This window comes from Micromys minutus, assembly GCF_963924665.1.
Source record: "Micromys minutus genome assembly, chromosome: 29".
NCBI classification, from domain to species: Eukaryota; Metazoa; Chordata; class Mammalia; order Rodentia; family Muridae; genus Micromys; species Micromys minutus.
This window is the reverse complement of record NC_137964.1, coordinates 20262992-20320301: the sequence shown is the minus strand read 5'-3', so window position 1 is coordinate 20320301 and position 57310 is coordinate 20262992. Positions and strand designations below refer to the sequence as shown.

The following is a 57310-nucleotide window of genomic DNA, read 5'->3' as shown; positions in this document are numbered from 1 at the left end:
CTTAACAGAATGCTTTCCTCCTCTTGTGGACCTGAAAGGTTTCTGACTCTTCATGGAACTCCTGGACCTGTCTGTGAGGGTGTCAGAAGAGGTGTAACTGAGGAAGAAAGGCAGGGGAGGAGTAGCACTGTATTGTGTCTCCACTGCCCAACCGGGTGCAATGTAGTGTGGCCAGCTTCGTCCCACTAGATGCCACCCCCTGCCCCCCAGTCTGTGGCCTGGACTGGAACGGACCCTCCCTCTAGAGCATCGAGAAAAGTCACCAACACAGAGAAACGTTTACCCCAGTGATCTTGGCTGGTTCTCTCCCCCTTGTGAGAGTTCTGTTTACAGTGCGGTAGGTAAACGTGTAAGTTCACAATGAACATTGTGGCTGTGGCTCTGTGTTGGTGTACATCGGCCCACGAAGTGATGCATTTGAACCGTTATTTTTATCTTGCCATAAGCGGGTCTGCTCTTAGCTCTTAGAACAGTTTCTACTGTTAAGGGTGGAACCTGAGACTGTCTCCCAAAGGCTGGTTGTGCTCAAGGCTTGGCTGCCATCTGAGGAGCTCTTGGGAAGTGACCTGATGTGGGGACAGGGGCAGTGGCTTTATCTACTTAATCTAATGAGTGAGTTCGTTAGCTGCACAGGTTCTTGGGAGTTGGGGCCTGGCTGGAGAAAGCAGCTCAATGGGAGGGGGAGGGGGGAAGTGGGAGAAGTGGGGTGGGGGTGTCTGTCCCCTGGTCCCTCATACTTTCTGGACACATCGAAGAGAGCCTTTCTCTACCATGCCCTTGCATTTAACACATTCCAGGAAAAATGTGGCCAGTGGAACTGAGCCTGCAGAAGGAAACCTGTCTGGTAAGCGAGGCTGAATTTTATTTAGCTGTTGTGAGTCTGCGTAGTTCTTACTATCCATGAACGGGGTGCTGCTAAGAGCTTTGGTGTGGATCCACACCTTGAACAGAGGCTTGTGTTCTCTACTGTGTGTGTGTGTGTCTCAGGTGACACATAGATCCTGTGCTGATTGCTGCTGTCTGTTTTTTCCACGACCAGGAGTGTCACATAAGTGACCCCTAGAACGTGGTTCAAGATTGGAGTTTACTTGGTCCCAGGAACCCCAAGCCCATAGAGTTCTTTATGGACATGCGACATAAAGGAATTCCATGTGCCGCCAAGATAACAGTATTTAAAATAAAGATACAGAAAAGGCGTGGCATTGTACAAAATAACAAAGTTTATTTCTAGAAAATATGTCACCCTAACTGTACACATGCACACATCCGCACAGCACGTCACACACCGAGGAACGGCCTTTTAATCAATCTACCACATACAATTATATTACAATTTACAATATAGCTTTTGAAGACACAATGGGGGGGGGAAGCTTTTGTTACTCATTTACAAACCTTCCAGAAATTACAAAAGAAAGGCAGTCTGAAAAGTATGTATAAAGAGTAAAAACAGTTTACAGTGGGTAGGAATTACAAAGTTGTGACCCTCACATCAGCCAGCATTTTGGGGAGATCTGCTGTTCAGGACTAATGATGAAGATGGGTGTAGGACGTCTGAGAGATTTCAATTTAGGCTCCTTCAGGTCTTGCTAATGAAGCGTGTGTGGCTTTGCTATGTGTACTGTTGATGGTGTCTCGGGGCAAGGCATTTCAACAAATAATGAAAGTAACAGAAAGCTAAAAGCCACAGGATAGGACACTAAACGCAAAGATTGGTCAGCTCCCTGGCTGGCTAGAGGACATGCATGCTGCCCAGTTCTCTCCCTCCTTTTCCTCTCTCGGGTGGTGGGCTACGTAAACATGTCCTGTGTATTGCTGGCTTGCTTTGAAAGACCCGAGACAGGCATCTGAAAGTGTAGGGCCTGGGCCACTGTGAGGTGAAGCCACTGTGTCAGTGAGAATGGAGACCAGGAATGCACAACACATGCGAAGTATACACGGCGTTTTTATTCGACAGTACAAACCACTGTGCAGTTTATAAGGCCAGAACATCAAGGCGAGTTAAACTAGGAGTCTCAAGAGCTGAGTGGAAATGACAGTAATGTGAAATGAGGCAAGCATCTTGAGAAGTGGGGGAGGTCAGAAATCCTGCCAGGGCTGCCCTCTAGTGTGTGCAGGCTGGAACTGCAGGTGGAGGGGAGGTGGCTGAAGAGAGCCCTCCCCCTGCCCCTGCTGCTCAGCAGGCTGCCCCTCCCACCTCCCCCGCCCCAGACCTTGGACAGAACCTTGGGGGCGGAGAGGGAGGGAGGGGACTGCAGTGCTGCCCCTTCCCTGATCTCTCCCAGTGGTGTCACATGAATGGTAGTGTAAGAGTTTATCTCTCTACTGCTGGGGTGGGGGTGGGGGAGGTCAAGGTTGGGTTTTGGGAGTCCTCGTTTGTAATTAAAGCCAGTGACATGGATTTGGAAGTGTCCGGAGGCTCAGGGGTCACTTCACTGCAGCCAGTCTTTGCAGCAGTTTCTTGCCTCTGGAGAGCAGCCCTTTTTTCTTTTTCGAGGACATTTCCCTGCCTCTCCCAGGACTACCAGAACCCATAGATGACGTAGGTGACCCCGAATGGAGATGGGCTGTGGGGGATGGAGCTCTCCTTGCTGCCCCTGAACCCTCAGGAGGAACCTAGTAGGTACATTGCGACAAGTTTTATTGAGTGCGTCAGCGCCAGCAACAATTCACTTGGTACCACTGCCCCACCTCCCGCCAGCCAGGGGAAAGGGTGAGTGGTGGTTCGTTTCTTCTTTCAATTTTTAAAGTATGCCATGAGAAACACACGCCCGCTCCCAAGGCCCCTCTGCGAGAGAGGGGCTGGCCTCCATGGGCTTTCGCTGTCTTTGTCTTGGGAGACAGGGGTGGCCATCGCTTTGGCAAAGAAAGCCAGGTCATAATTTACTCTGAAAATTCAGACTAAAAGCGGGAGGTTATTGTCAATCAGATGGATAGGCAAGGTGGCCGAGATACCCATCAGTCAACGGAAAGCAAAAAAGGCTCTCAATGGGAATTTGGATGGATCGTGAACTAGGTCGGGGAGATAAGGCCCTGCCATGGTGGAGTGAGCCCTTGGGTCAGTTAGAGTCCTACAGGAACTTTGGGAATGGCACACTGTTTGAAAGAAAAAAAAACTGAAATGAACCTTAATTGTAATCTAAGGAAGCTCAAAGGCCCTTCTTGAAGACTCTCGCCATTTCCCAATAGAGTGCATACTTTCCCCAGCGCAGAGAGATGGTGGGCTTTTTTAGGTGGCCGACCAATGGTGCTTCAAAGGGGTGGAATTTGATTCAGGAACACTGAGGGCCAATTTCATTCTGCAGCTAGGCACACGCCTGCCTGAGCGTGGCCAATAATCGCCAGGCCTCTGGTTCACTAATTTCCCCAGAGCAAGTGAGACCCGGGCACTCAGTGGGCAGACCAAGGCAAGGGGCCCCCAAGCTTGCTTGGATTCTAAATCAAGGTCTAACTCTAATGGAGAACACCTAGGGCGCCCCCAAAGCACACCTGGAGATACCATGGGGCCAGCTAGTGCAATCGTGGGAGCTGCCGCGTCCGGAGACTGTATTGCATTCATCTGCTAGCACCTCACCGAACCTCCATGAGCTCTGAACAATTGTGCTTTGAGGAGAGGGAACACATGCTCCGAAGACCAAGGGGCCGCAGTTGGGTGTCCCGGCCAGCTTTGGCATGCCCAGAGCCAAGGCCACCCCTCAGGGCATGATCTGGGATGAAAGTTTTTTTTGTCTTGGCTCTCAAGAGGAAAACCTGCTACAGTAAACACATGGGTCCGGTTGTGCTTTTTACTGAGGGTAGCTAACAATGCAATAGGCAGCTTTCCTTATGAGTACACTCTGGTGCACTCTTGTGTAAACAGCTTTAAGAAATATGTTCCCAAGGTTGGCCTTTCCCGTATTCTCAACGAACATGTTTAAAAAAAAAAGATTGTTCGAGATGATTTGTTTCACTATGAATCCAGTTGCCAGGCAACTGAGACCAGGTGAGATGGACTAACACTTTAGGTCCAATGGTTTTTGTTTTTGTTTTGAGACATATTTCTTTTCTCTCTTTCTTTAAGCCCACATTGAAGTCTTAAGACTACCGCGCTGTCCGCTTAGGGTAGCTTAAGTCGGTATCTCTCTAAGGTGTCTTCGGTTGCTCACTTACGTGAAGGCTACATGCCTGATTGGGGTGTGAAATGAACACTCTTCTTCTATGTCCAAGCAGATGAGCGAAGAGATAAAAACATATATGTAAAATACAACAGATAAGAACTCGCAGTGATGGCGAAACTTAAAGATGAGACACTCGAGAGAGAATGCAGTCTCAGGTGTGCTATGCTGCATAAGCCCTGCTATCTAGAACCCTATGGGACAGGCCAGTGGCATCCAGGTCCCCGAACCTCACTCTCTGTCAACTCAACTGTGCACCTACTGTGGAGGCCATGGGAAGACCCCGAGGCCAGGCAGACTGACTGAAACCAAAGGGTCCTTCTGTGGAACACCAACTTGTAAGTTGGAGCTAAGCATTTGCAGGCACAATGTCCAAAGAAGGACAGAGGGGGGGAAAAATGAGGGCAGATGCTGGTGGGGCCCAAGTCATGAAAGCAGCAATGCAAAGATTGCGCCAGACCACAGAGAGGGAGGCGGGAGGAAGGTGGGCTAAGGGGGCAGGCTTACCCTTTTGGCCTTGGAGCGCATGGGCGGGTCATGGGAGTAGTGGGGTGGAGCATCGGAAAGGTGGACCTCCACATCATCAGGCACTTCTTCCAGGAAATTGGAAGGCACGAGGCCTTTCTGCCCATTGAGCTCTCCCTGTAATCACAAGGGGTGGGGTAAGGGTCCAGGGACTCACTTTTTCTTCAGAGCCTTTTCCTCCCATGTGGATGCCCAGCTTAAGAGGACAGAAGTGAGCAGTTGATTCTGGCTGGATAACATCCTGGATTAGAAGAGCAAGCCCAGCCGTGCACAAGGTATGAATCCAGGGCCTTGCGCATGCCAGGCAAGTATTCAACTGCTGAGTCCCATGCCCAGACACCCCCCCTTTTTTTTTATTTTGAAGCAGGGAAGTTGCCCAGGGTAGCCATGAACTCACAACCCTCCTGAAAAGTGGCACTTGAGTCATGTATTGGTCTTGATCTGTTCTCTCGAATGTGGCTCTTATTTTAGAAGTGGGAAAGTAAATGCTAAAGACCCAACTCCTTGGTTCTCTAGGACTGGAGTGTGGTGAAGCACTTGCCTAGAAGCTGTGTTTTATTGTCCCTGTTTGGGCTACCAAGGGAGTACCTTGGCAACTTGGTGAGACCCTGCATTGAAGTAAAAAGGGCTGAAGTGTAAGATGGTGAATGCTAGCCTAGCTTGTGACAGCAGTGACATGGGGTTGTGTTTCTTCATTGATGAGGTAGATACCGTCAGTGAAAACACTCACAGTACACAACCAAAGGCATAGCAATGGACTCAAAGGAGGGAACGTAGTTATCCATGGTCTGTATTCTAGGCATTATTAACCAGAATATGTAAAGAACGACAGCCAAGCGACAAAAGATATTTTAAAAGGTCATTTCTTCAAATAAATAGACAAGTGCTCCCCACCCCCAAATTGGGGGGAAGATCACAGGGCAGACCATGAGGTAAGGTGCTGCCATCAGCTTGACACCAGAGCTTAACCCCTGAAACCTACTTGGTGGAAAGAGAGAACAGTTCCATCAAGTTCCACATGTACCTACCCCACCACAGCACTCTCAAACTAGAAAATACATATTAATGAAGACTTGGAGAGAGACTGGATCCCCATCTACATCGATATGATGGGAATGCAGTGGAAATGCTGCTGGGGAGCCCAGTGTGGCAGATCCCCCAGAAACTCCAGACAGAGCTACCATGTGATCCACACAGCTCCACCTCAGGGTTCGTACCCCAAAACTGGAGAGCTAGATCTTAGGGAGTCACACAAAGTTTATGCCTGCATCATCTGCTACAGTCAAAAGGCAAAAATGTCTATGGCTAGATCACCAAAGGACGACATGCGTGTCATGGAATAGTCAAACTTAAGAGGAAAGCCCATTTTGACATATCCACAGCATGGCAAACTGAACCCAGTACTGTAAAATGATTACCCCCTCCAAGGATTTCTGGGTAAGCTGGAAGTCTCACCAACAAAACTCAACAGGAGAAGAAAAGCTAGGCATGTTCTCTTTTGCAAGATCTGTTGAGTTTTCTAAGCCAGCAAAGATCAGCTGGAAGCCCTCTCGAGTTTTAATCAAAACTCTGAACATACAGAACAGAGAAAGGGGTAGCAAAAGTGGCAAGAGAGAAAGACCAGGTCCCAAGGGCAGACTCCTTGGCATAACAGACTTGGCATGTGACACTTTAAAATCAGGGTGCCCTAGAAGATGCATTTCAGGTTCTAAAAGACAGCTCTGGCAGCCCACACTCCTATAACTAAAAAGTAAAAGATTGAAGGAATCTGTGGCCACCAAGCCAACCCTATGGATAACATCTGAAGAAATCCTTCAGTCTGAAGGGAAGCCCAAACCCACCCCAAGACTTCGAGGAAAAACAAACCATGCTGCATTAATACTAAGGAGAGAAAACCCAGGTGCTATGACAAGCAACAGGATGGTGGGAATAAAAAGAACAGTCAACAATTACTCTGAATTCTAATTGTATCAATTCTCCCAATCAGAAGATACAAGTTAGTAGGCTGGGTTAAAAAAACAAAAACAACAAAACCCAACAATGCATGAAGCATCTATTTGTTGCCTTAAAGAAAAAAAGTACCTCACCAAAAAGGACCAACACTGCCTTAGGGTGGAGGGTAGAAAGGATGGTTCCAGAAAGCAGACCCAGAATACAAGCATCTGATGCTGCTCTAACATCTGATAAAAAGATGTCAAACCAAAGGACTGAGAAAAGATAGTGAAGGTGACTTGGTACTGATCAAAGGAACAATCCCTCAAGAGGACACCCCCATGCCGAACACTCATGTCTGAACGCAGGAACATCCAGTTCCACAAACAAGTGCCACCAAGATGTCCTAGAATAACCCAGCACAACAACAGTGTGGACAGGTCATTCTGACACCAAAGCAGACTGAATTTAAATGGCATCACAGACCAAACTGGGTTTGCCCCAGAGATGCAGGGATTATTCAATATACATTAATCAACACTCAACACAGGTTACAGTGAGTAGATACTGTCAGGGACAGAAATCACATGGTCATTTCAATAGATGGAAAAAAAAAGTTCTTAGCAAAGTATAACATGTTAAAAGTTCCGAAGACAATTGAAATAAAAGGAACATGTCTCGGCATAATAAAAGCTATGCAAGGCAAACCTACAGTCAGCAGCACATGAAACAGCAAAGATTTCCATTAAAACCAGGATCAAGGCAAGGGGAATCCCTTACTCCAGTCCATATGGTGTTGAAGGTCTTAGCTAGAGCAACAAGAGAAGAGAAATAAAGGTGTCTGAACGGGAGAGGAAGAGCTCAGAGTGTGAGAGACCCCAGGGCTCCGACAACAGGAAACTCACCGGTGGAAGAGCGGCCTAATGCAATTTAAAATACAAAGGTTAAAGTAGCTTTCCCATGTAGTCATGAGAAGTGTACTAAAAAATCAGGAAAATAAACCCATCCAGTATGCAGGCACATATAATATACACACATACATATATTCATGTATGTGCATAGATATTCCATGTCAATGGGTTAATGATTAAAAATAATTTAATAAACTGAATCAGGATCTATATGTCAGGAAGATGGAAGTCTACCCTGCATGGGTAGGTCTGCTACTGAAGTGTGTCACTATCATCTGTAGCAAATCCTAGGCCGGCTACCCCATGCGAGTTATTTAACATTGTTATGACAGTAAGACCGCAAGCGAATGTGACAACAGGTGTTAGCAGACAAACCAGTCGACATTTGGACCAGCTACAAACCTACTCAGTCCACAGAGAACACACACATTCCCAAGATGCATTCTGTGCAGCCAGTGACTGTCAGCTGCAGTCAAACCCAGAAACACAGGCCTGTAACCCAGTCACTCAGGAGGCTGAGGCAAATTCAAGGCCAGCCTGGGCAGCTAGGAGACCATAACTGAACATGAAAAAACACTGAAAACGGGTAGAGAATAACAGTGAGATCCATAAATTCTTAAGGGTGATTTAAGGACGTATAAAAGAGTAAGAAATGTATGCACCTTCTGCTAGGTGACAGTATGGTCTCTGTCCAACAGACATAGTTTTCCTTGAGCCTAACCTAAACATGACAGAGGCTTTCTCTGTTAGTCAGAGTGCTAAGGGTTTGCAGTAGGGGCAAGGCTCCCTATGAAATGATCCCCCTGGAGTTATATAAAGAGCAGAGTCAGGAACCGCAGTCCGTGCACTCCTCCATACAAGTTAGTGTCTATGCTATGAGGCATGTTTCCGTTTGTGTGTGCACGTGTGTATGTTTGTGTCTGTATATGCCACATGTGTGCAGTGCCAACTGAGGAAGCTCAAAGAGGGAGCTGGAGTTATGGGCAGTTGTGAGCCAGAGAAACAAGGCTGTTAAGCTCTGAGCCAGCCCTCCAGCCCCAGGGCAGGTTCTTTTTAGAAATGATCTTTATAATGGTCTAACTCAGGAAAAAAAGTAAACAAAGACACACTCTGGCAGATGACAAACTCCGAACTGAAGAAATAAGAGTAACTGTTTCCATCACTGGGACCTCATACAAACTCATAGACCAAAACTGCTCTCAAAACGGCAAAGACATTGTCACTCTGTGCAAGGAGGTGCGACTGACTATCCCACTAAAACACAGAGGGGGTGTGGCTCTCCCACCCAAACCTGCCGTGATCAGGGGCAGCACAAAAGAGGGTCAGAACTCTGAAACCCTGCATGCCCGAGCCTGTAGGAGGAAGCCTCTGGGGCCATCCGCCACTTCACAGACAGTGAAGACTCCCAATTATGCTCAGGGGGCCATAGAGGGATGGCCATGGGGAGCAGCCACAGAGAACTGGCTACGGGGGTAAGGGGGTGTGTCCTAATTGTCTGGTTACAGAGGCCGGAAGTTAGTCCCACCTAGTGTATGGCCTCGCTTATGCCCCAGCTGCAGAACAGGAGAGGGGAGTTATGATTCTACAGGCAGTGACTGAGTAGCCATGAGACACTCTAGTGTCTGGGGGGAGGGGAGCTGTGAAACCAGGGCTGGTCCACCTATTTGTTTTGCTTATACTTCCTCTCCTCCTGGAAAGAAAACTCACCTCCCAGGCCATAAATAGCCTAGCAAAATCAAATTGGTTTGTAAATGTTTGGACCATGGCAATTTTCTGTTTGCTTTGTCTACAGCTTGTTAGACACAGAAAATACTATAATTAGTAGAAAGCAATAAGATACCGGTGGCAGTTTCCCTCCCTCTCCCCCTCCCTCCATCCTTCCCCCTCTTCCCTCTCTGTGCCCCCTTTCCCTGTGCCTCCTTTTGGTTTTTGAAACAGGAACTAGCTAGCCATATAGTCCAGCCTTTCCTTGAACTTACAATCCATGTGCCACTTTGGCCCCTGCATTTCTATGGGAGAGACAGTTAGCAGGCAAATGCTTCAGAATGAAGCACATGTTAATTTACGAGAGAGCTCAAACCAGGGATTGGAACCCCCAAAATGAACAGCACTGTTTTTTTTCTGGATGTTTTAAAAACTTACATAATAAAATCCATCTTCATCAATTTCGCCGAAAACAGTAATAATATCTCCTGTGCAAAATGGAAGTTCAGCCTGCAAAGACAGAAGCCAGGGCTGAGGCATATTGCAACACGGTAGGGATGGTACAAGGCCCTGGATTCTTACTATACTTTGGGAATTCACCTGTCTTTTGACTAGGTCGAGATACAGGGTTGCACAATGCAGACCCAAGGGAATGAAGAGTGGGGTGGGGTGTTTTGTTTAAAGCAGAGGGACTGGGTTCTGAGTAAGCCTGAGAGAAGCAATGTAGATCAAAGGTCATTGCCACCTCCTGGTAAGGCGCAGAAAAAAAAACGAGTAACTCCCCACCTGGAACGTGGTGGTGGGGCATTGCTAAGTACCCTCTCTGCACAAGAAAACTCCCCAACTCAGTCCTCGATTCAATCAATACCCATCTGTTAAATGTCTGCTGAGCAGCAGGTCCCAGAGTGGGGACAGCAGAGGCTGATGAACGCAAACAAGCCCCAGCAGGAGTCAAACTCTCCTTAGTCCCTTTGGTCCAGAGCCCAGCAGAAGGGAGGAAGCCAGCCGAGAACCAGGAGTGTGGCTGTGGCTGGAGAAGGTAAGCAGGAACTGATGCAGTTCAGCAGGCGGCGCTAATAAGCTGTAAAGTTGCATGCGGGAATCCAGATCTGGCTTGAGGACAGTGACTCTAGAGGCAAAGGCCTCAGCCATATTTCTGAGGTTTGTTCTTACTTCTGACCATGTTCTGCCTTTGTGCCACAGGGTGCCTTAGAATACCACCAGCCTTCCCTCTCATCTTTCATAGGCATGCGAGGGATCACCAGCCATGGTAACTTAACTTCTCTGCTAAAAGGGACTCTATACTGTCACAGGTCACTCTTCTAATAGTTCTGCCTGGAGAGTTGTGGGATTGGCTATTATAACTGTCCTTGGGACATTAATCACTTTAGTCACACCCAGTGATCACCAAGCTTCACATAGGCCAGATATGTTCTATGCATACATCTCCATGACATGGTTTGGAAACTAGACACCCTAATAGATAAACTTAGAATACAATGGAGCAAGGGGACCATACTCTGGAACAGGCTGAGCCTGTCTGTCCTCTTTGTGGCAAACCTGCGCAGTATGCCGTGTCAGGATGGCCCCCAGTTGTGTGGAAGGGGGTGGAACAGTTTGTGAGTGTGGCTACCAAGGGCCATTTGCTCACTTATCAGTGATTTCTGGAGTCTCTGCCTGCATCCTTGGACCTCGACTGACCATGGGTAATGTGGACCTGGCTCTCCATCTCTACCATGCTCAGAGGGGAGTGGGACTCAAAGGCTCACAGCCTAAGTGTGGTGCCTATGAGAAGCTTAATCAGGAAGCCATTGGTGGTAGTTCCTGGTCAGCATGAAAGGCTGGTACCTCAACGTCCACGTTAGGGGAGCTTTCCCTAGGGTCATAGTCGTAGAGAGCCACCATTCTTCGTGTGTGTACAGAATGACCCCGGCCGCTTCTTCTGCTTCTCTCTGCAAAACCATAAGATCTATTTGTGAAGATCCCCAAATCATGGTGACCCTCCTCATTGCCCAAAAGGGTGAGCACCATTTGCTATGGTCCCCAACTTGGGCCAACTATCGCAGCCTGCAATGTTTATGTTTTTTTTTTTTTTTTTTCTAGACAATTCACTTTCACAGTGCCATTCTCCCTGTGTCCACCATGCCGTGAATAGAAACTTAAAACACAATGGAGCAAGTAGACCATACTCTGGAACAAGGCTGAGCCTGTTTGTCCTCTCCCTGGCAAACCTGTGCAGTATGCCATGTCAGGATGAATCCAGCTGTGTGGGAGGGGGTGGGACAGTTTGTGAGTGTAGCGATAGGGGACCTCCTCCCAAACTGAGTCCAGGTGGTCAGAGGCATCAGGTGGCTATGGTTTAGGAAAGCCTACCGGGAGCCATGAGGTTCTGGAAGAGAGCCACATCTATCCTTTGAATTGAAACCTTACTTCCTGGAAAGAAGATAGAGGCTCTTAAGACTCAGGAAGCTAAGGAAACTTACAAGGATCAGGGCACTCAGAAGTTTACAGGACTCACGAGACCCTCCCCTAGCTTCTAAAGCTGTGAATAATTGCTAGAGAACAAGACTCTGGTGGAGCCACCTGCTAAGGGCTCAGGAACTGCAGAAGTTTTGGTGAGTTGTCACACATGCTGGGGTGGCACCTCTTTGAGACCAGAGTAGCCTGGCCAGGCCACAACATCTTATCATCCAAGGCACAGTTACCATTATGGACAACACAGGCAAACCATTGCCTCCAATGACCTGACTTTGGGGACTGGCTAATTAATTATGGTGTTTCTTGGGACAAAATAGATAAGGCTGCTCAGTTTCTGTTTGATCTTTACAAGCACAAGAACTCTAGAAAAATGAAAGCAAGACTATATTGGATCACAGCCCCTCAACCAGTTTCCCAACTTAAGCCAATTATAAATCCCAAGTCCTTGAATGAAGAGAAGGCAGGTCCCATGAGGAAAGGCCATGTTTTAGCACTGACCCTTTTCATTGTTGGCCTCTTCCCATCCTCTCAGAATAGACCTCTGACCTTTTATCAATGTAACTGTATACTGGGAAGAGGGAACATCAATCTGGAGGATTTGCCTCCATTAGATTGGCCTGTGAGCAAGCCTGTGGGGCATTTTTTTTGATGTAGGGTTGGGAACAGTGGTGCCACCCCTGAGCAAGTGGCTCTTGGTTGTAAAGACAACAGGCTGAGCAAGCCAATGAACAGTGCTCCTCCATGGTCTGTGCCTTAGTTCCTGCCATAGCTTCCCGCAGTAATGGAGCAGAAGGTGAAAGAAACCCTTTCCTCGCCAAGTCGTTTTCAGTTGGAATGTTTTCTCACCACAGAAAGTAAACTAGAACAAGTCAGTCCACAAACACCAGGGTGTGCGAATGTCTCTAAAGTCCACAGCTGCAGTGCAATACTAGATTGCAGAGTTGAGTTTTTACCCAACAATAATGGAGAGCAAATCCTCCCAACAACTGGGCACTCAGAGGTGCTGGGTAGCCTGGGCTCCTGGGAGGTGGGGTGGCAGCTGCTCCCTGCTATGGCCTGCTGTGCAAAGTCCAAGTGTGGCAGAGTCTGCGGGACCATGCTCACCTATTTTCTCTACAGGTGTGTTCAGAGGGAGGAAGCCTTGTCTCAGCAGCTGGTCCATCATTTCCTCATCATCCGCATGGATCTCGGAGACCATGTTACAGGGAATGAGGCCGAGCCGGGCACAGGTCTCCCCACGGTAGAAGCCATCTGCATCTTTGTCTCCATATACCTGGAGTCACAGGGGAAATCGGAGCATCTGATAGGACGGCTCAGCCACACGTCGGTCCCACTGACAGCAGAGTCACCTAAAGTCAAAACTGCTGAGAACACACTTTTCAAGCCCCACCCCTCACCTGCATCAGTCACGGTTTAGCTGAACCCATGGCCATGGTTCTTCTTCACCTTCTCTCTCTCTCCTACCTCCCCTTTGTTGGTGTGCCAGCTTTAAGTTTAAGTGTCAGACACTGAAATCTCTGCTTTTCAACCTTTGGCTCAGGACTGGGAAAGCCCTGAACACAGGACAGGCAGTACACTTACTTTACCTGGGAAAAGGGGCCGTGCCTTCGCCTATGTGCCCTGTTGGATGGTGCCTGTACATATACACCTGCACACCTAGGTGTGGCCTATGTAGTACATACTCAGTCATGTTATAGCCCTTGAGGCCAAAGATCTGCTATGGCCTATGTTTTCACAGACCATCTCTACTGCCAGCCTCTAGCCCCTGTCCCATGGCCCCACAGCCACCAGTACCTTGATGATCTGTCCTTCTTTGAAGGGAAGCTCCTCTTCTGCAGCATCCGGGTTTGGGGACATGGTGAGTGGGTCATAGTCAAACAGAGCAACGAAGATGCGGGCTGGGAGCTCCTCAGCACCAGGGTCGGTTTCTGACTCATCATAGAAATCTGGAGAAAGGTGGTCTCGCCCTGTGTATTCATCTGGATTGGACAGGGAATAGAGCACAGGGATCATATGACACCCGTGGAACAACTCCAGTACAGCTCACATATGAAGTTGATCTGTGAAAAGGGCAGCCCATGGGGCCAGCAATCCACCAGAGATGGGATAGTCAAAGCGGGTGATTGTTTCAGAACAGGACCACACACCAACCTAAGCCATATTGTGAGTGGAAGCCATAGAAGCAAGAGGGCTTGAGGCTCTACTAGGTGCTTGGTCCCCTCAGAGTGCAGATGCGACCCTCATGAGATGCCTCTTGAGTCCTTATCAGGACACAAGGTTAACTACAAGGTTATTTACTACCCTCACACTTCAGTACTCAACATGGCCAACAGTGCTGTTCTGCCAGCTCCAACTGTTTAGCCAGCAGCAGATGCACCCTACATGGAAAGAAAGTAATGCTTTCTCAGCATGTAACTGTGATTTTGGTATCCTAATGTGTGTGTGTGTGTGTGTGTGTGTGTGTGTGTGTGTGTGTGTGTGTGTGTGACTTGATATATCAAGAGGTATATGGTTATCTAGCTATACCTGCAAGAAGGCCTTTGCAGATTCTCTCATGTTGATACCAAACTCCATAATAATCCTGCCCCTTCAATAAGATAGCAAATAGAACCTTTGCACTTCCCCCTTGGACACTTAAAAAAGAGGATTTATTTCTAATTATGTGTAGCTTTGTGCTGTGAGTGCAGGTGCCTCAGAGGCAGGAGATATCAGATCTTCTGGGAGCTGGAGTTTCAGGTGGTTGTGAGTCTATTGGTATGGCTTCTAGAACCAAACTCAAGTCCTCTGAAGAGTAATACATAATTTTAACTACTGAGCCACCTCTCTAGCCATCCCCTACCCCACTCCATCTTGGACACTTTAATTGGCACCTCCAGTATATCGTCAGTGCTTGGCTGTTCTACAGTTTGGGTAGTTGAGGAAAGAAATCAAAGTCTGTGTGTCTTTAGTACAGGTGAGAATTCTCTTCAGATATTTTCTATCTATAGTTGCTCAAGTCTGAGAATGTGGAACCTGCAAATACAAAGGCCAGTTACGTGTACATGCACACACACATGGGCATGCATTTCACAGAGAGGGAGATGACAGAACAGTGATTCTCAACCTTTCTAATGCTGTGACCATTTAATTCAGTTCCTTATGTGTGACCCCCAATCATAAAATTATTTCCATTGCTACTGCTATGAATCATAAATATCTGATACACAGGATATCTATCTGCTATGGGACTCCTATGAAAGGATTGCTCAAATCCCAGAGGGGTTGGAACCTCCAGGTTGAAAATCACAATAGAGGTTGTGGCCAGTTGGTCAGAGACTAAAACTGTTGGAGGGAAAGAAGCTTGAGAGCAACCAGCCCAACAACTGTCTCTAGATGTGACTCGGGGTGACATAGGTGGACAGAGAACACCAAAGAGGCAGCTTCTGTCACCCACCAATTAATAATGATGTATTACGGTGTGACTGTCATACTCGATTGTCACCTTTTCTCAGACCCCAAGTTTATGCAGTTCTTACCTTTCCTGTATCAGGAAATCTAAGGAAAAGTAGTACAATATTACAGATTTTAAATAAAGCGAGATGAGAAACCCTGGCTCCATTCCAACCCCCTCATCTTTATTTCTCTAATGCTGTGTGTACTTAGGGTACAAACCACTCAGACCAATGCCTTCTTGACCTGGTATTTGTCCCTCATTCATTCGTGTATTATAAACATGCTTCGAGGGCTGAAGAAATGACTCAGAGGTTAAGAGCACCGGATGCCCTTGTGAAGGATCTGGGCTCAGCACCCACACGGAGGCTCACAACCATCTGTATAACTCCTGTCCTGTGGGATCTATCGCCCTCTTCTGGCCTCCCCAGGCACTGCATGCACAAGGAGCAAACACTAAGAGTACTCAAAGACCAATCTTAATAAAAAACATGGTGGACATGTGTGTCTTTAATATTCAGTAACCCTAAAACCATAAAATGTAATAAAACAAAGTGCTCTTTAGCAGCATGAAAAGCTGATCTTTTTACATGGGCGTGGATGTTATCAGAACCACATGCCATACATAATCTGCTGCTCCATGATCCATTGTCTTCTGTGAACCTTTAACTTGAACAGGGAACAAAATTATCTACAGCCTACTGATCGCTTATCACGGTGGTCCGCAGGAAGCGCCCTAAGAATCCCCACAGTCACTCTTACAGGGTGAGGTGTAGTCCTTTTTCTCGGGCATTTTTCATGGGAGCCAAACTCCTGCAACATGATCTCAGAATTGTTCTTAAGCAGGTGGTGGACAGAAAGTAAATGGTACGGATCAGACCACTAACCAATGGATGGAGCCATCGCCGGCCGGTGCCTATGAGGACCTCCACCACTATGCGAATACCTTCGGCTCCCGTGTTCCATTCGGTCAGCTCTTCCCATCAGCGCGGAGTTTCCTAAGATCTAGACCCAGAAGAACACTGTAGTCAGACATCATTCATCACTGGCCATGGCAGGAAAGGAGGAGATAAAGCCAAATCAATCCGGATTGGAAGCGGAAGCGCTAAAGGCAACTAAACATAGCTTTTAACTGAAAGGTTAGCTGAGTGACCTTGGGGAGAAGCCAGCCGGGCCCAGGATCCCACTTTCCACATCCAGGTCCCTCTGGACACACCACAGCGGGGCTGGCAGTAAAAATGAGTCATAGGAGAGAGCTTTAGACTGATGATAATTGCTTCTAAGGCCAAATCCATTGTAGCAAATTGACTATGGTTGATAGCTCAGCCTCCTTTCCAGGTTTTGCTGTCCACCCCCAAGTGTCACTAGTGGAAATACATGGCCAAGGTTCCCAAAGTCCATCACAGACAGAAGGTTCTAGACACTCAGGGAAGTGCCTGTGTGTTATTAGCCATAATCACCGTGGTTAACCTGGGTCTGAACAGGCCTCCGGTCTAGAGACTCTCATTTGGACTAGAGGTCAGAACTGACCAAAGGGACAGTGGATCACTAGGAATCAGGCTAATGGAGGCCATTCCCAGGCCACAGGAGCCAGGGTGTGTGTTCCTAAATCCACGGGTGAGACTAGGTGTCGAGGGGTTGCATGGCAGTGTGTGGCATGGATAAACAACAGCGTGTATAAGCTCAAGAGGAGGCTTTGCTGCCATGCTGGTGGCCCACCCGTGTGCCCGTTGACAGTTGGGGGCGGGGCAGGTATTGTAGAAAGAATACAATTTACAGAGATGAATGAAGCCTCGGGTGAACCCCTGCTCTGTGGTAGACACAGTGGGGGAGATGATTGGGGTGAGTAAAACATTGGAAACAATTTACAAATATGAGTTTCTTGCCTAGTTATTCTTCATATGTTTTAAAACAGTTATAGATGAAAGCCAAAAAACAAAAAAAACAAAAAACAAACTTAGAGCCAAAACAATAAAGGCAAAAAGCCTTTGATCATACCAGCAGTCCTCCGTGAGTCCCTAAGGACCCCTTTTTTTGGGGGGGGGGGAATGTGTGTTTCCTGAGTTCAGATACTCAGCAGTTCAGCTAACCCTTAATTAAAACTTAGATTCAGTTGTCCTTTAAGAAAAGCAGCCGTAACCATCGCCGAATCTGTTGGGAAGATTGTTATTCCAAAGCAAGGAAACCTTCGGGATGATCAAGCAACTGAATAGCAATGGGGACCGAAGAAATCAAAAGATGCGGGAAAGAACCAAAGAGAGAGTGGCCCAGAGTGTCCCCCGATGCACGTCAAAACCCGAACCAAAGGCAAAACCAACAAAAGGATGAGCACGGATTGGTTTGGCAAGCGCGCGGGGGGGGGGGAAGATGGTTACTTGACACACCAAAGGGCCGTCTGCCACTCGGGGAGGAGGCTGTGTGAGACGCTCAGCTGCCCTACTGTCGGGCATGGCTGGGCTTTTCCTCCAGACACCCCGAAAATCTTCGTGGTCGCTGGCCTCGTCCCAGCCATCCCTCCTGGGTACCGGCCTCTCCGGGCTGGGCTGGGTGTCATCGCTCCTGATGACGTCACTGGGGTCCACCTGCTCCCCAAAGTCCTCTTCGATGCTGCTTTGTCGGGTCAGCGTCCTCCGCCGGGCCAGCAGGGGCCTCAGGCTTCTCCTACAGGGACAGTGACCAGGGCCTGGACTGCACTTGGCCGAGGTGCTCCTGAAACTAAATCGAGACTCCTCCTCCTCACTGCCACAATCCAAACCACTGTCCGGGCTCCTGGTAGCCGAGCGGCTGAACCGACAGCCTCTGTCTTCCAGAAAGAGGTCCTCCATATGGATGCCTGGACCCCTGTGCTCTGCAGGGAGCCAGGATCCCTGTAGGACCGGATGTCCCCAACAGGACCGCGCTGGCCCACGCTCCATGGCCAACAAGGCCCTGGCTCTGGAGGACCCCATGCCCTGCCTGAGCAGCGGCTCGCCATGCTCCGCGTCCTCCTCAGCTACCTCAGGGATACTGAACAGTCTCTTACTGCGGTGGGGCTGTTGGGGGAACTCGGGCTGCTCCAGGAAAGCACCTTCCAAGCTCCTAGTCTTATGGCATTCCTTGGGGACAGCATGTGTGAGAGAGCGGTTGTATGACCAGACATGAGGCGGTGGAGGAAGGAGAGAAAACACACACAGAATTAGTCTTGGCAGCGAGGCAGGGGGCAGCGCGAGGCAGCCTTTGCTCCTGGGGACCTGCGGCATGCCTGCTGGGGCTCTGGGATGGAGCAAATGGGCCACATTGGGGGGGGGGTGCAGAGCACAAAGTGAGGGGGAGCACACAGATGAGCCAGCCGGACGTCAGAGCAGACGCCATGCGGGTGAGCCAGAGGGAGGAAACAATACTCCCAGGCCCTTGCCTGGTCCTGTGCTGAAGAGATACCCAGAGTAGAGAACGAAATTTTCTGCCACCATGGTTGATTCTCTGAAGCCCAAGGACAGCTACCATGGAATTCCAAGTGTAGTGGGAGGTGCCCCCACATTGTACCCTGCCCAGCACTTCGTACCTTCCCCTGACCCCACTTTCCACTCCCTTAAGAAAAGGGATAGTCAGGGGGAGGAGCTTGGTCCTTTATAGTGAGCCTGTGATCTGGTGAATGTTACCAAACAAACCCAGCACCTACTACAAAGGGCCAAGGTCCTCTGAGTCCACACCTGAGATTTACCACATCTGGCCCATCTGGTCTCGGTGCCTAGTGAGACTGAGCTAGACACTCTTGAGGTCACTACATACGCACTCCTACGTTCCAGCCTTAGCCTACACCTCCACAGGTACCATCCCCTGCCCTGCCACATCCAGCCCTCAGCCAATCTCGGCTCTATCCAAAAAGCGCATTTTGATGCTAGACACTGCTCTGTACGAACGCTTTGAGATGTGGCTGGCTCCAGGAAAGCCATTCTTATCCCCTGCTGAGATCCGGGGGTGCATCTTATGATGGGTGGCCATGAGGATGGCCTCACTAGATGTCCCCAGTGGTCTGTAGACACCTAGCATGGTGTTTGCCTCTGCCACTACCCATGAGCGGGGGAGCACAGGACCTGCTAACCCAAGTATCTTTCTCCTTTACAGTACCACGTTCAGGGATTTTTGGCTTAGGTGTCTTGAGCGCTACGAAGGTGAAGAAGGGCAGCTGAAAGAGAGGGTAACACAGGGTAGGCAAGTGAGCTGGGCCAGTTGGGGATGAAGGGTCATATGCCCTGGTCCCTCTAGGAAACCTGGCTTGGCTTAGCCAATCCCGTTCATGTGGGAATGTAGATTCAGTGTGATCACAGCTCCCAACTGTTCTTGGCGGTTTATGAGGAGACTCTCGAAACTCACACCCGTAAGAAGCCCTGTGGGTGAGTGGCACACATCCGTGCCTACCCTGATCCTGCTTCTCTGCTTATAAGAGAGGTGGGTGGGGCTACCCATCCAGCCTCACAAGCCCCTCGCTGGCCCTCTGCTTCGTTCAGTGGCTCTTGGAAGGCAGAGGCTTCTAATACCTTGTTCAGTTCAGAGGAGTTTCTGAAAGGTGGAAAAGCCTTTTCCCTGATTCACCCACGAGCACTTTCAGGGAGCATAGCCCGGGGCAGGTAGGAATCTCAAGGTTCAGGAGCGGCCTGTGGGGACCTGCTGTGGGGTTGGGCACAGGGAACAGTGTGAGTTGTCCCATGCAGGGTCACATGGAAGCTCCCAAAGCCCCTCCAGGAACCTCCGTGGGAGAAAACACCCACATGATCTCTCTAGAGGCCCTGAGTAGACAGGAATGATGTGTTTGTCTTCTGTCCACCCCAGTGCAGAGTGACACGCTTCTGCAGAAATGAACCCTGCCCACCCAGACATTCCCACGAAGTAACAACCCTTCTCTCTCAGGTCTCCAGTGGTAGATGGTATGAACTCTCTCCAGGGGCTCTGAGACAGACCCAGGAGTGTGCTATCCTAGGCCTCCTCTGACCTCAGCTCTATGGCTCTACCCCATGTGGATTCCTCCTCTCACACAGTTGTGTGTGGCCCAGCCCTCTACTGCAAATCCAGTGCCTACCAGGAGGCTGCCGCTGCCGTCTGAACATGTGAGGCTTAGGGCTAGTACTGCTGCTTGTAACAGTATTCCCACTACAGTGCTGGGTGTGTCTAGGGGTTCCAAATGGATCCCCCAAACTCCAGTACCCAGACCTCTTAGCAAAGCAGACAGGAGCAGCAGATAAGTCCTAACTGCACCCATGGAATAATTCCAGCCAAAGGGCAGAAGGGAGCATCCCCCAGATTCGGGGCACCCTGTCATAACCTCAGTGCTCACCTTGAGGGCGTTGTGAGAGGTACCACTGGGCCGACGCCGGCCCCCATCTTCCAGCTGCATCTCGGAGTATAGCTCCTCCTCATCCTCTTCCATGATGTCTGATAGGTCTGACCCCCGGCTGCTCTCTGTGTGGTACTCATCTCCATGGCAACAGTGGGGCTACAGCCAAAAAGGAACATGGGTGGGCCTTTTTTTCTTTTTTCTTTTCTAACCTTATGTGTATGGGAGTTCTCTCTCCATGTATGTCAATACACTAAATGTGTACCTAGTACCTGTGGAGGCCTGAAGAAGGCATTGGCTCCCCTGAAACTGGAGTCACACACAGTTGTGAGCCACCATGTAGGTGTTGGGAATCCAACCTGAGTCCTCTGAAAGGGTTATCCTTAACCACCGCACTATCTCTCCAGCCTTTAACGGAACATCCTGAGCATGTCAGGGTCCTAGGCTGTCTACTTGAGTTCTGGACACATATTTGCCAGTGCATAGAGTCCACGTAGTAAAGTGTGTGAAGCACAGCATATGTGAACACAGCTTGTCTTAGGGAAGCAAACAAGACCTGGTCCGACAACGTTGTCTAAGCAGCAGAGAGAGGACAGCACAAGTCACCCCACTCTGACAGGCATGAAGGTCCAGCATGCTGAAGAAGACAGAACATGCAGTGTTGGCACGCCCCTTCATATGATGCCCAAGTTCCAACCTGTCACCTCTTTATTTCGATAGCTGAATGGAGGCTCAGACCCAATACTGACAATTCAGATGATAGAGGGCCAAGGCACCCATGTGTACTGTGTCACACAAGAGGACATGACAGGGCAAGAAGCCACATGGGGTGACACTGAGGGTTTTAAAAGAATCATTGAAAAGCAAATAAGTGTACAGTACACATGCATGCACATATACACAGAGACATATGTACATGTGCATAGATATGTCCACACTTAAGAACACACTTAGAAACATGCTGACATGCATACTTACATATCACAGTACAGATGCACATACTCATACAGAGACACATAAATGCATGGGAACACATGCTGACATGTACATACATGTCCACACACACATCTCTATATGCAAGGTATGAGTGCACATGTGTACAATGATACACAGGAATTCAGTCACATATACTTACATAGAAAGCACATGTACCAGATATGAGCATATGAATAAGCATGCTCATGCACATATAACCAAACAGACAAATACACATGCATGAACACATACAAGCATACACAGAGATACAGAAACATGTAGCCACATGTGCACATAGACACACAGAACACATTTTCACATGTCTGTAAGTAATCACACATATGTACGTATTTGTGTGTCCAGGCATGCACACAGGAACATAAACATGTCAACAAACACATGTATACGTGTGTGCACACACACAGATAAACAATAACCCCATATACACACCAAACACACTCAAACACCGGAACATATACATGTACACACATGCATATCCTGAACAAGCACAAATACATAAACACATGTACACATATAAACATACATACATATACAGACACATGGGCACACACACACACCCAGGGCAAGTTAGGCCAACGTCCTCATGCCTCTTAAATTCCTAAGCATCCCGCTAAAGCCGAGGCCAGCCAAGGGCTAACGCGGGGGTGTACACTCTCACCTGCTTGCCCAGCTCAGACCCTTTCAGGAAGTCATCCACTGAAGTGCCTCTCCTCTTGACCTCAGGGGAGGCATAGCCATCCTCCTCGTCCGAGTTGGCGTATTGCCCGGCACTGCTCTGCTCTAGAAAGAGGCTCCTTTTCTCTAACTTGGAAAGAGAAAGGAACAAAGATGAGGAGTGGGTGTCGAGGAAGGGGCTGCAGGGGACACCAGGAGCATGCGCTGTTGTTTTCCTGGGCCCTAAGTGCTGAGGATGGTAAGGAGATCCCCAGTGGTACCCAGGGGAGGCCTCTCAAACACGAGCCCTGCAGCCTCCCTCCATCATGAAAGATGCTGGGCTATGACCCCTTAAGTATGTGACTCTAGGTTGCTGCTGAAGGGTGGTTCCTATGATGTCCAGGCCCCCGAGGCTAGCCCTTCCCTTCACCCCTCGTCTTCCTGAGCTTCCTTGGATCATGCTGAGCTTCAGTAGAGGAAACCATAGACCTCAGCAGGAACCTTCATCCTTTGTTGCTCGCCTCACCTTTAGTTTGGACAGTGACTATGGTGTTGGACCAATAGCTTGGAAAGGGTCTCTGGACCAGCCCAGCAGCCACGGGGCTCTCCTAGGGGCCACTCTGAGGTCGCTCTGGGACCTGCCTCTTGGCCACAAGTATCACCCAGTCATTCCAGTGCAGGCCTGGTTCCAGCCTCACTGAGCCTCAGACCACCCTTCATGATTGAGGCCCCAAGTTCATGCATATGTGTTGTAAGTGTCGGTAGCCACTGTTGTTGAGCAAATCAGATTTCACAGGCAGTCTAATGGGCTAGTGTCTTAAGATGTGCTGGGGGCCTGAGATCAGGGTAGCTCTATGCCCTCATGGGGATGCACACAGGGTTGGACCTACGTTAGAAACATCCCGTTTGGGACTTGTGACTCCAGTGCTCACCCTTGGTCACATATTCTCACTCTCCTGACCCGGGCCAGAGGAAGCCTAATGGGAAAAAATGCCTCAGCCTTGGCAGACTGTCCCAAGGGTGACCATTTTGAGACACACAGGGCAATTAACAGACCCCACTGCTTCCTCAGTGGAAAAACTCAGGCTTGCCACAAACATCCGGGCACCTGGCAGGTGGATGCCTGGGAGAGATGAGAAGGTCCTGGGGTCAGTTCAGTCCTGGGTCCTAGTCCCCCAGACCTGGTGGACAGGGGCACCTTATAGGTGACATATAGTGCATATCTTATTGGCCATGATGGGAGCATGATTAAACCTTACTCCTAACCTCAATCTCCACAGTTACAATAATCCCCCCCAACCCCAAAGCATATACACATATACTTAGGCTGGGATGTGATATTAAAAGGTCAGGCCCCGCCCAGTTCAGGACAACAGTCTCAGGCTGAGGTCCTAGAGTGCTCTCTGGGAGCGCTGTCTCTCCCTGCCAGGCATAGGAACAGGTCACACGACAGACACCCTGAGTATAGGGACTAACCTGGTCAGCGTATACAACTTACCCTGTTGCTCTCAGCCACCCTCTGTGCAGCTTCACGAGCCATGGCCTTGGCGACAGTGGTTGACACAGGGGCTCCTTGTGGCTGAGGAAGAATCCGGCTGGGTGAGGGTGACCTTCTGCCCGGGCCAGTGCTGTGCATGTCAGGGGGTTCCAACATGTGGCCATGTGCAGGGCCCGGTGGCCGACTCTGCTCCCAGGACTCACCCACTTTGACGTGGGGACCCAGGTCTTTGGTATCCATGTCACTCGCTAATGGCTTTGGTGGGGGAGCAGTCCTCGGGTGGGGGGCTGGAGGCACCAGGAGGTCAGGGGGAATGGCGGCGAGGGCAGAATCCATGGACTCTCCCTGTGCAGACAGGGTACGTACACTCACAGCCTTGGCCTCTAGGCTCCTCAGCCGGACCAGCTCCACAGCCGTGCCATCTGCCGTGGGGGCAATGACTTCAGCCACCTGCATACAAAGAACGCCATGTCATGGGCTGTCAGCACGTTTTGACCCAGCTGTGGCCTCTCCGGAAGCCGATGCCTGGCAAAAGAAGCCCAGTATCTTGAGCCCCACATCTGGCTCACTTCCAAAGCTGGCAAAGCTAAACAGTTTCTGGGAGCCCGGGACCCATTTCTGGATCGGATCCAGGGTCTCACAGGGATCTGAAAGTGAGCCTGTTTATTGCCACAGCTGAAGGGAAGGGAGGAAAGGGTCGATTAAGTGGGCTTCCTGGATATGCAAGGAACCTGCACTCGGAGACCCAGCAGCAAGAAGTGAATCATGGGAGAACCGCCTGGGGCTCTCTTACCCAATCAAGTAGCCCAATCTGTCACTGGAGGAAAGAATAGGTTAGTGACAGTTGCAGTGGTTTGAACAGCAATGACCCGTTAGGCTTATATATTTGAATGCTTGGTCACCCGGGAGTGGCACTAGTAGGAGGTGTGTCCTTGTTGAAGGACGTGTGTCCTTGTTGGAGAGAGTATGTCACTGTGGTGTGGGCTTTAAGTCCCTCCTCCTAGCTGCCTGGGAGACAGACAGTATTCTCTGCTGTTTGCCTCCCACACAAGATGTAAAACTTGAGGCTCCTCCAGCACCATGCCTGCCTGAATGCCGCCGCCATGATTATAATGGACTGAACCTCTGAACTGTAAGCCAGCTCCAATTAAATGCTGTCCTTTACAAGCCTTGTCTTGGTCATGGTGTCTCTTCACAGCAACAGGAACCCTAAGACAAGGACCCGGGTAGGAACCAAAATATGATGGGACCTCCTCACTCTCAGACCTGTGGCAGGCAGTCCCCAGAGTGGAGGCGCACTGGGATCTCATGAAGCCTGGCGGAGACTTGGAGCTGCAAGACCCTCACATTCTGCCCCTGAGAATTTGTCCCCTCCCTCACTCCCTTAAGCCCACCTCTGCAAAGTAGTGCTTCTAAGCCCACGCTCACCCTCTGCCCTTTGGCATACACGCCGTATCCTGTGACATCTGCTCCATTGGACAGCCCAGTGGGAGTCAGTGCAGGGGGCTTCCAGGAGACCAGAACGGAGGTGGCTGTGGCCCCAGCTTGAACAATGACGTCTTGCGGTGGGGCTGGAGGGCCTGGATGGAGAGAAGGGACAGATGCTGTCAGGTCCTTGGGCCTTTCTTCACTTAGTCTGTCGTCACACCGGCGAGTGGAGCTCCACATGATTGGCAGGGCAGAGAGGAAGGGTGGTACAGGAAGGGGATGCTAATTAGGATCTTGTGACTCCCTCTGCCAGGGGACTTGGAAGCCAAGCAGCCTTGGATGGTTCCAGAAGGAAGATAGGCCTGACACACGTCTCTTCCTACCTCTCTTAATCCTCCTCCTGGCGCTCTCTCTCTCTCTCTCTTTCTCTCTCTCTCTCTCTCTCTCTCTCTCTCTCTCTCTCTCTCTTTCTCTCTCTCCCTCCCTCCCTCCCTCCCTCCCTCCCTCCCCCCCCCTCTCTCCATGTTCATCATCAAACTCTAGAGACAGCAAACTTTAACTTAACCTATCAAACCATTCTATGGAACTTGAAAATGCTAATCAAAGCACCCAGCCTGACCTATGTGAACCATGCTCACTGTGTCTTAAAAAAAAAAAAAAAAAAGTACTGCCCAGAGCCACTAATTTACTTAATGGGTAGGTATTGGACTGGACAGGTCTGGAAGCCATTCCAGTGACTGTGAGGTAGCAAGTTTGCCCTCAGATACCGAGGACAGAGACCCTGCTATTTTTTTTTTTTTTAACTTTAGGCTTGAAGTGGAATTTCCCACCTCCATCTGAGAGTCCAGGTAGCTTCATTTCAGAAGGAATGTGCTCATGACCCAAAGAAGAAGGCCATACAGGTCACAGACCTGGCCAAAGCATCCCAGAAGAGAATGCTATTCACTGGGAACTGTCCACATGCTGGCCATCCTATGCACTTTGCATACGGTGCATTACTTGGTCCTCACTAGAGGAAACAGGCTCAGAAAAGCTGCTGTGCTGCCTGGTGATAGAAGCTCCATCCTTCTCCTCAGCGTGTACCTGGGGCCCACCGGCATGGATCCATGCGACTCTACCATAACCAAGGTGTCAGAAACTCAGCCTGGATCAGAGTCCACTTTTCCCCTGGCAGCTTGTGTGCAACCTTTGCCTAAGGAAGGTGTGCCCAGAGTGAGCTTCAAAAGCCAAAGCCCTTTCCTGAGAAACATTCCGAAATAAGTCACCCAGAGCCCAATTCCATAAGAAAATATGTTTGAAAAAGGAAGGTTAAAAAAGTAAGTTATTCTAGATAAACAAAAGCATACAGATTCTAGAGGGAACCCATCTGGGATAAAGGGGATGACAGCGGGGACAGACGGCGGCTTCGGAGAGGAATATAAAAGTACAGTGTAAATGGTAGACGCATTAGAAAATATGAAAGGTCATTTTCTCAAATTCTTTAAAAAATGCACTATTTGAATAAAGAGAAAAGCAATGTATCAGGGATCTGGGAAGTGTCATGAGCTAAGAAAATTGGCTCTGTAAGTGGAGTTGTCCCCCCCACCCCCCACCATCTCAAACCCATACATGTTTGGCTTAAAATCTCTTGGAAATCCTCCTGCGGATCAGCCTGGCCTGGCTCTGTAACACAGAATGAGAAAAACTGCAAACAGCAAAGAGATTAAAGGCACTGTGTGTTATAAACAGGTAGATGAGAAATCATCTCCAACAACGTTTACTGTGTATCCCACAGTGTGTGTGTGTGTGTGTGTGTGTGTGTGTGTGTGTGTACAAAAGTCTGAGGGAGAAAGAGAGAAATTGGGGCCCCATACACAGAGAGAAAACTCAACCTGGAACTACAGGGTCACTGCCTCAGTTTCTCTAGCCAGTTTCTGTTGGGTGTTTGCTGCCCCTGGTTTGAAGATCTTACCTTGGCTCTTCCCACAGTCTGACCATTCCAGTCATCTTGGCTTGGTGGGTCTGTGCTTTTCATTCTCTGCTAACTATACACTTAACCAACCCATACACAATGGGAAAGTTCAGCTATGGTAATTACTATGCGCTTAACCAACTCACTCACAATGGGAAGGTTCAGCTATGGTAACTCTTCCATAGATGTCCGTACAGAACAGGTGCTTTCGGTGTGTGTGAGCAAGATCAAGAGAGAACTAAAGGAAGTCGTGTTGTCATTTAAAGCAATTCATAGTAGGTTACGCATATGAGTATAGAGATCAACCTCTAAAATGCAATATACCATGTTATTCAACTGTATAGTTGAATATATGTTATTGACCCCCCAGTCAACTGTAGAGAATAAAGAATAAAAAATAGCCTGTGTCTGGAAAGCATTGTGGTGGGGGTGAGTAAGAGCTGGGTGTGACTGTGATCAGAACACATAGAACATGTGTGTGAAGACATAAATTAGTTAACCCAAGAGAAAGCAGGAAGAGGTTCACAATGAACAGACAGGACAGGCGCAGAATAGCAGAAATCTAGACTTAAATCAAGTTTTATCAGTAATGAAAGGTAAAGGAGAGAAACAATCTAGTTAAAAATATGAGCTTATCAGACCAGGGCAACTCAACGCTCCCACCGCCTGCTACTTATAAGAGGCAGGCTCAATGTGTAAGGACTCAGAGAATTTGAAAGTAAGTGTTGGCAAAACAATACCTGTAGATTCTAGTGTAGGAAAGCTACAAACACACGAACATCAGACAAAACAGATTTAAAGGCCACCAGAGACAGAGTGGATGGTTGGTTATGAGAAAATGACATCAAGGAGAGGTCAAGCTTTCAAATACATACACAGCTAATAGATAAACTCCAAAATACATAAAGCAAAAACCCAAAGGAAAACAATTATTGTCTCTAACTCATGGGTCAAACAAACAAAGGAACACAATTATTGTCTCTAACTCATGGGTCAAACAAACATCAAACAAACAAAGCCCAGGGAAATCATGGAGTACTTGAAAAGCTCTTTAAAAAAAGAGATTTATTTATTTCATGTTTTTTAGTACACTGTAATCAGACACACCAGAAGAGGGCATCAGACCCCATTACAGATGGTTGTGAGCCACCATGTGGTTGCTGGGAATTGAACTCAGGACCTCTGGAAGAGCAGCCAGTGCTCTTAACCACTGAGCCATCTCTCCAGCCCCCTTGAAAAGTTCTTTTAAGTCATTTGTATTACTGTCATTCCCCAGAACCACAGGGCGCACACTGCTTTAAAACACACCTGGAATATTCATCAGGACAGACAATATCCATGCAGCAGGTTTCAGTACCCCTGGACCCACACAAACTGTATCCTACCCTGATACAACTAAATTAGAAACCAATAATCATAGCCGGTTTTCTCTCTTAATCATCAAATATTGGAAACTAACCAGTCTGCTCATAACTAGAGTTATGAAGAGTCCGCTTGAATGATCAGAATATAATTAACAATAACAAAAAGAACATGTGGATAAATAATTAAGAAGCTCAAGTATCTAAATATTTATACTTAGAAAACAATATCTTTTGGTCAGCTCTGTTTTACCTAGAAAACATGAGCCAAGACAGAAGAGCCAGGTAAAAGCCCCAAATCAACAGAAAAAAAAAGGACAATCTGATCTCAAACCATAAAAAAAAAAAAAGACTCAGCCAAGCCAAAAGCTTCAACAAATACATGACAATCCTCTTCACAAGAGACAAATGTAAATTTCCAGCAGGAAGTCAAGGAGAGATGTGGTTATGGACCTAAAGACTCTAAAAGGGTAATATAACTGGCCACGGTGACACACACACCTTTATTCCCAGCCTTAGGAGAACAGAGGCAGGAGAATTGCTGTGAGTTCCAGGTCAGCTAGGGCTATTTAGTGAGACCATGTGAAAAAATTCTTTGAAATACCTCAGTTGGCCTGAAAGACTTCAACTCTATACAAAGAACTACAGATGACTAAGGCATGGTAACTCATGACTCATATGCGCGTGTGCATGCACACATATGCACACACATGTACACACAATTGGAAATATTTTTTTAAAAGTCTCATTCTGCCATAAACACTAAGTAAAGTTCCACCCTAGAAATGTGAAGTTATTTAATATTCAAAGCAGCATAGTCACCATATTAACTGAATAAAGAATAATCATGACTTGATAGATGGAGAGATGGCCCTTAATAAAAATTTAATTCAACTGTGGGCACACTGGAGATAGAAAGAAAGTGTCAGATTCTGATAAAGAGCAGTGTTCTAGTTTCCTTTCTGTGGTTTTGATAAAACACTGATAAAGAACAATTTGGGTGAGGAAAGGGTTTGACTTACACTTGTAGGTCACATCCCATCGCTGAGAGGTAAACAGAAGCCATGGAGGAACTCTAATCCTGGCTGGCTCTTTGGTTCATACTTGGCTAGCTTCATATGTAGCCTAGAGCTACTTGCTAGGGAATGGTGCCTCCTAGAGTGGGCTGGACACTCTTGTACCAGTTAACAACCAAGACAACCTCCCACTGACATGCCCATAGGCCAATTGGATCTAAGCAATTCCTCAAGGCTCTCCTCCAACATGACTAATGTCTGTGTTACGTTGAGAGCTCAAGCTAACTAGAACCATAGTTAGAGAGTTCTTGTGTCCAATGGCCAACAATAAGTGGTTACACTGTTTTTCATTCATTATACCTAGAAGCCAGCAATAAAGCAATCCTGGTTGGTAGGAATAACAAACCAGTGGAAACATTTGCTCACATCAGAACTCTTGCAAGTAAAAGACTCATTTTGATTGAATGGGAGACACTAACAGAGACACTCCCCTCCTCTCCCACCAAGTACTCTCTTTCTTTGGGCCCAACTTTACCCTCACTTCCAAAACATCCCTCTTAGGCAGGCTGCAAAAACACCCACAGTGATGGGGCCAGTGGATAATCCTTTTACACTTTCCCGTAAGCAGGGATCTGTACATGGGCATGACCAAGTTTTCCTGACAAGGTTTCTTTCTCGTCTTTCCCCTGAGAATAGTCACATTGAGTTGACAGGACATCATCTCGTTTTTTTTATTCTTTTTCTTGGATATACAAACACCATCAAGTGTATGCATGCATGTGTGTGCCATGCACTTGTGTGGGCTGCCTCCACCTTAGAAGCCTATTAGGGATGTACACAGCAGATGCCGGTATCACAAACACTCAAGGAGCCTGAACGACAGCTCACTGCTGTAAGAGTACTGGGTCCTGTCTATAGAAGAAGAAGCCTGATGTGACTTATTCCTGAAAGTATTGGAGAGGGTGAAAGTGAGCTCACTCTCTCCCAGTTACAGTCAAGAAGGCAGAGTAGAGATAGGCTGGCCCTGTGGCAGCTCTGGTGGACCACTTCATCTTTTGTAGCATCTATCAGTAAGTATTTATCTATAACTAAAACCAAGAAAGAATAGAAAGCATTAGAAGTGTGGGCTCTTCAACTCATGATTTCCCGTGTGTGTTTTTGGAAAAAGGATGGGGTGTAAGGTACAGCGTCCGTACCCAGAGGTGGCCTCATTCCCCTGCAGTCTATTACATTACAGGACAGCCCCTGACAGACCAAGTGCCAAGAACATGGCCCCAAATGCTATCCAAGAGCCAACTCTAAACCCATGAAGAGGCCCCATGCTCACAACTTCCCAGGGCATTTGAGGACTTTCAAGAATAATGGAGACGCCCATGGCCACCTCCTCTTGCCTGTCCTTATCTATAAGGAGTACGCCCTGACATCCTTCCCTCATGGATCCCCATAAGGATATGGCTCACCTGCAGGCAATGTGGAGAACTCCACGCAGGCCTCCTTCTTTTCTCTCTGCTCCAGCGGCAGCTGCCAGGGCATCTGGTGTGGTTGGGCCAAGACCTTCACCTTGTAGGCCATGTTCGGCCTGAGGTTGAAGAATTGATACTTGTACCTGGCCGCCTTCACAATGTCTAGTTCCTCTTCATTAAGGAAGATGATATGGCTGTAGTTACTGTTGGTGGGCAGCCACGAGAGCTGGGCAGAGATCTGCGTGATGTTGTCCACGCGCAGCTGGGATGGTGCCACTACCACATCCTTGCCCACCAGAAGTGTGCACTGCAGCTCATCCGAGTTACCCCGGCTCGTGACGCACTGCACGGAGATGCGATAGGTGCAGGCGGCTGTGTTGAGTTTCTCGATTAGCGCCTTAGTTCTCCTACCCAGAGCAAGGCTCATGCGCGTCTCTTTGTCCACCAGCACGTTATAACTGCTCACGGTGCCCCAGCCAGGAGGCACAGCAGGGGGCTCCCAGCCCACGATGACACTTTTGGCAAGCTGTTTGATAAGGGTGATTTTCCTAGGGTAAGGCACAATGTCTTCTCCGATGTCATCGATATTCACGTCCAGGGTCCCCCCACCATTGTCGGTGATCCCCGAGTCCACTTGAGTTGGAGAGTGAAGGTGAAGGATGCTGTCACGCTCCAGACTGATGCCCGAGTGGTTGAGAAAGTTCTGGTCCTGCTCACTCCCCAGAGTGCCAGCCAACCGTGACTCGTTGTCCTGGATGAAATCCACAAAGTTGGAAGGCACCAAGCCTCTCTGCCCATCCAAAAGCTCTCCTGTTGGACACAAGGGTAGCTATCACTCACCATCCTCCAGGACCCTGGGCTCCACAGCACTGGCACACAGCAACGCATCACAGAAGTTCACATGCCTGTCCCCTTCGTGCCCTCTGCCTGCACTAACCCCACCCATCACCAAATGTGGTTTCCTGGTTCAGCCCTATGAGAATATGGCTGAACACACCAAGCACATGCCAGGAACCAGGAACCAGGAAGTAAGGGTTAGACACTCATGTTGACTGAATGCCCTACCCTGGGAGAACCTTGGCACACAGTTGGCACTCAATAAATGCTAGGACAAACAAACATGTCAAACTCGTGGTTTTGGGAGACTAACAAATGCCTATCATTTTTTTAGTCATGTGATCAGGGATGTAAAGGTGGCTCCTGCTAAGCAAACCTCTGGAGCACCTGTGTTTTTAGCGTCTTCCTGACGGGACACGAACACGCTGGACTGGGCTTCAGAGTCATCTTCTAAGTTGTGTGGCAAAAGCAAATCCTATACAGGTGGCTTCTGTAGAGCAGCCTAATTCTTTGTGTATGTGTGCATGAATGTGTATGTGTGTAGGTATGTGCCTGTGTATATGTACATACACACACATGCCTCTGTGTGTCTATATATGTGTGTATATCCCTGTATGTGTCTGTGTGTGTACATGTGTGTGTACATATGTATGCATGTGTGTCTGTGCATGCATGTGCCTGTGTGTGTCTGTGCATGCATGTGCGTGGGTCTGTGCATGCACACAGATATGTGTATTGTGTGTATGTATGTGTGCTTATGTAAGTATGCATGCACATGCCTTTGTGTGTGTGCACAGCAGCACAGCAAAGTTTGCCAAAAGTAACTATGCATAAGAGCTTTATGATCCAGCACACAAACAAAATACTATCCTTCCCACTCACCACAGAATATCCCAAGAGAGGCCAGGTGACCCTAGGAGGCTGGGGTAACATGACCTTTGGTTTGCTCCCTACCAGACCTCCCTGCCTTGGGGGAATCTGTGACATGGCCTATAGAGGGCAAGTCTGCCACTCAGTGAGGATTCATATTCTGTTCCTGACCTCTACTTAGGGTATGGGTCTTGAGGTAGTTGATCCTTTGTACTAAAGAAGTCTAGCTCATGGAAGTGATGCTGGTGTTGATGTTGATAACAACAATGATGGGGGTGATGGTGGTAATAATGATAATATGGTAGTGGTGATGAAAATGGTGATGATGTAATAGTGTAATGGTGTCATTGGAGATGCAGGTGATGAGGTAATTATGATGGTGGAGATGGTGGGTCTGGGGATTATGTTAGTGATGGTGATGACAGTACCCAACCTTTACTGAACAATGTATTGGGATCCATTCCAAGCACTTCCTAGCATGCAACCCCACCTTCCAGACACAGTAAATAGTAAAGGCCATTCTTATCTCCATCCTGAAATGGGAAAGACTGAGGCGCAAAGAACAGAAGCAAGTCCCACGGTTGTGGATCTCTTTGAGTGAGGCTCTAGGAGCCATTTTCTGGGCACAAAGCATGATGGGAAAATTTCAGGAACTTCAACCAGGCCATGTGGCAGTGGAGCTGGGCACTCTGTTGCCCCTACAGAGGGATATGCTGGGGATGCACGTCCAGAGCCACAGTGCTGACCAGGGCGAGGGCTGCCCACTCACTCGGCATCAGCTAATGATGTCACAGGGGCAATGCAACCTCCCATAAGTGGGTGCCCAGAAAGCAAGTCCACAAACTCTCAGGTACCCCGAGAAACAATCTCATGGAAGAGTAAACTAACTCAACATAGGTGCCTCCCGCTCAGGAGACTAGGGCGAGATCAGACTTTCCCACCGAGCAGAAGGCCAGGGGATGGCCAACTCCCATCTAGAATCAGAAGGTGGGGTCTGGAGAGATGACTCAGTGATTCAGAGCATGGGTTACTCTTCCAGGGGACCTGACTTCAATTTCCAGCACCCACACCATGACTCACAATAGCCTGTCACCCTAGTATCAGGGGACCTGATGCCCTCTTCAGGCCTCCACAGGCACAGCACACATGTGCACAGGCATACATGCAGGCAAAACATGCAGTCACATACATAAAATAAAATAGAACCATAAAGCTGGCTGTGGAAAGCAGGGCACCCACAAGTACCACTGTCAGGCTAAAAGCCAACAAAACTAAGGCCTTCTGGGAGGACAGAGCCTAGTTCCTTTCTGTAAACTCTAGGGGTGACTGGAATGGGAGAGGGATATTGGAATATGAAGCTGGACCCCTGAGACAACAAGAATCTTGAGGCTTCTGAAGATAGAAAAAAAAAGTCACACTTAGGTCACATGATGGCTTTATCAGAAAGGACAAGGATGGGCACTTTAGGGAGTATGGTGGCCCTTAGTTTCTACCAGCACTCTGTTCTCAGAAGACAGAAAAAAAATTTTTTTAATGTTGGTCTGTATAGAACATGTATAGAGAACATGTATAGGGTATTTTCATTTTGTGTGTGTGTGTGTGTGTGTGTGTGTGTGTGTGAAAGAGAGAGAGAAGCCACCTAGGAAGGAATCCCAGTGCACAAGAGGAGACACCCAGGCTATGTGCAAGCGCGCCATGGTTTTAAAAGGGTCTGGGGCATCCTTGAGGTGGAGGACCTGTTCCCCATGGGTAATGAGAGGTGACCACAGAGCATCCATCACTGGCAGTGTCAGCACACAGCCGTCCAGCAGCTCTGCCAAGACGAACACCCGAGGCTCCCAAGTACCAGCCATCTACTGCCATTAACCCATAGAAAGTCAGCTCCACTGTCCGGGCAATCATCACAGAGGAACACTGGGACCTCTCTGAGGTCAGGGAAAGACAGAACAGAGAGCAAGCAGCCAGAACCCATGGGAGCCTTGTGCATCTCTCAGGGCCCAGGCATGCTGGTCTTCTGCATGGACCAAGCCAGTGCCCACCGACTGCAGTGCATCCACAGACCTTCATAGAACCCATCTTCATCCATGTCCCCATAAACGTAGAGGTACTTTCCCGCCGTGAGAGGCAGCTCAGCTTCTGGGTTCTCATTGGGCCCATCAAAGGGGTTGTAACTGCAGGGAGAAGCAATGTGTTAGTTGTCCTGGCCAAGATCTGCCAGGTTCCTCATGCCTATTATGTCATTAATGGTACCACGGTGTATGCTACTGATAGCCTATGTCTTCTCTCAAGCTTCCTCCCGCTAGCTCATACAAAATTGGTTAAAGGTCATTCTGAAGCCATTGAGTTCTCTTTGAGTCTGACGTCTTGTTCAGATACCTTGTTCCCATGTGTCTCTTTCACCCCAACTACAGGTTTCCAAACTAATGAGCTAGCACAAAGAAAACGAACGCTGTTGCTTTTGGTTTTAAAGATTCATTTCTGTCTGTAAATGTGTCTGGGTGTGTATATGTGCCCATGTGGAATAGGACACTGGATCCCCATGAGCTGAAGTTAATTGTGAGCTGCCTGATACTGGTGCTTGGAATTGAACCTGGGTCCGATGGAAGTGCATCGTATGTTCTTGGACAGCTGAGTCATTTCTCTGTACCAGTTCTGTTGCCTTTAAATATATATCAGTTCACTGAGGTAGAACAACACATATACATACATATTCATATACAATATATACATACTGCTAAACTTTTTTTTTCACCCTACAAAGTAGCATACTATATTTCTACTTTGTGACGTCTATCATTGCCTTTTGTGGTGGTTTGAATAGGCTTGGCCCATGGGAAGTGGCACTATTAGGGGGTGTGGCTTTGTTGGAGTGGGTGTGTGTCATTGTCAGGGTGGGCTTTGAGGTCCTATGCTTAAGCTCTGCCTAGGGCAGACGAGATTGGATTACGATGTAGGACTCTCAGCTGCTCCAGCACCCTGTCTGACTGGATGCTACCATGCTTCCCGCCATGATGATAATGGACTGAACCTCTGAACCTGTAAGCCAGCCCCAATTAAATGTTGTCCTTATAAGAGTTGCCTTGGTGTCTGTTCACAGCAATGAAACCCAAACTATGACACACTATACATAGTTTAAGTATAGCATTCTGCTGTTGAGATCACCAAACTTTATCAAACTGGTTTTCTAATGTCAGATGTAGACACTGCTTCTTGACTTATGTATGCAGTATCCCATCAGATGTCCTGATAATGTATCTTTGTACACTTTTACAAAGTCCAGAAACTGTATTTGTTTGATTAACTGTATGTCCCACTGAGTACTTCTAAGATATATCTGGGATTCCTACTAGATTATAGAAGGTGAGGAATGGAGCCTTTGAACACCGTCTCCCCCCTTGTGACATTCTGTTTTGCCACCTGTTGTGGGTTTAATGGCCACCCCGATAAGATCTGACACAAGTCTCAATTCCTGGTCTCTGTAAATGTGGCCCCCTTCACAGGAAGATCCCAGCACATGGCACCCCGGTAAGAAAATATTGCACTAGCCAGGGTAGACATAAATGCATAAGACTTAGGAACACATAGAAGAGGGGGCCATGGGAAAAGGTAGAGACAGAGACTAGAGAGATACAGCAATGGCCAAGGGCATTAGAGGCTCCAGAGCCACCAGAACCTGAGAAGGGCCCGACACTGTCCCCTAGAGTCTTCCTGTGGCATGGCCATGGGGCACCTTAGTGTATCTGCTGACAACCAGAGAGCAAGAGAGCTCAGTTTGAGACACTGAATCACAGAAGCCAGGAGGCCTGTGCACTCCAGTGCCTCTCACTGGCTTCCTCTGCCTCAGCACTCAGTGTGGGGGATGGGGTGTCACATCCTTACCTGTAGCGGGCCACACACAAGTGCACCTTCCCAGAGCTTCTGTGCTTGGAGTTGTTAGAGTTCTGGTCATTGTCCATCTGTGAGGCAGTGATTGTGGTTTTCACTTAGTGATACTAAAGCCTTTGTGATTCCACCCCCAAGTCTGTGAAACACTCATGAAGTGGAACCCACCTCCACAGACATCTGCTGGGAATTTTAAACATCCACAGAGACTTGGCTGCCTCCCCCTCTCCTCCACTGTAGCCCAAGACACCTGAATTCCGTGCCAAGTAGCTTGAGGTGACCATGTCCTCTGCTTCCAGAGGGCTCTTGCTATGGAGGGACAAATTTGCCATCTCCACGTGGCATTAAATAAGCCGAGTAGAGCCACAGTAAAGGAGACACCAGGAGAGCTCTTGCTTCATACTTTCCCCCTGCTGTCTCCGGGTCTGCAGAACTTAAGGATGCTGCGCCCAGAGTTCCTTACTGCAATAATCCCAGGGTCATGTGGTCTTTTCTCAGAGGGCTAAGTGGGAGACTGAGTGTCCTGAGGAAGGCAAGCTCCTCTCTCATCCCTTCTCTGTGGGGAAGGCAGAGTGGTCCCCTTTACTGGTGCCAATCAAGTCACGCCACTCCTTTCTGGGAGTCCACCAAGCACCACCCTGGATGACTCACAGAGACAAGTGCTACTCAAGGGACCAAAAACCACATCTGTCCTCTCTACCCTAATCTCCCAGCTCTACTCAGCCAACCAAGCCCCTGGTGTCTCAGCCATTCGATGACACCAAGGAGAAACCTTCATGGTTTCACAGCCCCTCCCTGTGTGACCACAAGTCCACCACACACCCTGTTTCGCTGTCTTTAGAACCCTCACTGGGACCTGGCTAACCAGATGCTGACAGGGTGCTGATACCCGGGGGGGGGGGTCTCTACTGCCTGTAACAGTAGTAATTCTGGTACCTGGTGAGTCACTAAGGGTGGGTGTAGAAAATTGATAGGAACAAGGGAAGGGCCCAGGTGAGTGGGAAAGAGGAGGAGCTCGGGAAAGGAAGTGGGATAGGGCCATAGGTGTCCTTCTAGATATAGCCTAGAGCTACTTAGGTGGGAATCACCTCGGACTCAAATCTGCATCTTGGGCTGCTGGATCGAAACAGGAAGGAGGGCTTCACATAAGGAGACTCCAGCTTGTCCCCAGGCAGCGGAATATAGTCACCAATCACAGAGTAGTGTCCGGTGGGGCCCTCGTGACCTGGCGGGGAACACAGGAATAGATGAGGAAAGGAGGCAGGTGAGCCACTAACATACTAATCCCCTCAGGTTGGTCTCACTGCAGCCCTGGTCTGAATCACTGTGGGCAGCATACAGGCTGGCTGTACTGAAGGCCGGGTGGTGACATGTGATCTGAGACACAAGAAAGTCCAATCAGAAAGGGTCAGTGTGTACTGAGCGCAGGGTTCTTCCCTTTTCTTGCCTTGAAATCGAGGGGCTGTGATGCCCAGTGAGCCCCACAGCCTGATACCAGGAGGAGTGTACCCACAGAGCTGGGTACTATAATATGGAGAGGCAGAGTCTCAACCCTCTGTGGCATCAAGGGTGCCTGAGTGAAGCTGAGACTACACTGTAGCTCTCCCCCTCTTAAATGACAATTATTTCCCTGCTCATATTGACATATGTTAAAGTTCATTGTCACTTTGACCAAAATAAAATAAAATAATAAAATATTAAAAAGTCACAGCTCGTCTAATTTTCTGGCTAGAAATTATTTGGTAGGAGGTTACTCAGTACCAAAGCAAGTTGTGTGCACCCTTTCCTCTCGGGGTGTTTCTGATGCCAGGGAAAGAGATAGAGCACACTGACCCAGGATGGCCTGATCTGAACTCCAAAGCCACAGTTCAATCAGAATCCCAACAGGAAGTATTGGAGTGGCCTTCCTGGTGCCCTTTGCTACCTTCAGGTCAGCATGTCCCTTGCCTGTGGGGAATCCAGCCTCTTCCTGAATGGCCTCATCAAGAGCTTGCCTGAGGGACAGGAGACCCCCCAAGACCAGGTCAGGAAATAAAAGTGACTAAAACCAACACAATTAACTATCGATCCATTGATGTCTTAAATAAAAAGCAAAATTTTGCTGCTCCCATTAGCATGGAAGAGCCTGGAGTACCTTATACAAAATAAGATAATCCAGACTCCAGAAGATGCAGACCAAAGTGGTCCAGTCACATGTAGACTCTGATGATGTCACAGTTCTAGAAGCAGTGAGGAGTAAGTGCTAGCTATTTGGACAAGAGAGTAGGAAGACATTGAAGCATTAGTGGGAAGTCCTGGGCTTCCAGGTGAATAGGTTTAGGTCCCAGCATGCAATTCTGCATCTACAGTTAATCACACTATATTCTCATCAGACACAGAGGGTCTATGTTCTAGGTCCCATGTCATGAGTACTTCTTTAAGGGACTTTCTGGATGACCCAACAAGTTTAAATAGAGCTAATTAGAAGAGCATGGAACACTGACAAACAGCTACACAACAGAAAAAAATGTCTCTCCCAGCAATACTTAACTACCTCTGTAAGCCAAATGGGGTAGGGGCCTTATAAGCCCCTTCATGACAGGAAGTTAATGGACCTAACCTTTCGAAGATTTCCTGTAGATAACCATAGCTACTGAAAGTTCAGTAGGGTGCCAGCCACATTATGCCTGAGATGAGCAGCACACACCTGTGGCTGGTGCCAAATACTTGCATTCCTTCTGAGTCAGCACTGGACATGTGCCAGGTAGAGGTGCCATGTAATTAGTACCCACAAAAAACCTTCAGCTCTGCCTCAGATGGCCTCCTAAGATTTTGACAAGTTGGGAGCATGATCTGCCTTACTCCCTTGCAGCTAGGATGCTGTAAGTCATTGGGGGAGGGGGCAGAAACTGATTTGTGACTTTTACAGCTTTAATATGTTCTTCAGTGGGTACTGAGTCAAACTGTCCATCTAGAACAGCCCCAGTCTCATTCCACCTCATCATCCATCTACAAGCATCTGTGTGGCCTGGAATCCACCTTAATGCCCATCTGCCATTTTTTATTCCATGGGACCCTGTCATTTAACAGACTTCACAGCCTTGGCACCCAGACAACTCCTGGGGGCACTATGCTCAGTAAACAACGAGAGGAGTGTGGGCAGCCACATCCATACTATCTTGTTTCTCATAGCAACAGCTATTGATGTCTATCTGTCTCTGCAATGCAAGATCTAGAAGGAAAGATGCAAGAGCTGAGGGGCTCAGGGGTAGAACCTCATTGACGATGCTGCAGAAAAATGGGCACTGCCTAGTTTTATAACAACAAGAAGAATAGCACCAGAAGCATGTCTCCATTTTAATAAAGACCAGAAGAAATCAGAAAATATCTTAATACAGTTACAAAAGGAAATCTGTCATTCAGCTCTCTTAATTAAAATTAGTCAAGAACTTGGGGTTTTGTTTTTAAGACAGGGTCTTGCAGTACAGCCAAGGCTGTTCCAGAAGTAACTGAAATTCTCTGGCATCAGTCTCCCAAATACTGGATTACAGGTATGAGCTTTTAATCTGGAGGGAGGGGCTGGGGGATAGTTTAATTGATAGTGTTTGCCAAACCAGAATGAGGAATTGAGTTCCATCTCCAGCACCCATGCAAGAAGCTAGACATGGCAGCACACCCCAGAAGCTCAGCACACCCCTGGGGCCATGGAGACAAGCAGATCCCTCGAGTTCACTTGCCAACCATCTAGGCTAATCAGCAAACCCCAGACCAATGAGATACCTGTCTTACAAAAAGCAAGGTTCCTGAGGAACACAATTGGAGGTTGACCTCTGCTCTCTACATGAATGTACTTACACACGCACATGCACCTGTACCCACACAAACACCCCCCCCCAACACAGGGAGAATGGGAGTATACCAGCCACTCTATGAATGAGTAGTCTGGGTTGTCCTCAGTCCTGCCGTGGTAGGTCCTCATACTCTCAGCCACAGGTACCCTCCCCGAACTGTTGGGAACATCCATCACTTACCTTTGTGGATGGAGGTGGCTAGTCCATTCATGTACTGTGGGAAAGGCTTGCCAGGGACCAAGGGAACATCCAGCAAGGCCACTGAGCTGCTGCCCAGCAGGTCAATACTCCCAGTGTGTTGCCGGAACTTTTCCAGGTCCCGGGACAACAGGTTAAACTGCTCACTCTGCACACGGCATTTCTCTTCCAGCTCTCGGACCTTAGACTGCACAGCAGAGGCAGAACAGTGGTCAACGAGGGGTAGTCGGGGATGCAGATGTGCACAGGGCATGTGTGCCTTTTAAGAGTGCATGTGTGCATATGATAGGCTGTGTGCCTGTGTACAGCAGGATCTGCTTCCACCTCCACAGAACAGCAGTGTCTGGGAGCCCTGCCTCACAGACAGCCTGGCTGTTGGCCACCATGAGGAACCACATGTGCCAAGAAATCTTGCCATCGCTCAGCTCCCTGCCAAGCTTGGATTGTTCCAGGCTCTGTGTGCAGCCTGGGCACTTTGTGGTTGGCACGCCTATTTGATATTTGGAGCGTATGGCTGAAACAGCTCTCACTTGGGAACAGCCCAACTACCAACCCATCATGCCATGCCATCTCAATGGGTGCCCATCCCATGGGCCTGAAGACCCCTGAAGAACACATCTGGCAGCAACACCAGGGAAGAGCTACATGGGACTGAGTTAGAAACGCCACTGTCATTGGCCAACACCACCATGACACCTAGGGCAAGACAAGAACCTTTCAGGCAAACACATGGAAGAGAAGGGCAGCCAGCAAGCTCCGTCCTTGGGCACAGGTGTGGGAGGCTGCTCCTGAGTGCTGTGTGGCTCTCTCTACTAGACTGTCAGAGGGTTTAATGCTTCCTGCTGCTCTCCTAAGAACCTGACAGGGACATTGGTACCTAGCTGGTGTTCAATACAGGCATGAAGGACTTGGAGGGGAAAAAATGGCTGAGTCTCTCTGCTACCTGGCTTGATCAGTGCTCAGGAGTGGACAGTCCTTGTCCTCCTCTTCCTTTTATTCTTCCACTGCCTCCTCTTCTCTCTCCTCTTCTTCCTTTATCCATTTTCTTTCCTTTGAATGTAAGTCCTCTCCCTCTTCTTACAGAGCTTCACACCCTTTCTTCTTCTTCCTCCTTTACCTCCTCCCCCTCTTCCTTGGACTCTCCCTCCTCTCCTCCTTTCCCGCCTCCTCTCTCTTTCTTCCTCCTCCTTGTCTCCATCTTCTTCCCTTTCTCTCCCTCCTCCTCCCTTCTCCCTCATCTTCCCCTTCCTCTCCTCCACCTCTTTCCCTCCCCCTTGTCTTCCCCCTCCTCTCCCACCTCCTCCCCTCCTTTACCCCCTCCTCCCCTCCTCTCCCCTCTTCTCTCCCTCTTCCTCATGCTATAAGCACTAAGTCTCTCAACTCTTTCATCCAGAACAGGGTGCTATTTATGTCTGCGATCACGGGTTTCTAAAAATAACCGCAACGGATCCTAAGCCTATAATTAATTTCTTCAATTCATTAAAAAAATCAGCAGGGTTCCTCTTTTTTTAAAAAAAAAAAAAAAAAGCTGAATGGGGTTGGCTAAGATAGCAGTCGCCTCAAAGGAAGGCAAGGAACCGAGCGTCTGGGCTCTGTGGTACACAGGTGGGCCATGGGGAGCATGGGGAGATCCGTGAGTGAGGACGGGTGTGACTCCAAGAGCAGAATCCATGTGTGGGACGACGACATCAGGATCTTCGGGCTGTAGCAGCTCCACTCATGCTTAAGGCACCCAAGTATCCTACGTGATGATAGGGTCATCAGAGGGAATGGAATAAAATGGACCATCAAATCATCTGAGTAACCAAATTGAGCCATGAGTACTCGAAGAGGCTGGTGGGATTGCTGGGTGAGAGGGTGAGCAGGAAACAGCATTTGAATCTTCCCATACTCCAAAAAGCACCCCTCAAGCATCATCTGCACACAACCATACCTAATGAAGAAGAGGCAGGAAGGTTGTCTATCCACACCACAAAATGGCAATGCTATGCGTTCGGGAACAGGTCAGTGCTCATCAGGATGGGGGGGTGTGTCACTATTCAGGGGCAACATGAGTAGGTGTCCTCTGGTGGCAGAAGATGCCAGACATCTGATCGTCACAATGCAAGTCCGTGACGGTAACCACCGAACTCTATAGAACTATGCTGCGAGAAAAGAGCCAAGAGGGTGGTGAGGTCCGAGGCCAGCTGCAGCTCTGCTGATTGGCACTGCTCCAATCCCAGGTCCTGGACTCCCTCAGATTAGGTAAAAGGCTGTGGTTGGGGTACCTGGGAGGGGTGGAGCTTGTAAAAGTGTCCCTGTTGCTTTTTAAAGCTCTCCCGAGTCCGACATTGTTACTGAATATATAGGTTCATACAGATTCTGGACAGAAAGCTATGGCCTCATAGACAAGTAGGTGTTTCACTTTACCAAAGCTGAGGGTGCTCCGGGAGCACTGGACTGGGGTTCTGCACTCAAAGGCAAGGCGAGCTCAGGCCATCGGGTCTAGCCTGCTCCTCTAGCTCTGTGGGTATTCGTGGCTCAGTTTGGCCCCTAGAGACTGACAGCAGCCAGTCCAGAGGCCCCAGAGACAAGCAGACCTGCTGTATGCCTGCTTTATAGCCATGCATACTTTTTCCTAAGTGTGAGGGATGTGAAAAGATGGTATTGGTTAGTGAAATGGAAAGTATTTGGATATGGGCCTGAAGAAATGGCTCCATGGTTAAGAGCATTGGCTGCTCTTCCAAAGGACCCGGGTTCAGTTCTCAGCACCCACATGGAAACACACAACTGTTTGAAACTTGAGTTCCAGGGTGATTGGAGAGATAGATCAATGGTTAAGAGCACTGACTGCTCTTCCAGAGGTCCTGAGTTCAATTCCCAGCAACCACATGGTGGATCACAACCATCTGTGACGGGATCTGATGCCCTCTTCTGGCGTGCCTGAAGACAGCTACAGTATAATTATATAAATAAAATAAAATAAATAAATCTTTTAAAAATTTTTTTTAAAAAAGGAAATGCGTTCCAATCAGTTCGTCACCCTCTTCTGGCCTCTGTGGGCACTGCAGACACATGGTACACACAAAACACCCATACAACCTAAAATAAGATATTAAGGTATTTAAATATGGAGCTGGCTCAAATCTGAGCACTGTTCCATACATGAATGAATAAGGTACAGGTACAGGGTAATGAAAGCTTTCTGCCTTGGAGACGGTAGTCGATGCTAGGATTTTGTTTTTTAAAGATTTATTTATTTTACATGAGTACCTGTCTTCAGACACACCGGAAGAGGGCATTGAATCCCTTGACATACGGTTGTGAGCCACCATGTGGTTGCTGGGAATTGAATGCAGGACCTCCGAAAGAGCAGTCAGTGCTCTTAAGCACTGAGCCATCTCTCCAGCCCAAGGCTAGGATTTTAAATATTCTTTGTGTCTAGAGACTGTTCAACAGACCCGGCTTGCCCAGGGTGTGTTTGACTTGCAGGTTTCCCTCCAGCAACCATGTTCGGGCTGATGGTGGAGATGTGTGTGTTCAAGAGACCCGTGGCTTCTGGGTAGAACCAACTGAGGCCAGCAGGCCAATGTCCCTGTGGTGTTGGCAACTGTTTGCTTTGTAAAGTACATCCACAAGGGGTGCTACAGTGGGCCTGGCTTTGGGGGTGACCCTCAGTGAACTGAAATGGAGTAGATGTGCCCAGTTTTCTAGGTGAGAGAAGACAGAGAATCCAAGTGTTGTGCTGGGCCACCCTGATGAACAGTACCTTTCTTCCCAAGCCTTCGGCTGCTCTCTCCGCTTTGAAAGGCAGGCTGCCAACTCAGGCCTCAGCAGCTTCCAACCACAAAGAGGAAGAGCCCACAGAAGCCTCAAGTCCCCATATGTCCCTGTTGATCTCTCCTCAGGAGACTCTGTGCACATAGCCCCCAGCCTTCCTTGGCTGCAGCTGCTGTGTGGATGGGCCACACAGTGTCCCACTTCCGGGACACTCTGAAAGGAACAGCAGCAGCCTGTGCTGCTCCCGGCTACTGCTTCAACACCGTGGGTGTTTATCTCAGTTTATCTGGAGCGCTGTGAAGTCTCTCTCTGTTGCATGGTGGGAACCTTGCCTCTGTGAGTTCTCTCAGCCTTATGGACACACCCAACCATTCTTGCCTGAAGGGGCCAGCCCAAGCCTCTCAGAGAACCACCACCTGCTGGCGGGGGATGGAGGTGTCCGTGCTGTGACCACAACCATGGCTGTGGCAGATGGCAAAGCGATCTATAATTGGAATAAGTGCAGCAGCTTGCAAATGCAAGCGGAACATTTAAAAGCCAGAGGCAAATATCCTCACAACATGACTGAGCCTCCACAGGCATTTCTCTGACTTTCATTCTCTGAGGGGTGAGGCTTCGTGCTGGGCTAGTGTCCAAGCTAAGGTAGCTTTGAAGGTAAAGGACGTGTCTCCAATGAAAGACAAAGAAACATGCAGAGATCACCTGCAGTGCTACCTACAGGCACATGGAGTCCCATTCATTCATCATCATTGCCATGGAAACAGATCTCTGGGGAAAGGACCCCATCCTCAGGGCCCAGACCCCTTGCTCTAACCCCAACATTGCCCACAAGCACTATGGTCTTTCCCATACATCATTCTGGCTATGACATTTCTCAGTACCAGAAAGGTAATGTCACCGTGCACATAACAAATGAGCACACAGCCTAAGGGGCCAGCACTCCCTAGAGCTCCCTTACAACTCAGCAAGACAGCTGACCCCAACCTCACCTGCTGTGGGGAGAGGGATGCACCCATCTGTGTTCTGGGGCCCCTGCCTCTTGCTCTTGGGGTCCCGCCTAAACTATGTGGATGATCACTGTGTTTCTAATCAACTCCTGAACCCTGCATTCTCTCAGATGTCCTGCACAGCAACCTCCCCACACCCCCCCTACTGTCCATGTGCCCTCTGGGAGTCAGTTTTGCAAATATCTACAGAACTGAATGATATGCAAAGGGCTTCAGTCAACACTAAACTCAGCCTCCAACTCAGCCTCCTCTAGTGGCTCTACAGCTGATGCCTCAGGGATGCAGACTGCCTTCCTTTGCAGCGTTTCTGCCAGGCGACTTCCAGAGTATCCAATACACTCCAAAGACACCCACCCTTAGAAGTCCACCCTGATCACTAGGGTGAAGGACTTGGTCTCCCTGTCTCTCCACAGTGCTAAGGTGGCATCCAGCTTGGGCTGCAGGAGGTTATCAGTTATGAAGTCTGATTTGTGTTGGTCAAATTTCCAAGTGTCCCTCCTTCTTTCCTGTCAGCTAGCCTGATTCCATCTCCTACGTGTGGCCTAGCACCATCCACATGAGAGCCTGGAGGAGCCATGCAAGACAGAGCTCCATCTGTGCTCTCCCTGGGTCTGGGGATCAATATTTGTGACAAGCTCCCAGAGATGCCATGAGGATCAGTCCAGGGATTGAAAACCCTTAATCTAGCCGTGACAAAAACTGCCCCTCTCTGACTTCAGCATCAGGGCCTGGTCTCAACCAGAGGCCACAATGGGGGAAGTTGGAAAGAAAGAGCAGAGAGCCTCTCCCATATGGAAGGAGCTTGCTGCTGGCTCTGGATAGATAGATAGGAGGGAGAGTATACAGGAGCCAGAGTGAATTCTGATGATCCATAATGGAATTCTGGGCATACAGCCAGGCCCTCCCAACCACAAACCAACCCCCAAGGAACATCACTCCCAGCCTCTTGCCCATGGTCATCTGAATTCATAGCATTGGCTGGCGGCAGGGAGATGTGTGCACAGGGCCAGCTCAGCACTCCAAGAAATCTTTTTTTTTTTTTTTTTTTTTTTTTTTTTTGCATTTCCGTGCCCACCTCTGCTGGCACCAGGCTCCCTGTGCCAGGTCAGACCCTCAAGGTGCTTTGCAGAAGGCAGAGGGGAGGATGAGCAGACCCAGGGCTCAGAGTTGCACACCTAGGAAAAGTACCACAGAACACATGCGCGAGAGGGAGAAGCCACGCTGAATACCTGCATGCAGTCCAGGGTGTTCTGGGTGGAGAGCCAGATAAGACAATTACAGAGAGACGGTGTAAATGAAGTAGACAGTGCCCAGGACAGTCTGTGGCCGAAAGACCCGCCCCAGCTTCTGTACAAAAGCAAGTTGTGTCGTGGGTGTTAGCAACCATAAGCTCAAAGCACTGGCTACTGACTGCAGTGATAACTCAGCAGGAGACGGAAATGCCGCAGGCGACCAAATTCAGTTTCAGGGCAGCTAAAGAAAGGGACTCTTTCCAGCCAGGGTAGGTGAGACTAAACTGTTCCCCAGGAAGATGGCCGTCCACCTCCAGGTGGCCCAATCCATTCTCCTGAGACCTGCATTTTTCTGGCATATGACCCGTACATCCCTCTTGATCTAACTAGTGAGAACTTCCCAAAGATCAAAATTAACACATGGGATGGCGACCACAGAACCTTTCCTGTGGGAGCTATAGATTCCAGAGGGCGACATAAGATGTCCACACATTCTGTTTGCAGCAGCAGCTACTCATCTTATAATTACATGGAAAACCCACCTTCCCTGGTACCAGGTAGCCTGCAGAGCTACACAGTGGGTCCAATTCCCTACTACCCAACTCACAGTGTGACCACTGGCTAACTGCTCACTATGCAGGAAGAAGGACTGGCAATGGTCCCAAGGACACCGAGCTCCCAGCTTCCCTCTGCCTATCTACCATCCTCTAAGGCACACACGGGACCCAAATCACAGACCAGGAGCGGGCACTCTCCGTGTACCACTCCAGATGATGGGACCCGGTGACTGTTTTGCTTCCAGATCCTCAGGACCATTGAGGAAGGTCTTGATGTGGCTCAGATGGCCACTCCTACAGGGACATTGATCCTACAAGCGGCTGGTGTAGCACTAACCACTTTGGCTTCTAGTCCAGTGGTCCCCAACCTGTGGGTCATGACCCCTTTGGGGACCATATATCAGATATCCTGCATATTGGATATTTCCGTTATGATTCATAACAGCAGCAAAATTATGGTTATGAAATAGCACCAAAAAAACCATTTTATGGTTGCAGTGGGGCACCTCTCTGTGCCGTTCTTCAGTGGTAAGGACAGAAATGGTAATGGTGCCTAGGATGCTTGCGAAAATAATGCGAATGATTAGTGTGCTGTGGCCACATCCGGTTTCTGACATGCGGCGGGTACCCTTCTTTTCTGGCAACCACAAAGTCCTCCCAGCCCCCACCGGCCCACGGTTGCTCACCTCTAACAGCTGTACGGCACCTTCGTGCTCTTTCTTAGCTTCAACCTGAGCCTGTTGGTGGTAGGGGAGAAAGAAGAGAGAGCATTTAGGAAGGGGAAGAGGGACTTGGGTCGGAGTCTGCAAGGCCCGAGTGTGCCCGTGGGTCCTGATTTCACGGTGCGAGGGTAAATGCTGTAGGTTTTCCCTTTAGCTGTGTCAGGTGGCAATGGGTCTGATGTTCTTTGGGGGGTCAGGCAGAGAAAGATCGGAGTCTGAAATGGTGCCCAGGAGAGAGCGTGCCCGAGGACAATGTGAGTGGGCTGGAGCCACATCTAGTTAGGCAGCCAAGCATGAGGCTGGAGGCTCTGCCCCTGCAGCCGAGAAGGGACCCCATGGGTTCCAACCGGAGCAGCAGGGTCACCACGCTGAGCCTGAAGAGCATCTCTTCTCATCCATCCTCCTGCCTGGGAGACATGGCACTACCCTGCATAAGTTTCAGGTCCTCGGGTCACCCCGACCTGATGGAGGTGTCATGATGGTGCATAGGGTCCTACACCTCCAGCCTGCAGCAGGGGCCTGCCCCTTTTCCCACAATTAAGGTCACACCAGACAGGACATGTCACTAGTTTTACTGAGGAAATTTCGCATGAGAGTCCCTGCCTGGCAAAGGGAAATTCATACAAAAAATTAAAATGCAACCCCATTTATCTCCACTCCTCCTGAGGCCCCAGCACAGTGACAGTCTATGTTATATGTCTTCTCAGCCTCCGCACCTGAGAACAGTGCCTGGATATTTTTACTACTGAAGCAATTAATAAAATCCCAGACTCACTCCCATTAGTTTATTTGATGACCATAGTGCCTCATTTCAGCTGGGAGCCTGTGCTGGGGAACTCTGGAGCATGGGAGGGCTCTTTCCTTTTAGACTTAAGAGGAGAAGTTGGTGCAACTGCAGCCATCTTACCACCATGAGGGGAGAGGCTAGAAAAAAACCAAAGATGAAGCTGTCCCTAGGGAAGGCAGAGAGAAATAAACTATGATGGCAATTGGGATTCAGCTGTGCCTGAAGCAACTGGTTAAGGTCCTGGACCTAACCACATCCAAAGTCATCCCGAGGTAATAGAGGCAGACAAACTTTCCCATTGGGATTTCTGTTTGGAGAAACCAGGATAAACGTCATCACCCACTGGTAAGAATATGACGCTCCTCACCAAAATGGATGAACTGAGGCTCAGAGTATCTGAGGTTGCAGCGGGAGCTCAAGCTCCTGCCTCGCAAGGCTGGGCCTATCTTCAGTTTCATTTTCTATTGTTGTTTCTGAGACAATGTTTGCATAGCCTAGGCTGACCTTGAACTCACCATGGAGCCAAAGGCAAACGTAATTTTTCTCCTTCTTTATTCCATGGGTGGGAGGACAGGCACATGCTGTCACAGCGAGGGGGCTGACCCCAGGCCCTCATGCTAGGCAAATGTAACGACTGAGCCACACCCCCAGGGCCCCATTCTTCCGCTTGTGAAAGAGTTTGCTTCCTGGCACTTCAGTCTCCTGCCTCATCACCTGCTCTAATTAGGAAGCCATGTGCCCAGCTGGGCTCATATCGGGGTTTCCGTTTCCAGAGAGTATCGGCCCGGACTTTGCACTGTGGAGGGTGAGAAGTGATTACCTCATCCGCCACTGTGAGATTGTGTGTGGGCTGGGCCGAGGCAAGAACTCAGCTCCATGGCACAGACTCAAAGTAGAACGAGTCTAAGATTTCCAAAAAGCTCATTCACCGCGCATCTCATTCTCACAGATTCCCAATGAGGGTCTGAGAAGCCAGGCGAGCCGCTAGAACCCGGCCCGCTAATCACACGGTTATGGAATTCAGCTCACGCGTTGACACTTGAAATTGTTCCTTTCAAAACAAAACAGCAACAATAACAGAAGAAATAACAAAATGGGGCATGGGGTGGGGAGACATCAGCCAGGGAACAGAGAGATTTTATAAATATCTCTGTCATCAAGTCAAAGACAGTTTTCAACTGTCAGGATTCAATCAACAAAGCACTCAGGCAGTCCGGGGAGGCCGGGCCAACTTGGCAGTAGCGATTCCATCTCTGCCTCTGGATGCCGATCAGGAGTTCGTTTTCATGGGCCACTTCCAAGCTGGGCCATTTGGGCGATTGGAATAGATTGTTAAATTTAACACTCCATGTTGGCAGTTCCAGAGTCTCAAAAAAAAAAAAAAAAAAAAAAAAAAAAAAAAAAAAAATCTCAGCAGTAGCTCAAGTGAGGCTCATTTTGGGGCCATTGCCAACACTGGGGCGGGGGATGTGTGTGACCTTCGTGGGAGACAGGATGCCTGCAGATGGAGAAGAGTTATGGCTCCCAAGAAAGCACACAGTGCTCCTCAGAACAGAAGGGACCTATCACCCGCAGGGGCAGTTGTCAGGAAGGGAGAAACAGTCCACAGATGCAGTGATAAATTCAAGACAGACATGCATACAGGACAGACATGCATACAAGACAGACATGCATACAGGACAGACATGCATACAGGACAGACATGCATACAGGACAGACATGCATGCAGGACAGACATACATACAGGACAGACATGCATACAAGAGGGATACACACCACAGGCACAGGACATTTGCTCCAGGAACCATCCTGCGCCGGGACGATAAGTGTAGGATGGAGCTAAGCAGTCTTTTTTTTTTTTTTTTTTTTTTTTTTTTAATATTATTACTGTTATTGAGATTAGTTTAAATGAGACTCTTGTAACTATTGGCACTGCAGGACCTCAGACAAGGAGCCCTGAGTTTGACACTCATCAGGGCTGAGGCGTTGACAGGCACATGTCCACATCCCTGGGGCATGTCTAGGGCAACAGAAGAGTGTTGCCAAAGCCCCAGGCACTTCTCAGAGCATTTGCCTAGCGTGTACAGGGTCCTGGCTTCCATCCCAAGTAGCAGAAACAAAGGCAGGACCTGAGCCCATGAGCTGTCCTGAGTCTGTGTGTAATGCTGGTCCGAGTACATCCTGCCTCTCCCCACATAAAACAACACAAGGCTATACTTCCATCCCAAGGGCAGAAATCAGCAAAGAACATGCCATGGAGAGGATGCTGGCTGGCTCCCTGTGCCTTCCCACTTCAGAGTCAGACCTGGGATCAAAAGCCGGGACTCTAAAGTGCAAGGCCATCCTTTGCCTATACACTAGAGAGTAAGGATGAGGACACAGTTGGCCTGAGACGCTGAAAATTTACAGCCATGAAAGTGGAATTAAAGGGTCACAGAAAGGCTCTGAAGAGGTCTCCACGGGATCAGGCTCACATCACGGGACCTCTAGTCCGTTTGCTGTAGAGGAGAAGGGTTCTACACCCCAGGTCCCAGGAGGGTTGACTGCCATGGTCGTAATTTACTCAGAAATGATCTAAGGGTAGGAGTGTGTAATGACAAGAACTCAGCATCACTATATATTTTGGAGGCGCTGTGATAAAGGCTGAGTGGGGAACAGCATCTTAACTGTTCTCTGTACCAACCTAGCTCCCCAGCTCTGGAGTTTACCCAGTGATCACCGCTATAAGATGACCTGTCCTGGAAACCCAAATGTTCATCTCATGGCCAAACCAACAAGTGGACAGACACCTCCTGATACTGTCCCCTGTGCACATGTTGGTGCCAAGAGGGGACATTTGTGGGGAGCAAACTCGTACACCATGACAAGTATGCAAAACAGCCTGGGGACCCTTGCAAACCCTTAGAGGTTTTGAGTCCCTTCACGGTGATGGTCATTGTCAGGGGCTGGTGTTTTTAACCATGAACTTCTACATTTACGTCCACCCTGGGATGGCAGAGTCAATGGCTCCCTAGACACAGTCGCTCCCTTTCTGAACTGGCTGTGAGTCTAACACAGAGCCAGCACTGTGAGGGGGGCAGCCATCTGTGTGAACAGGAGTCAGACTATGCCATCCAGAGAGGACTAAGTGAACCATGAACCTAGGGAACACTTCATGGTCTCCTTCCACTCGGCTTTCGCTACCCTCCCTTATGACATTATTAATATTGTTGTTGTTGCCGTCATTTCTAAAATTACAGACTCGGCAGTTGATTTTATCCAGTTTCTCTTCCTGTGTCCCCACAGACAAAGAAGCACACATATGTCCAAACTAAAGACCATGATAAAGAGACAAAAAGATCAAGGAGATTGGATGGGAGGGTGGGGGGGGATGGGTAAGCAGGTGGAGCTGGTTCCTTCTCAAATCTGGTAGTCAGTATGACCCCAGGCTCCCAGGGAGCCATCTGTGGAGGAGCAATATCCTGTCGTCTTTATGAGGCATTATCTGTACTTCTGCAGTCTCTTTATCTGTCTCAGAGGGACCCGGCCTGGAGATGTGGCTTCCAAATTGCAATGAATAGAGGAGAAGAATCCTGCTCCTCCCAGCCCCAGGGAGGAAGATAAGAATAATATCCTGACAAAATATTGTTTCTTAGGTATGCTGGTCAATTTGTTATGACAGGCAGTAGGGTTGTGAGGGTCTCCATCAACAGTGGCTTAATGAAATCTGTACCTGATACAAAGTCTCGGTTATCGACTAGAAAAAAAAAAAAGTCTTCAAAAGTCAGCTACCTGTTGCCTCTGGCTGATAGACTCTGACTTGGGAAAGCAGACAGATTTTTATCAGCACCTAGGCTGGTCGAACAACCGAGTGTCCCTGTTCCCTGTGAGATCGAAGATGCACGAGAACCATTGGTGGGTGGCATGGAGCTACGCAGAGGGCACAGGACTCACCCACTCCACTTGCTACCCATCCTGGCCAACACTGAGCTACGGCTCAAACACCCACAGCCTAGCCTCTAGTTCTGTGGATGCTCAGGTGTTGGTGCTGTCATACCTCTGGTACCTCAGTGGGTAAGCTCTGCCTGCAGGGGCCAACTGCCCTAAGAGAGCAAATGGGGTCAGGAGGTAAGGATGCTGGGCTTCAGGCAAGAGAGGAGAGAGATGAGAGCCAGTTTGTCTCTGGTCTCCATAGTCTAATTCTTCAATGCCCCTTTCTCCCAACCCCTGTTCTTGCAATAGAGACCTTCCTACTCAGGAAAGAGAAAGGAAAGCATGGACCTCAGCCCCACCCATCACAGTCTGGTGGAAGGTATATCCTGAATCTTCTGGTCCTGCTTCCTGATGTCTCTCCTGTTTTCTCTTGTTCTCTTGGCTTTTCTCATTTCTTATCTCCTCTATGTCCTCTGTTTATCTGTCTATCTATCTATCTATCTATCTATCTATCACTTTTTTCTCTCCATCTATCCATCCATTTCCCTATCTAATAATGAAATCTTGCCATAAATACAGTTGGTTTATCACTTATTAGCACATGTTTTTAAAAAAATCCAACAGTAGCTATTTTGTGATATCACAATAGGCCATGACAGGAATGTACCAAGCAGACCCAGCCATAGCCTGTGTTCCCATTGCCTTTGCCTTTCCCTGGGACAAGATTTCATTCTAGGCTGGAGTGAAATCAGGGAAGCAGTAACGAGTGAAGTCGTGAAGCAGCCTGCTTCCCCAAAGCTGAAGGGAGACACACCCCTTGCAGGAACTGCTCTGACATGCTTTTCCTGATAGCCCAGCATCTGATGGGACCGCTTTGCAAGGTTTGTGTGTTACAAGACTCCAAGTACCTGGTGTAGGCCTAAGGGAAACCAGGGCCCACAGTAGAAAAAAACCATAAAGGGGCTTTGCAGCCCTCAAGACTCAAGCTGGTGCACAATTAGAACTACCTCCCCAGGCCCAGAAAGTGGGCACACACACACACACACACACACACACACACACACACACACACACACACACACACTTCACCCTTCCCAACCCAGTACATACACATACCTCACCCTCTCAGCCAAGCACACAGGCACACAGACACAGAGAGGCACAGACACACGAGCACTCACACTCCTGAGCTCACCTGCTGCAGAAGCTGGATCTCCTGCTGCTTGGCATTGAGGATAGCCAGGGCTTGCTCATGCTCCAATTCCAGCTGTTGCCGCCGTTCAGCAGCCTCTCGCATATGCTGTGGGGACAAGGAGGCCCCTGAGCACCTGCTACCCACCACCATGCATTGCGGTACAGCAGGCTTTCTCTGCCACCCCCACACCCCCCCAACCCCCAGGAGCGGCACGACACACACACCCGCCTCCTCTCCCAGGCTTCTTCACAGGGAGGCAGAGAGGATTGGGAAACCCTGGTCCCCAGGCACCCTCCCCGGCTTTGGCTGTCTCTATTCACAGCACAGGAGATCTGGCAGAGCTGCGGCTCAGGCAGAGGGAACCTCCTCTTCCCCCAGCGTGGCGTGGGAAGGCGTTCACTCTTCTCCCTCTGCTTTAGCTCAGGTATTTTGCAAACACCAGCAGACAAGGCTCATATCTGTTCCTGCCCAGCCTGACCTGCTCCCATCTTCTTACCTGCAACAAAATCATGTGACCCTCCAGTAACATTGGAGGTGAATGCCATAACTGTCCCCTTTTTTGATCATGGGGAAACTGAGGCACGGTGTCCCACAGCACACATCTATGTGGGACAGACACCATAGTCCAAAGAACCCCAGAGTCCCACATTTTTACCCTCACTGTCAGCTCCATCCTTTGAGGATAAAGGCAGAAATGGTAGCATCTTATTCGCCTGGAGATCACCTAGTCACCCTCATCAGAAAGACAAGGTTCAAGGTCTCATATGCTCAGGGGCTCACTGTGGTCCCTCTGATCACCACCAGCCCCCTCCAAAATCCCAGTCATGAGGAACGACCTCATGTATGAGGTGCTTCCTAGCATGGAGATTGCTGGACACAAAACATTCACATTTAATTTTGCTTCTTTTTTTATATTATGAGACATCTGTGGCCACCCTTCTAAAAGTTTGAGGTGTGTGTGTGTGTGTGTATGTGTGAGTGTAGTATATGTGTGTGTATCTACACGTGTGTGCAGCTGCACACATCTTGCATGTACTCTAAGAAGGCAGATGCTGACACTGGGTGTCTCGCTTATCACCCTCCACTTAACTTTTGAGACAGGGTTGCTCATCAATTTGGAACTCGTTGGTTGGCTAGGTTATCTGGCCAGAAAGTCTGCTGGACACTTCAGCCTTGGCTCCCCACCCTCAGGGCTGAGATTACAGGCTAGGCCTGGCTTCTCATGGGTGCTTGGGATCTGAAATCAGGTCTTCACACTTGTACTGAAAACACTCTATCGTTGAGTCATCATCACCCAACCTCTTAAAGGCTGAACCTTTCCCCACACGTACAGGTTCCTTCCAAAGCAGGGAAGTTTCAACACACACACCCCCCCAGATACCAGAAGCAGAAGCGAGTCTGGTGGTTCCATCAGCATGGTTTTTCCATCTGCAGTCAACCCTCCTTCTTGGCATCTTTTGGAGGATCATGAATATGCTCATGTTATGAGGAAGGGGTACCCTAGCACATAGGATAGAGACTCAACATGGCTGCTTTCCTTTTTTGCTTGAACGGGTTGATGATTTTTTATTATTTGTTTATTTTACTTTCTTTTTATTTTATGTTCATTGGTGTTTTGCCTTCATGAGATTCTGTGGGAGGATGTCAGAAGCCCTGGAACTGGAGTTACAGATAGGTGTGAGGTGCCACATGGGTGCTGGGAATTGAACCCTGGTCCTCTGGAAGGGCAGCCAGTGCCCTTAACTGCTGGACCACTTCTCTAGCCCCTTGTAATGTATTTTTAATCTGACAATTTTATTGAGTCTTGGGTTTTTATTGTTATTTTGTTTTACTATCTTTATTTAGTTGGTTTAGAAACAGCTTACCAATCGGTGACAGGGTCTCCATAGCCAGCCTGGCCATGAATTTATAATCCTTCTGCCTCAGCTTCTAACTTTCTCATATAGCACACATGTGGCACCATGACAGTTTGATGTTAGGTCTCTAGCCTAGACTGGCCTGGAACCAACAATGTAGTTGAGGATGACCTTAAATTTCTAATCTTCCTGCTTCCAACTCCCCAGGGCAGATGTAAACAGTCACACTTGCTTTGTGAGTTACCTGGAGTTGAATCCAGAGCCCGTGCAAGATAGCATGTACCCTACCAACTAAACCATACACACCCCATCCTCTGATGTCAGAGTTTTAAAGGATTTTGGCTAAATCACAAATAAGAGGCTTGTCTCTGGGGTAAGGTAAGTGACGTTGTTCCTTGAGCATGCCCATCTTCTGGCACCAAAAGATCCATTCTCCTCAGAAACATCGAGGAGCCTGTTACCATAGTGGGGAAGGATTCATAATCCTACTGTACTTTTGATTCATGCTCTACCTCTGAGTTCTACTCTCAGCCCCTCACTGGGGGATTCTAGGCAGTTTTTTTTTTTAAACCACTGAATCAAGCCTCCTGCTCCTTACTAAGGGTTTCTGGGCAAGCCCTCTACCATTAAGTCCCTCACTAGTAGATTCTAGGCACACACTCTACCACTAAGCCACACTCCTAGCCTCTCACTGGAGGATTCTATACACACTCACTGCTCAGCTAAGCCTTCAGCCCGGGCTGAGCCTCTCATTTCAATGTACCAAAGAGTTTAAGCTGGAAAAGTAAAGTCTTCCCTGAGTACAGCAGTGTTCAGGCGCCATGACCTCTGTGTCCCCTCTACTGTCTCCAAAAGTCACTCCTAGGGAACTCCAGAGCTGTAATTATCCTGCACCTCCGCAGACAAAAGTGATGGTTTCACTGTTGCTATGGAAATGCTCCCAGGAATTCAGGGATGCTGGGAAAACAGAACTCCCTAAGACATGAACAGAATCTCATAAGAGAGTTACTATAACCTGTTTACACTGGGGCTGGGCTGGGGCATTTCATCTGACTGAAGACGGGGCAAGAAGACATCAGGACCACCAGGCCACCATTGGAGGTTCCCTGGGGGTTTTCTCAGAACCTTAGGGATACCCAAACCTTAGCTTCTCAGGTTCCCTACACACCAAAGCACAGCATTGACGCACACCTCCTCCTCTTCCTCCCACCATGTCTAGATGACACAGTACACCTGATACTGTGTAAATTGTCTCACTGTGTAAAGGGAACAACAAGAAGGAAGAAAACAGAAATCTTTGGTACAGGTGCATGCTCTTAAGACATCTCCATCCATATCAGCTGAATCCTTGCACAGGAGACCCACATGCAGTATGCCACCTGGACCCTTGCTGACTGTCTAGTATTGAGTCATTCTGGTCTGACTTCCTGAGCAGGAAATGGGACAGGTGCTTACATATTTTCATGTCTGTTGGTTTTTATATGTTTGGTTGGTCCTGCTGTTGTGGCTGCCAGTTTGGGACTAGAGGGTTTTTTTTTGAAGGGGCAGGGGATTAAGACAGAGTTTATCTCTGTGTATCCCTGGCTGCCCTGGAACTTAGAGATCAATCAGCCTCTGCCTCCAAAATGTTGGGGTTAAAGGTGTGCACTAGCTCTGCCCAACCAGGTCTGAAGATTTCTAACCAACCCTCATTGCATCCTTTACCTCCCCTGCACTTCAGTACATTCTTAGGATACGAGGTATGGCAGTGCCCTCATCCCACAGCAGCAGAGATCCTGGATACATTCTTGGGGTTCCTAGGAAGCTTGGGGATCCCCTTCTATTAGTCACCAGCTCCTTATAGAACACTTAAGGG

The 57310-nt window shown here is 48.8% G+C and overlaps 1 protein-coding gene across 2 annotated transcripts; it reads right to left on the bottom strand.

Annotated features, from left to right (window-relative positions):
* Positions 1-2427: 2427 nt before the first annotated feature.
* RIMBP2 (RIMS binding protein 2) lies at positions 2428-53704 on the bottom strand (the record flags this gene model as incomplete). 2 transcript variants are annotated; one of them, XM_080940507.1, is made up of 19 exons in its annotated part: positions 2428-2616; positions 4662-4796; positions 9665-9736; positions 11075-11178; positions 12809-12977; positions 13499-13683; positions 16021-16138; positions 17518-18228; positions 20445-20603; positions 22099-22245; positions 23593-24042; positions 25021-25172; positions 30809-31621; positions 34580-34689; positions 36398-36474; positions 37489-37625; positions 40411-40615; positions 47670-47720; positions 53600-53704. In XM_080940507.1, the coding sequence occupies 19 exons, from the start codon at positions 53699-53701 to the stop codon at positions 2428-2430; spliced, it is 4086 nt and encodes a 1361-aa protein (XP_080796633.1). The 2 variants fall into 2 exon arrangements, with proteins under 2 accessions (XP_080796633.1, XP_080796634.1); XM_080940508.1 differs by lacking the exon at positions 17518-18228 and having other exon boundaries at positions 53600-53701.
* Positions 53705-57310: the final 3606 nt, after the last annotated feature.